General features: G+C 48.9%; 2 protein-coding genes across 2 annotated transcripts in view; one reads left to right on the top strand and one right to left on the bottom strand.

Annotated features, from left to right (window-relative positions):
• MYH9 (myosin heavy chain 9) overlaps nucleotides 1–15,968 on the top strand; it is an 85,268-nt gene extending 69,300 nt beyond the window's left edge. Inside the window, exons 21-41 of the mRNA XM_068970122.1 lie at nucleotides 93–224; nucleotides 691–897; nucleotides 1,417–1,554; nucleotides 2,174–2,297; nucleotides 2,548–2,719; nucleotides 3,488–3,700; nucleotides 4,434–4,578; nucleotides 5,809–6,015; nucleotides 6,219–6,323; nucleotides 6,588–6,740; nucleotides 7,825–8,073; nucleotides 8,212–8,424; nucleotides 8,564–8,776; nucleotides 9,065–9,226; nucleotides 10,471–10,599; nucleotides 11,477–11,565; nucleotides 11,667–11,790; nucleotides 12,006–12,214; nucleotides 12,886–12,994; nucleotides 13,099–13,271; nucleotides 14,422–15,968. Coding sequence (XP_068826223.1) covers nucleotides 93–224; nucleotides 691–897; nucleotides 1,417–1,554; nucleotides 2,174–2,297; nucleotides 2,548–2,719; nucleotides 3,488–3,700; nucleotides 4,434–4,578; nucleotides 5,809–6,015; nucleotides 6,219–6,323; nucleotides 6,588–6,740; nucleotides 7,825–8,073; nucleotides 8,212–8,424; nucleotides 8,564–8,776; nucleotides 9,065–9,226; nucleotides 10,471–10,599; nucleotides 11,477–11,565; nucleotides 11,667–11,790; nucleotides 12,006–12,214; nucleotides 12,886–12,994; nucleotides 13,099–13,271; nucleotides 14,422–14,554 — 3,399 coding nt within the window. The 3' untranslated portion in view covers nucleotides 14,555–15,968. The remainder of the gene's footprint in view (nucleotides 1–92; nucleotides 225–690; nucleotides 898–1,416; nucleotides 1,555–2,173; nucleotides 2,298–2,547; nucleotides 2,720–3,487; nucleotides 3,701–4,433; nucleotides 4,579–5,808; nucleotides 6,016–6,218; nucleotides 6,324–6,587; nucleotides 6,741–7,824; nucleotides 8,074–8,211; nucleotides 8,425–8,563; nucleotides 8,777–9,064; nucleotides 9,227–10,470; nucleotides 10,600–11,476; nucleotides 11,566–11,666; nucleotides 11,791–12,005; nucleotides 12,215–12,885; nucleotides 12,995–13,098; nucleotides 13,272–14,421) is intronic.
• Nucleotides 15,969–25,299: 9,331 nt separating this feature from the next.
• Nucleotides 25,300–47,126, bottom strand: LOC138079020 (apolipoprotein L2-like). Its single transcript, XM_068971831.1, has 4 exons — nucleotides 47,007–47,126; nucleotides 37,899–38,007; nucleotides 29,266–29,392; nucleotides 25,300–26,350 (listed from the first exon to the last, which is right to left on the bottom strand). Exons 2-4 carry the CDS (start codon nucleotides 37,927–37,929, stop codon nucleotides 25,492–25,494), a joined length of 1,017 nt encoding a protein of 338 aa, XP_068827932.1. The 5' UTR covers nucleotides 37,930–38,007; nucleotides 47,007–47,126; the 3' UTR covers nucleotides 25,300–25,491.
• Between the last annotated feature and the right edge of the window lie 22,996 nt (nucleotides 47,127–70,122).

The raw sequence follows: 70,122 nt of genomic DNA, 5'->3' as shown, positions 1-70,122 counted from the left end.
CCTGGCGCCTCCCCAAGTGAGGAGAAAGCCCCCACCTCTCGGCCTGGACGGGCCTCTTTCCCTGAGCTTGTCTCCTCCACCTCCTCTCCTAGGTTAAGCCGCTGCTGCAGGTGAGCCGGCAGGAGGAGGAGATGATGGCCAAGGAGGAGGAGCTGGTGAAGGTGCGGGAGAAGCAGCTGGCTGCTGAGAACAGACTCTCAGAGATGGAGACCCTCCAGTCCCAGGTGGGTGTCTGCAGACTGCCTGCGTAGTGCTGCCTCCTGCTGGCCACCAGGGCTACTGCTTAGCCGCTTCAGTTGTGTCTGACTGTGCAACCCTACGGGCTACAGCGTGCCAGGCTCCTCTGTCCATGGGATTCTCGAAGCAAGAATACTGGAGTGGGTTGCCGTGCCCTCCAGGGGATCTTCCCAACCCAGGGGATCTTCCCAACCCAGGGATCGAACCCGGGTTTCCTGCATTGCAGGCAGATTCTTTATCACTGAGCCACCGGGAAGCCCCGGTAGACAAAGCATAAACTTGGCATTGAAGGGAAACTGGGGGGTAATTTCCTTGATGCAGGATGTGATGTTTAGACATGCCTGGCAGCTTAAGCATCCTGAGATGGAGCCTTCGCTGGGGATCAGCTCTCCCATGGGGCCAGGCAGCCCGCAAGCAGCTGTCAGAGCCCACATTCCTTCTGTGTTCCCGCAGCTCATGGCTGAGAAGCTGCAGCTCCAGGAGCAGCTCCAGGCGGAAACGGAACTATGTGCCGAGGCTGAGGAGCTCCGCGCCCGTCTGACAGCCAAGAAGCAGGAGCTGGAAGAGATCTGCCATGACCTGGAGGCTCGGGTGGAGGAGGAGGAGGAGCGATGCCAGCACCTGCAGGCCGAGAAGAAGAAGATGCAGCAGAACATCCAGGTGCCTGGAGGAGGGGCCGGGCCGGGCCCAGGAGGGGAGTGGGGGCAGGGCGGGTGGGGAGCCCGGGTGTCCCAAGTGCTATGGGGGGGCAGTCTCTGTCCTGGGGGCAGCCTTGGGGAGGTGTTCTCTTTGAAGCAGTTTTTTTGTTGTTTGTTTGTTTTCTATGCTCTGTGGCTTGTGGGATCTTAGTTCTCGCTTGGCAGCGAGAGCTCGAAATTCTAACCACTGGACCGCCGAGGAATTCCCTGGCTCATTATTTCTGAAACCTGTCAGATGTTCATGAGCACTGCCCCGCTGAGCATTGAATCCGATTTAATTCCCCTCCTCTGTGATCACTCCGGCTGGTCTGAGGAGCTGAGGGTGGACACTCACTAGAGGTGGTCCCTCAGAACACATGACATTGTGTTGGAACCAGGACTTGGGGTTCTCATCCCTGCACCCCAGTTTTAAATATGTGACTCCACACGTGGGCACTGGGCCCCGTCCTGTCTGCTCACGGTTGCCCTGGCTTCGCGGCAGGAGCTGGAGGAGCAGCTGGAGGAGGAGGAGAGCGCCCGGCAGAAGCTTCAACTGGAGAAGGTGACCACTGAGGCCAAGCTGAAGAAGCTGGAGGAGGACCAGATCATCATGGAGGACCAGAACTGCAAGCTGGCCAAGGTGAGGCCAGTGGCTGGGCCCCTGTCAGCGTCTTCCTGGCCACAGATGATAGCTGGGCATCACTTTAGACGAGTGGGAGAGACCCCGTCAGGATGCTGACCTTCATCTCAGGAGGATGGGGGTGGCCAGCTTCACAGGGCAGGATGGCTGTCCAGAACCCTGCCATGTGGGGGGTAAGCAGGCTGTGTGGTCGCTGTTGCGGAATTAGGACTCCAATGGTGGCCACACAAAGCAGAAAGTGAGAAGAGTAGCGGGACTTTAGGGGATGAGGAAGGGCGAGGTCGCAGGCATTGAGAAGGTAGCGCCCTCCTGCCCCAAGTTCTCTCACTGACACTCACCATCACCTGGGAGGTCTTTTTACCTGTGCAGAAAGGGATAATACAGGAAAGGGCTTGGGCACCCCGTTTATGGGTCCCAAGGAAGCTTACCCAGCTGTTTCAGAGGAGTTAGTGACTTTAAAAATGACCCCTTTGATTTGAGAAATCCTAATGCACTTGACAAGTGTTTAAGGCCCTGCCCCTCCATTCAGACCTTAGTGTCTGGGTGAGTCATGCTTGAGGAGACCCAGTGCCTTTTGCACTCAACTAACTTTAAGCCCTGACCCACCCTCGCACCCCAGGAGAAGAAGCTGCTGGAAGACAGAATAGCCGAGTTCACCACCAACCTCATGGAAGAGGAGGAGAAATCGAAGAGCCTCGCCAAACTCAAGAACAAGCATGAGGCGATGATCACCGACCTGGAGGGTAAGTGGTGGGACGCAGGGACTGTTGGACTTGGGGTTGCCGGGGTACCCACCACTCGAGGACCAGCATGGGCCTCACTGCCAGGAGCTGGGGTGGCAAGTAGGTCTCCCGGGGCCTGTGGCATTCAGTCACTGCCCTCCAGACGTGGGACACGGCAGCTGCTCCCTGTGAAGCCTGGTATTTTATGTAAGATTGAAGACAAAGAGAAGCTACTGAAGACTCTCGGCATCTCTCCGCTCTTCCTTCTCAGAACGCCTGCGGAGAGAGGAGAAGCAGCGCCAGGAGCTGGAGAAGACCCGCCGGAAGCTGGAAGGAGACTCCACCGACCTCAATGACCAGATTGCCGAGCTGCAGGCTCAGATAGCCGAGCTCAAGATGCAGCTGGCCAAGAAGGAGGAGGAGCTCCAGGCCGCCCTGGCCAGGTGGGGGTCAGAGTATCAGGCCGGATGGCCAGTGCCTGTGTTCTCAGCAGGCTTCCTGCTGTGGTTCTTGGTGCATCAGTGAACTGTGGGCAGGCACTCCACTGTTGTCTGGGAAGCTAGTTTACAGCAAAGCGTTTTCTGTTCACTGAAAGTGCAGTCTGGGTCATCTGTAATCCTGCCCAGAAGTCATCTACGGTCCTAGTCATCCAATCACAGCAATTCTTTCTTTTATAAAATTTCATGGCTACAGGTATGCTTTTTAAAAATAGATTTCATTTGGGGGTGCATTTTTAAGTTAATAAGAAAATTGAGCAAAAGTTGTAGTGATTTCCCAAGAACCCGCCATTAGCAACTGCCCCCACAAGAGTGATACATTTGTTACAACTCATGAAGCTGCTCTAATGTTCGATTATCACCCTAAGTCCAGAGCACATTTGTGTTTCTAGTTTGATATTGTAATCATGGACTGTAGCATTTTATTTCCTTTTTGTTTTTTCATTTAACATTTCAATTAAAAAAAATGTTTAAAGCACTGAAGCTTAATTTGGAAAATGAAATTTTTCCTCTGTGAGGCTTTTGAAGTCTCCTAGTGGAATAGCCCTTAAGTCTTCCGGATGCCTCAGTGTCTTTGCCAAGAAGAGCTCCTAAGGGGCTATGATTGTCACCAGCAGGACTGGCTTCGGCTGCATCTCTCTAAGCCTTTTCTGCAGACTCTGCTCTCTGAAGGTGACAGCAACCTCATCCTGACGTTGGTGCTCTCTTTGGCAGAGTGGAAGAAGAAACCACCCAGAAGAACATGGCCCTGAAGAAGATCCGGGAGCTGGAATCTCAGATTTCGGAACTCCAAGAAGACCTGGAATCTGAGCGTGCTGCTAGGAATAAAGCCGAGAAGCAGAAACGAGACCTCGGGGAAGAGCTGGAGGCTCTGAAAACGGAGCTGGAGGACACTCTGGATTCCACAGCTGCGCAGCAGGAGCTCAGGTGTGCCTTGGGGCTGACTGCCTCATCACTGAGGATGGGGGTGGTGGTGCAGGGAAAGGGGGCCCCTGGCCTCAGAGGGGGGACCCCAGGGCCTCTGCACACACACAGTGTGGCCTGTTGTCATGGAGCCTGGAAGCTCCAGGAGATCGTGAGGGACTGGGAGGCCTGGTGTGATGTAGTCCGTGGAGTTGCAAAGTGTCAGACACAGTTTAGTGAGTGAACAACAAGAACAGATGGAAGCTGATGGTGCCTCAGCAGCTTCTCTCTAGAGCTGAAGAACCTGGCTTGGAGTTGGGCTGAGGCAAGGGTGGGCTTTAAGGCTGAAAGGCTGCGGAAGCCCCTACAAGGTGTGTCTGTGGGGACTTCCTGGCTCCCTAGTGGTTAAGACTCTGTGCTTCCACTGCAGGGGGCATGGTTCAGTCGCTGGTCGGGGAGCTAAGCTCCAGCATGCTTTGTGGTGCAGCCAAAAAAAATCTTATAAATTACTCTTGGCTCCCCATATTTAGAATAAAATCCAATTCCTTGCATAAAAGGTCTATATTACATTTTTTTTTTTAATGGAGAGAAAAAAAGTGTGTCTGTGAGCCTGTGCTATAGGATGGACAGCTGAGGAGGGAAGCCAGCAGGCAGAAAGCTGCCTGGAATGGCCAGTGCTCCCCACTGGACTCTGTGCCGCCAGGGCAGCATCGCTCCTGGGCCCTGGCCTCCCTCCTGAAGGCGTTTCTCTGTTCAGGTCCAAACGTGAACAAGAAGTGAACATCCTGAAGAAGACCCTTGAGGAGGAGGCCAGGACCCATGAGGCCCAGATCCAGGACATGAGGCAGAAGCACTCGCAGGCCGTGGAGGAGCTGGCTGAGCAGCTGGAGCAGACGAAGCGGGTGCGTGGGCCCCCCGGGACTGGCTCCGTGAGGCTCGGCCACTGTGGGCCGGGGGGAGGGTTGGGGGACCCTCGCGTAGTCCAGGCTCCAGCCCTTCCTGACCGCGTGACCTGGGGGCTATACATGTCCCTCTGTGCTTCAGTTTCCTCTTCTGTGAGGGAGGCTAGTGAGAGCCCATTGCAGACAGTTACGTGAGAGTTGGAGTTGGTAACGTGTGACAGTGCGCAGTCAGTAAGGGCTCAGTAAGTTGTTCTAGTCTTACCATTATTATCCTGTTCAACACCCTGCCCAGACCAAAGCTTCATGGAATTGGAGTGACTCTGAAACAAGTCTCAGAGGGCCATTGGGTCCCTTTCCTGAAGCCCAGCCCTTCTTTAGAACACCTCCAACACATGGTCAACTGGAATCTTCAGGGAGAGCCCTGGGGATGTTGACCCGGCTGGTTTCTCAGCCAGGGGAGTGTGACCAGGCAGTTCCTGAACAAGCCCAGTCCTGCCTCCTGTGGTTTCCAGCTCACGGTCACCCTTGTTGGCAGCCCAAGAAGACAGAGGCTCTTCTGTGTGGCAGCCTGTACAATATTTTCAGAAACATGCCTTGTCCCTCTGTTTCCCTTTGACTTCCTCCTGGTTCTGGCCTTTTCCTCTAGCTGTTTTCACCCAAAGAGCTTTTGCATGCACTTGGGGTCTGGTTTACCCTTGAGCTTGCCTTTGATACTGTGACTGGCTTGATATAGAATAGATTGGGATTGTGTTTGTTCTGTAAACTTGGCTTTTATATTTTTTGGAAGAACATTTCAGTGTTATGGTGAACATCAAATTTCTAAGAGGCTTTCCTGGAAGTCTAACTATGAACAGTTATAGTTTCCCTAAGCCTATAATAACAATGCTAAAATCTTAACATCAGCAATGATAGTGTCTTGCCCTTGGACATTCCCTGTGCCCTGTGCGGGAGGCCAGGCAGGGATGGTTTGAGAGCCAGGGGAGCAGTGGTCCTCAGGTGAGGCCACGCGCCAGGCGTCCTGTCCCAGCTGGGTGATGAGTCCACATCAGGCCTGAGCCCTCCAAGTCCACGGTCCTCGCCAGCTCGCTGCCCCCTGGACTTGCCCAGTGTCGCTTTTGCTGCAGGGCAGCAGATTCCGAGTCTAGCTCCACCGGCTCTTTGATGATGTTGGGAAAACCAGCCTCATGTCACAGGCTCCCCCTTTTATGTCTTTGCTTTCTCTCCTCGCAGGTGAAAGCCAACCTCGAGAAGGCCAAGCAGACCCTGGAGAACGAGCGAGGGGAGCTGGCCAACGAGGTGAAGGTGCTGCAGCAGGGCAAGGCGGACACCGAGCACAAGCGCAAGAAGGTGGAGGCCCAGCTGCAGGAGCTGCAGGTGAAGTTCACCGAGGGCGAGCGTGTGCGCACAGAGCTGGCCGACAAGGTCTCCAAGCTGCAGGTGAGGCTCCCACCGGACTGCCTGGGTCCTGGCCCCTGCTGCCAGGGCCCCTGGTCTTCTCTCGCTCTCTCCATGACCCAGCTCATCTGTGAGCCCTCTGGGGTTCAGCCTGTGGCTCAGGTCCAGCATGGCTGAGAGAGCCGAGGTGGGCCCCAAGCAATCCTGGTCAAGCTCATGGGGCTTTGTCTCCCGTCCATGCACAGGTCGAGCTGGACAACGTGACGGGTCTTCTCACCCAGTCGGACAGCAAGTCTAGCAAGCTCACCAAGGACTTCTCTGCTCTGGAGTCACAGCTGCAGGACACGCAGGTAAGGGCAGCGATGGGCCCCCCTGCAGCTGTTCTTATCCTGGGAGGACCCTGTGCCCACACGGCCTTAGCTGCCAGGCCTCTGGGCCTTTCTCACAGTGTCCTCCCCAGTGTCCCCAGGCTCTCTGGGACCTCCTGGCTCCCAGATCTTTGCTGGCTGCCCTCTGAATCTGGGGCCTGCTTCTCTCTCCCACCAAGAGCATGGGGACCACAAGGCTCTGACAGTGTGGGTCCTGAGCCCTTGCCCTCCTTGTCGGCTGAGCAGGAGCTGCTGCAGGAGGAGAACCGGCAGAAGCTGAGTCTGAGCACCAAGCTGAAGCAGGTGGAGGATGAGAAGAACTCTCTCAAGGAGCAGCTGGAGGAGGAGGAGGAGGCCAAGCGGAACCTGGAGAAGCAAATCTCCACCCTCCACGCCCAGGTTCGGAGCTGGCTCCCCTCAGATCGCCCCGGAAATGGTGGTCGGAGCCTGCAGGCTGGGGAGCTTCTGGCCGGGTAGCCACCTGGACCTGGAAGCACAGCCAGGCCTCCCCAAGCTGGCCGCCCTCCCTCAGGGAGCTCCTGCCCTCCCCAGACCAGGGCTTACTCCTGGGGTCCCCAAGGAGGATTCAGGGATCCGTGAACTTGGCTGGAGTTCATCTTCATTCCACCAGTCTCCAGCTGACCCTCAGCATCCTGTTCCCTTCTGAATGTGGGCAACAAACCGTGATGGTAGCAGCACCTGTGGCCTGTTGAGTGGAAACCACTGGTCATTGTGTCTGAGCTGAGGCCAGGCTTTGGGAAGGTCACTGTGCTCCTTGCTACTCAAGAGCCTGCTCTCTGCTGTGCTGAAGAAGCACACCAGTTACCGAACCATTGTCTTAAAAATACCTGACAGCTGCACTCTTTCACAGTGGCTTCTTGGTGGTCCCACATATTTCGCTCTATGCCTATTAAAACATCGTCATGGGAAGGAGGCTGTGGTCTTCTCTAGACCCTGGAAGGATCTGGGGCCAAAGATAGATGGAGAGCCCTCTTGTGGATCCTGTCTTAGGACTTACTTAAATGTGCCCGCAGAGCTGCACCAGCTCAGGGGAGGGTGCGGAGTCGGGTCCACACCTGGGTGGGGACAGGGAGTGCGTTCCTGTGGTGGCGGCTGTGTGTCTGGGTGGGAGGAGGGGGCTGCGGGATGGACACCTATGGACCGGGGATGCCAGGCTACTGCCTGGGAGAGGGGAGGGATGGAGGCCCCCTATTCTGGGCCTCAGTCTTGGTACAAGTGGCTGGTCAGGTCAGGGTTGAGTGCCCTTTCCAAGCTGGCCAGCACGTCCACCTGCCTTGGGCTCCGTGTGCTAGGCACCTGCACTCTGTGGAGCGTCCCATTTCCCTGGCCCCAGAGGAATAGAGAAGCGGCTGGGAAGCTGTTTCCATAACTGAGTTGGCGCCCCATAACTCTGCTCGCAGTGGCAGCCCAGTTCCCGGAGCAGGTGCCAACTGGATCCTCCTTACTCCCTGCTCCCGCCCAGGTCACCGACATGAGGAAGAAGATGGATGACAGCGTGGGGTGCCTGGAGACGGCCGAGGAGGCCAAGAGGAAGCTGCAGAAGGACCTGGAGGGGTTGAGCCAGCGCTACGAGGAGAAGGTGGCTGCCTACGACAAGCTGGAGAAGACCAAGACGCGGCTGCAGCAGGAGCTGGACGACCTGCTCGTGGATCTCGACCACCAGCGGCAGAGCGTCTCCAACCTGGAGAAGAAGCAGAAGAAGTTCGACCAGGTGGGTGCCGCCAGTGCATCAGTCCCTCCTCCCTTCCGGCTGCAGATACCCTGCCGCGGGCAGAGGCTGCTGTCTGTCAGGCTCTGACCCTTTCCGAGAGCCCGTTGCTCGCACTCATGGTGCCCGCCTGTCCCCCAGCTCCTGGCCGAGGAGAAGACCATCTCCGCCAAGTATGCGGAGGAGCGTGACCGGGCGGAGGCGGAGGCCCGGGAGAAGGAGACCAAGGCGCTGTCTCTGGCCCGGGCGCTGGAGGAGGCCATGGAACAGAAGGCAGAACTGGAGCGGCTCAACAAGCAGTTCCGCGCCGAGATGGAAGACCTCATGAGCTCTAAGGATGACGTGGGCAAGAGCGTGAGTCCCTGAGCCCGTGGCCGGCTCTCGGGGTCGGGGGTGGCCTCCAGACACCAAGAGTTAGGGCCTCACAGACACTGGGGCCGGGGACCTGGGGGCATGGGTCCCCTCGGGGCCTGACCGGGACCCCTGGTGACAGGTCCATGAGCTGGAGAAGTCCAAGCGGGCCCTGGAGCAGCAGGTGGAGGAGATGAAGACGCAGCTTGAGGAGCTGGAGGACGAGCTGCAGGCCACCGAGGACGCCAAGCTGCGGCTGGAGGTCAACCTGCAGGCCATGAAGGCCCAGTTCGAGAGGGACCTGCAGGGCCGTGACGAGCAGAGCGAGGAGAAGAAAAAGCAGCTGGTCAAACAGGTGCGGAGGGCCTGCCTGCTCCCTGGGCAGAGGCGGGCAGGGATGCCCCAGAGTTCGGGGGCTCCTTTCTCCTTCCACTGGTCTGTGGGAGTGTCCTCCAAGTCCTTGCGTCCTAGTTCTCTGCCTGGGGGTTAGTGACCCCCTCTACCAGGGTTTTATGGTCAGTAATCCTCACTGTCCCTGGAGGCCCTGTGGACTCCCTGGGACTGGACCAAGCCCACCTGGGCCCTGAGCTGAGGCGGTGTCTTTGGGTCCGTCCGGGCCCCTGAGCTGTCGGCACCTCCCCAGGTGCGGGAGATGGAGGCCGAGCTGGAGGATGAGAGGAAGCAGCGCTCGATAGCTGTGGCCGCTCGGAAGAAGCTGGAGATGGACTTGAAGGACCTGGAGGCCCACATTGACTCAGCCAACAAGAACCGGGACGAAGCCATCAAGCAGCTGCGGAAGCTGCAGGTGAGCTCAGGCTGGTCTGATCCAGCTACAGACGGCAGCATTGGGCCCAGCACGGGGCTGGACAGTGCTGGGCTGGCCTGTGAGTGCTGGGAAGTGCCACATTCAAGGTCTTGGGTGTGGTGCAGTGGTAAAGAATCTGTCTGCACCGTGGGAGACCTGTGTTCGACCCCTGGGTAGGAAAGATCCCCTGGAGAAGGGAATGGCTACCCACTCCAGTATTCTTGCCTGGAGAATTCCACGGACAGAGGAGCCTTGGCGGGCTACAGTCCATGGGGTCAGAGTCGGACACAACCGAGAGACTAACACTACTGCTGCTACACAGATGCAGACCCAGAGGCCGAGTGGAGACAAAGTATTATAGTCAGAAGCAAACTTGCAGTAGTCAAAAATTGTTGAGTTCACATTAAACAAAGAAACAAGTGTAAAGCTAAAAGTGCAATGGCGTTACAGTCACTTAGTCACTTAGTGGCAGTTTTCTAGAATAAGCCAGACATGACTCAATCCAGCCTTAATGGACAGTGACAGAAGGTTCCAAGCTGATGAATCAGTGCAGCAGTCCAGAAACAGAACACATGCTTGGCCTTGTCAATAATTAAAAATAACAAGTTAAAAAAAAACAACCCAGCTCTGAGATGCCTCATTATACCCCGCAAACCAACAACAGTAACACATGTCAACATCTGGTGCTGGCAAGGTCGTGGGCTGTAGATGCATTGATGGTGGTAGTTTAGCTGGCACCACCTGGCCACACACAACAAAGCTTGTACCCTTGGGCCTGGGGAATCCCAGTTTGGGATTTACCTACAAAAGAAAAGAGAGGAAAAAAGTATGTCCCAGGATCTTTAGAGTTAGAATGAATCACAGGAGAACAAAGGACATAGGCTTATGTCTTGTGGTTGGGGCTAACCTGGGAGGTGGCCCTTGACCTGGAGCATGGGATCCAAGTCAACCAGAAGTGGTAGAAAGTAAACAGAAATGCAGCTGGGCTAACACACACCCAGGGCCTAACGCTGCCACAGGTGTCCTTTGTAAACCCTAATGGTCAAAGACTGCCAGTGGTGTAGAACAGAGACGTTTTGTCTTCCCTCTTGCCCTTTGATATCTGTGTGAGCTGAACATGGGTGCAGGCTGAGAACCAGCCACCGGTCCCTGTTGGTGAGGTGTCTTCTGGGGCTGGGGCAGGAGTGGGTGGTGCCTGGGAGTGGCTGGGGTGGTGGTGCCAAGCCTCTCCTCTCTGCCCCCAGGCCCAGATGAAGGACTACATGCGGGAGCTGGATGACACACGCGCCTCCCGCGAGGAGATCCTGGCGCAGGCCAAGGAGAACGAGAAGAAGCTGAAGAGCATGGAGGCCGAGATGATCCAGCTGCAGGAGGTGGGCCGGGTGCAGTGCGCCCTCTGACCAGCAGGTGGCAGCCCAGAGCCTCCACTCACCAGCCTGGGTCACCGAGGAAGGCTTTGAAAAATGGGCCAAGCTCCAGGCGTGGGCAGGGCTGGTTCTTGTTTTCTGAAAGGTTGCCGTGCAAGGTTTCATTAAGTTGGAAGGCTCCCTGGTGTGATTAAATTGTGTGTGAATTAAATTGTCACCATTTGGGGCCGACTCCCTTGCACAAGCCGGGGCTCTGTGGTAACCACCACTGCCCACTGTGACTTGCCGCCTGGCGAGCAGGGGGCCCTCCCACAGGCTTCCTGCACTGAATGTCCCCTGGCGGCCTCTCGCCTCATGCAAGGCTGATTGTGAAAGCATTCCCCAGGCTCCAGGCCGTCTTCTGCAGAGAGGATGCTGGCAGCCTGCTCCTGACTGGGCCAGGTAGCCAGGTTTCCTGTCAAGACTGGCTGTGCCCTCTTGCGCGCGTGTGCTTCTGGCGAGGCCTCCTCAGCCTCAGGGTGAAGCCCTCTCCCCTTCTGGCTTTCAGAGCCCTGGCCACCTGGCCTTAACTCATCTCTGTCCTGTCGCCCCTGCTTCCTGTCTCGTTGGAAGGCAGAGGGACCAGCATTCCATCAGGCCAGGGTGATTTCTTATTTGTTACAACACCCCTGGCTTAGTTTTTAGCTTAGATATGGGGGCTGTGTAAACAATGGTGCCTAAGCTGTGACCTCAGAGGGGCCCATGAGAATGGGCTTCATGGAGGAGGTAGGCCTGGGAAAGGGGTTTGAGAAGAGGAGGCCAGGGGCTCAGAGTACTGGGAATGGAGAGGGGGTGCTGCCGGCTGTGGGGACCCCCATGGGTCATTTCCGGGTTCCCGTGGCAGGAGCTGGCAGCTGCCGAGCGCGCCAAGCGCCAGGCCCAGCAGGAACGGGACGAGCTGGCCGACGAGATAGCCAACAGCAGCGGCAAGGGGTGAGCTGGGGCAAGCGTGGCGTGTTCCACTGGAGGAGGCGGTGGGTGTGGGGGCTCCCTGCCCCAGCTTAGCCCCTCTTACCTTTCTCCACCCTCCCCAGTGCCCTGGCGTTGGAGGAGAAGCGGCGGCTGGAGGCCCGCATCGCACAGCTGGAGGAGGAGCTGGAGGAGGAGCAGGGCAACACGGAGCTGGTGAACGACAGGCTGAAGAAGGCGAACCTGCAGGTGGGCAGCCGGGCCTCCCTCCACACCGGGGCCCCCAGCAGAAGCCATCCGATGCCTAGAGGAGGACATCCTGGTGCCTGCACCGTCTCCTTGGTTCCTCTCTTTCGGGGGTCGAGCTGCTTCTGAACCCTTCCCATTGGGCAGCTCCCTCTTCCGGGGGATCTGGTGATGAGGGTCCCCGCCTTCCTTGAGGTCACCAGCCCTTCTTCCCACAGATTGACCAGCTCAACACCGACCTGAACCTGGAGCGCAGCCACACCCAGAAGAACGAGAACGCAAGGCAGCAGCTGGAGCGCCAGAACAAGGAGCTCAAGGTCAAGCTGCAGGAGATGGAGGGTACTGTCAAGTCCAAGTACAAGGCCTCCATCACTGCCCTGGAGGCCAAGATCGCACAGCTGGAGGAGCAGCTGGACAACGAGACCAAGTGAGTGTCCCTCGCCCGCCACCCAGCACCATCTTTGGGCCTCTCTGTGTGCCCATCCCTGATGCTGTTTCCCCTGTCCTAAGAGGGGGCTCTCATCTTTTTTCCTGGGGCCTTTTGCTAGGGCTTTAGAGTTTGAAGAGGAACCCACGGCCCACTTCTAAAGTTGAGCCTGGTGACTCAGGGCTGAATCAGAGAGAGGTGGTAGTTCCTACTCCCTGGGCAGCCCATCTGTGGGCTCAGCAAGACAAACTTCTTTAGGGGTGAAAGTGAAAGTCACTCAGTCATGTCTGACTCTTTGCGACCCCATGGATTGTAGCCCACCAGGCTCTTCTGTCCATGGGATTCTCCAGGCATGAATATTGGAGTGGGTTGCTATTCCCTTCTCCAAGGGACCTTCCCAAGCCAGGGATCAAACCCGGGTCTAATGGGCATCAGTTGTTTTTTTTCCTAGCTTTATCTGTGCTCTCTGAGATGTATCACTTCCTTGAGCCTCAGTTTCCTCATCTGTGAAATGGGACCAATCCTAATGCCTTCATAAGAGCATTGATCAAGGCCTCCCTACAGGGGACAGGCCAGTGAGACCCAGATGTGGGTGGCCCAGTTTGTGGGTTTGTCCACCAGACCCTCTGAAAGAGCGGGTGCCCCTGAGCCACTGTGTTTGTGCCTCGCAGGGAGCGCCAGGCAGCCTGCAAGCAGGTGCGTCGGGCCGAGAAGAAGCTGAAGGACGTGCTGCTGCAGGTGGATGACGAGCGGAGGAACGCTGAGCAGTACAAGGACCAGGTGAGCTGGGGTGGAGCAGGGCCCTGCCCCGAGGCAGCTGAGAGCGGGGTGGGCCACTGGCATGTGGAGTCCTGACCTGGGCCCCTGGCCTTTCGTCTCTCCAGGCGGACAAGGCGTCCACCCGTCTGAAGCAGCTCAAGCGGCAGCTGGAAGAGGCGGAGGAGGAGGCCCAGCGGGCCAATGCCTCCCGCAGGAAACTGCAGCGAGAGCTGGAGGATGCCACTGAGACGGCGGATGCCATGAACCGCGAGGTCAGCTCCCTCAAGAACAAGCTCAGGTGAGCCCCGCCAACCGCCCCCCACCCCACTCCCTCACCCACACCCACCCCGCCACGTGACCCTTTCTCTTCCAAAAAGTTCCTTTGTCCTGAAAAGCAGAATTTCATCATGAGGCTGTTGTAAACTCAGTCCCTTTCTCAGCCCTGTCAGTGGGCAGGGCACTTATTGATACCAGAAGGGTGCTTTTCAGAGAGCCCTTCCTGGTTCTCCGGCCTCCTAGGCTGTAGCCCAGCCTTTTGAATAATCTCTCTGGGTGATTGATTCCCATCCTGCCTGAAAAGTCTGTCCTGTCACGGCTGAGAACGCTTAAGCCTGCTGAGAACGTTTTCAGGTTTTGGGAACTAGAAGTTGCTCAAGGCCACCCAGCCAGTCTCTGGCACAGCTCAGGTCAATCTTCCAACCCTGATCAGGTGGAGAGGGCTGATTGGCATTTCTCAAAGGAGTGTCCTGATCAGGCAGTGTGAAATGCTTGAGGCAGAGGGCCTTTTTTGTCGACATTCTCATTGTTGACCTCCTTTTCCCAGCGATCCTTTTTCTTTTTTCAAGCATAAAAGCAGCGGTCTAGTCAGTGTGCATGTTGCTGGTTTTCTTACCCGGGACTGGAAGAGATGCCCGTTTGTGTGCACTGCACTGTCGGCCTCTGTCTTATGATCTCACCTGTTTGGTACCAAGTGTGACCAGAGGGTGGTGTTTTGCAGAGGTGGCTCCTGCTGCTCTTGGGCCTCCTTCTGTTGTTTAGTCGCTCAGTCATCCCCGACTCTTTGCGACCCCATGGACTGCAGTCCAGCAGGCTCCTTTGTGGGATTCTCCAGGCAACAATACTGGAGTGGGTTGCCATTTCCTTCTCCAGGGGATCTTCCTGACCCAGGGATCGAACCCGTGTCCCCCATATTTCCTGCATTGGCAGGCGGATTCTTTACCACTGTGCCTCCTTTTAATCAGCCCCTATTACCTGACAATTTTTTGCTGGTGTTTGGGGTGAGAGCAGGAGCTTATCGTGAGCCCTCCTGTCCTGCCCCTGAGGCCCCCCGCCCCATTGCTTCTCCCCGTGGGATGTCAGGAGCTAGTCTTCCTCTGAGGTTGCTTTGAAACACATGAGCTGTGCTGTGGCCGCCTGCCAGCCTTGCTAACCGCTACCTCTGCCCCCAGGCGTGGGGACCTGCCGTTCGTTGTGCCCCGCCGAATGGCCCGGAAAGGTGCCAGCGACTGCTCGGATGATGAGATGGATGGCAAAGCCGACGGGGCAGAGGCCAAAGCCGCCGAGGCCAGAGCTGCCGAGTAACCGGCTCTTCTCCTGCTGCCTGGAGACGGACATCAGCGACTCCGCCTCCCCTCCCCAGCCCCCACAGCACCCCCTCCTCCCTCTGGGGACTGCTGTGACTGTGACCCCACCTTGTCCCCCCAGGCTGGGGACCTCAGGCCCCCCTCACCACCCCGCCTGTCCCCCAGGCCTCCTTGAGGGCGTTCGGCTTCCTCTGCTGCAGCCCCCCTGCTCCCCTCCACCCCCACCCCGAATCTGATACCAAAGAGTCAGGGTCCTGGGCCCGGGCCCAGGGACAGAGCGACCAGCCGGGTCTCCCGCCCTCTCGCCACAGAGCACAAGATGGTGAGGCGAGGAGGGCAGGAGCAGGCCTCCGGGGATGGGCAAGAGAGTTTTCTATGAATCTATTTTTCTTCAGACTAAGGAGTTTTGCTAGCCCAACGCCCCAGGAAGAGTTGTAACCTCCCGCCCCCCCTCCGCCACCAGCTGTCCCCTCTCCCTCCTTTGCTGTTGGCAATCACACTCGGTGACCTCACACCCTCTGCCCCACCGGCCCCCCTGCTCCCGTGGACTCTGGGTGGTCCAACATGAGCAGCCCCAGGGGGTCCACCTCTGTGCAGGGCACAGGATGCCGGGGGCAGGAGGGGAGGGATTTCCTCCCTACCCCGCTGGGCAGCGCCACTGTCCCCTTCCTGCTTCTCAAATGTCTCAAGTGCAATGATGACCCCTTCCCCTCCTTGGCCCAGGGCAGCCCATCCCTGCCGCAGCGGGGCTGTTGGGCTGAGCAGGCAGGGCCTAGGGGCCAAGCTGGAAAGGCCAGCAGTGGCCTCTCCCAACACTCTTGGGGACCAAATATATTTAATGGTTAATGGACTTGTCCCGAGTCTGACAGCCAGAGCAGTGGAAAGGGCCAGGACTGGGGCCCGAGGGTAGTTGATCAGCACCGTTGACTCAGTATAACTCAAGACGCTGCCGTCTGCACAGACATTTTTAAAAGAAACAGAAAACATTGTTGTCTTTTCTCCCTCTCACTGTAATTAGTGATGAAATTCCCAGTCTTCATCACTGCCTTTCCTTCAGAAGCACGTCTAGGAGAGAGTAGCTTGTCCTGTGCTGGTCTACACTGGTGGCTGGATTTCCTTGTATTCCTAACTATTCTGTATATGCTGCATTTAGACTTACTTATGGCAAAGAAGGCATTTTTTTTTTTTTTAAGGAAACAAACTCTCAAGAAATCATGAAGATATATTAAAGCTACATATGCCTAAAAAGCTCTGAATTCAGGTCCCAGTTGCTGTCACAAAGGAGTGGACAGAACTCCCACCCCCACCCTTTTTTTATATAATGAAAGTGCCTTAGCATGGTTGCAGCTGTCACCACTACAGTGAGCTGGTTTACAGATGTTTTCCACTGAGCGTCACAATAAAGAGATCCTTGTGCTACGAGACACGTGTCTGGGCTGTCTGTGCACGGGAGCAGGTGGCCTAGAGGGCACTGTATCTGGGCTCCCCTGGAAGGGACTGTGCTTTGCTTCTGCAGCAGGTACCTCCTTTGTGCAATTTCTGGAAGCTTCCAGGAGTGCAGCATGGTTGGGGCCAGGCTTTAATAGGGGGTGGTGGCCATGCAGAAAGGTAGGCTGGCCAGATTCAAGGATGCTACAAGTGTCTTCTAAATCTTGATTCCTTTCAGTTACTGAGCATGTACTATGTGTTGGACACTGAGCTGGCTCAGGGGCTAGAGACGCCAGCTTCTCGAGGTTCCTTAGTCATCAGACAAGGCAAAGCCTGCCCTCTGGAGGTTCGTCCCAGGGGCTGTAGAAGAAGGAATGAGGGAGTTGGTGCCTAAGCCTGTGGGTGCTGGGGCAGAGGCTTTCCAAGGACTGTCAGCTTTTGTTCCTTCATTCTTTCAACAAAGGCTGGGTGTAAACCAGGCCCCTCACCAGGCACTGGGAGTGTGAGGGCAGTAAAGACAGATGTCCCTGCAGTTGCAGGTGAGAGGGGAGGGAGAAAAGGCTTAGAGAAGGGATTGGGCTCGCACTTGATTCAAGATGTGGACTCTTAACAGCCTATCTGTATGCAGGCCTCCTCTCCCCCACCAACCCAGGTCACTGTTTGCCCAGCCTGGTTGCTCAGGAGAGCTGCAGGCTCCTAGACGATGCTTGCCAGGCCTCCAACAGCTGACCCGTCCAGCCTCTGAGCAGGTGCATTTTCAGGCCCTGGGAAAGGAGTGGCAGGAGGTGATGGGAGAGGTGGGTGAGGGCCAGCACTGGAGTCTGGGGCCCTTCTTCCTGTCAGCAGGGGCCACTCCTATAGAAGTTCTGGGGGCCTTCCCCGCCTGTCCCAGCTGGTGGTGCCTGCAGCGTTCCTTGGCTGCGGCTGCACCCCTCCATCCTGCCTCTGTCTCTTTGTGGCCTTCTCCACCTACTCTGTTGTCTCTGTGTCTCTTATAGGGATGCTAGTTATTGGATTTAGGTAATCAATGTTGATCTCAAGATATTTCACTCAAAGGATTTTCAGAGACATGTTTCCACCTAAGGTCAATACACAGTTGCAGAGATTAGGTCGTGGACATACTACTTGGGGAGCCACCATTTAACTCAGTACAGGACCCACAAATATTAGTTCTCCGCCTTGAGGTCCTGTGGATTGGCTGTTCACCTTGTGCCTGGGAAGTGCTGGGGGTGCCCGCTGCTGCACATCAGGAGGAAGGGAGCAGTCGGCTGCCTGACCGCCCACCATGCACAAGCATGAGAGCCCAGGGTCTGCAGATTCCAAAATCCCTTGTGGAAGGGAGGGGTCCTGGCTCCCTCTCCAGGCATCCATGTGTGTCTGTGGAGCCTAAAGCATGCTAATGCCTCCCCTCATCCAGCCTCTCTTGTTCCCCCTGCTCATCCCTCCTCACTGCTGGCCCCTGAAGTGGACCATCCACCCTGGTCCCCGCAAGTGCTCACCTCTTCATTTGCCTCCACTGAGCAATCAGCTTTCCCACTGGTGTCTGATTGCTGGCATCAGAGACCTCTTCATCCCTAACTCTGCTCAATTGCTTATTTTTTCCAGAAAATTTAAATCTTGCATCCAGACTATGGTTATGAACACAAAAGCCGGCTTCTGCACATGGCTGGCAAGTGTCTGGCCCAGTGGTTCTGTGCTGAGAATGTTAATCCAATGTGCTACGTGCAAGGCCCCTGCACAGGGTCCTCTGTACCTAAGTCAAACTACACTAATCACAAAAAAAGAGGGTAGACCTTATCACCTAGATTCCATCTTATTTTTCCTGGGGACCCCAGTGGGCTTTGCCAGTGACACTGGTGACTTCTGGTATTGGAAGAGTCTGTTTTTAGAAGTTTATCAGTTAAATCTTGACTACTAATGGAAAGGATGGGCATGTGGATAATTAAAATCGATGAACCACTGGAAGGGAGACAAGTTGGTAAAGTAGAATGAACCTTGAACTCACTTCCCCTCAGGAGCACACCAAAAATCATGACTAACTGCTGAACGACTATTGACAAAAAAGACTGGAATCTACCAAAAACAAAAAAAAACCACACACACACAACAAAGGTACATCCAAAGACCTAAATTAGGAGAAATCAGGAGACAGTAGAAGGTGTGTGTTTACAATATAGTCAAATCCCATCTCATCCGGTGAGCACTTCACAAACTGGAGAATGATGATATTGCAGAAGTCCTACAGGAGCAAGAGCTCTGAGCCCTGCGCTAGTCTTCCCAGCACAGGGTTCCGGCCTCAAGAGGAAGAGCCCCCATCTTCCCGGCACAGGGGTCTGGCCTCAAGAGGAAGAGCCCCCATCTTCCCGGCACAGGGGTCCGGCCTCAGGAGGAGGAGCCCCCATCTTCCCGGCACAGGGGTCTGGCCTCAAGAGGAAGAGCCCCCATCTTCCCGGCACAGGGGTCCGGCCTCAGGAGGAGGAGCCCCCATCTTCCCGGCACAGGGGTCCGGCCTCAGAAGGAGGAGCCCCCATCTTCCCAGCATAGGGGTCTGGCCTTAGGAGGAGGAGCCCCCAGACCCTTGGCTTTCAGGGCCAGTGGTGCTTGATTGTAGGAGCGCCACAGGGCTGAGGGAAAGACTCCACTCTTAGAGGGTGCAGGCAAGATGTCACACACCAGGACCCAGGGCAAAAGCAGTGACTCCATAGCAGCCTGGGCCAGACCTAGCTGCTGGTCTTGGAGGATCTCCTGGGGAGGTGGGGGCAGCTGTGGCTCTCTCTGGGGTCATAAAATCTGGTGGTGCACAAAGCGGGGAGTGTTCACCTATGTGAACTCGCCACAGACAGGTATCCTGGGTCCTTGGCACTGAGACCTGATCTCATCCTGCTACTAGAAATCCTCAGGCCAGACAGCCAACAGGTTGGGAACACAGGCCCACCCATCAGCACACAGGTTTCCCAGACTTCCTGAGCCCACAGCCACTTCTTGACAGAGCCCTGCCCACCGGAGGGCCAAGACCTGGCTCCATTCATCAGTGGGCAGACGCGGGCCCCTCCCTGCAGGAAGCCTGCACAAGCCTCTCCACCAGCCTCATCCACCAGGGGGCAGACACCAGAAGCAGGAAAACTGATCTTGTAGCCTGTGGAAGTGAGTGTGCAAATGCAGGTCAGAACTACCTGCACCAGCTGGTTCCTGGCCCTTGGGTGACGAGAGGGGAGTATATTGCTGGGACTCAGGACATTTCAGTTCAGTTCAGTCGCTCACAAAGGGCCAGTTCTCCAAAGTCGAGAAACATAACTCACCCACTACATACAAGCAGAAATTTAAACAAAGTGAGATGGCAAAGAATTACATTCCAGATGAAGGAAAAAGATAAAATCCCAGAAGAACGAAGTGATGTGGAGATAGGCAATCTACCCGAGAAAGAGTTCAGGGTGTAAAGGTGATCCAAGAACTTGGGAAAAGAATGGATAAACAGAATGAGAAGTTACAAGAAATTTTTAGCAAAGAATTAGAAAAGAAAAAAAAAAAACAATCAGAGTTGAAGAATATGATAACCGAAATGAAAAATACACTAAAAAGAATCAATAGCAGAATAAGTGAGGCAGAAAAACGAATCAGTGAGCTGGAAGAGAGGTAGAAACCACTGCTTTAGAGCAGAATAAAGAACGAAAAGAAATGAGAGTTTAATGGACTTTTGGTACCATATCAGGTGGACCAACATTTGCATTATAGGACTCCCAGAACGAGAAGAGAAAGGGCCTCAGAAAATATTTGAAGAGATAACAGCTGAAAACTTCCCTAACATGGGAAAGGTAACAGTTACTCAAGTTCAGAGTGAAACATAACTCACCCACTATATACATAAGAATACAAATAGAAATTTAGAAATAGAAATAGAGAGTCCCATACAGGATTAACCAGGAGGAACATGCTGAGACACATAATAATTACACTGAAAAAAAATGAAAAACAAAGAGAAAATATTAAAAGCTACAAATAATATACAAGGAAGACATCCCCGATGGTCCGATAGCTTAGAATCTGCTTTCCCATGCAGGGGACATGGATTCAATCCCTGATCTGGGAAGATTCTTGCTGTGAGGCAACTGAGCCCATGCACTACAAGTACTGAGGCCATGCTCTGCAACAGAAGAAGCCACTGTGGTGAGAAGTCCACACACCACAAGGAAGAGCAGCCCTTGCTCGCTGCGACTGGAGAAAACCTGCACACAACAACAAAAACCCAGTGCAGCCAAAGCAGTAATAATAATAAATTATAAAAGGACAACACAGCACTGCTGTCAAGGAGCCACAGTCTGAGGGGAGACGGGAGAGACAGACCTGTTTCAGGATGCATCACTATGAGAAAAAATATGCATATACTAGGGAATATTCATAAGACTATCAGCTAATCTTTTAGCAGACACCCTGCAGGCCAGATGGGAGTGCCACTGTATATTTAAAGTTATGATAGGGAAAACCTACAACCAAGGATACTCCTCCCAGCAAGGCTCTGATTCAGATTTGTTGGAGAAGTAAAAATCTTCACAGACAAGCAAAAGCTAAAAGGATTCATACCAACAATCCAGCTTTACAACAAATACTAAAGAATTTCTCAACGGAAAACAAAAGACCACAATTAGGAATCAAGAAAAATTATGGAAAAGCTCACTGGTAAATGCCAACATACAGTAAAGGCAGGAAACTATTCACATACAAATATGATATCAAAATGAATAATCATGATAGGAGGAGGGTACAAATGCAAGGTATTTAAATGTATTTGAAATTGAGACCACCTTAAAATGATTATATATATGTATATATATTTTTATATATATATATAGCCTGCTATACCAAAACCTAAAGGTAACAAATCAAAAATCTATAATGAGTTTACACACAAAAAAAGAAAAAAGAATCAAAAGAGAACACTGAAGATAGTCATCAAATCATAAGAGAACAAAAGAGGAAAAGGGAAAAGAAAGACCTATTGAAACAAATTCAAAATAGCAAAATAAGAACACTCATCTCAATAATTACCTTGAATGTAAACTGATTAAATGTTCCACCAATAGACATAAATTGGCTGAATGGATAGAAAAACAAGACCAATATTTATGCTGTCTACAAGAGACCCACTTCAGATCTAGAGACACACATAGACTGAAAGTGAGGGGATGGAAAAAGGTATTCCATGCAAATGGAAAGCAAAAGAAAGCTGGAGTCTGGGGGCTTCCCTGGTGGCTCAGTGGTAAAGACTGCCTGCCAATGCAGGAGACACAAGTTCGGTACCTGATCCAGGAAGATCCCACATACTGTGAAGCAACTAAGCCGGTGTATCACAACTATTGAGCCCTAGAGAGTCCGCAAGCTGCAACCACAGAGCCCACTGAAGCCCACATGCCCTAGAGCCTGTGGCCCCTGACAAGGGAAGGTGCCACAGTGAGAAGCCTGCACACCACTAGTGAGCTGTCCCCACTCGCTGCAACTAGAGAAAAGCCTGCCTGGCAACAAAGACCCAGCACAACCAGAAATAAAAGAAACAAATGAATAGAATTATATACGTATGAAAAAGAAAGCTGGAGTAGTAATACTCACATCAGACAAAATAGCCTTTAAAATAAAGACTGTTACAAGAGACAAAGAAGGACACCACATATGATTTTCTTAACTTTTTCTTTTGTATTGAGGTGTAGCCAATTAGCAATGTTGTGATAATTTCAGGTAAATAGCAAAGGGATTCAGCCATACATATACATGTATCCATTCATGCATCATGAGTAGGTCCTTATTGGTTATCCATTTAAACATAGCAGTGAGAAGAACACTACATATGATTGAGGATTCAATCCAAGAAGAAGATATAAGAACTGTAAATTCATATGCACCCAATGTAAGAGCACCTCAATATATAAGGCAAAAGTTATCAGACATAAAAGGAGACACTGACAGTAACGAAATAAAGTGTGTGTGTCAGTAGCTCAGTCGTGTCCGACTCTTTGTGACCCCGTGGACTGTAGCCCACCAGGCTCCTCTGTCCATGGAATTCTCCAGGCAAGAATACTGGAGTGGCTAGCCATTCCCTTCTTCAGGGGATCTTGCCAGCCCAGGGATGAAACGTGGGTCTCCTGCATTGCAGGCAGATTCTTTACCATCTGAGCTAGTGCGGGACTTTAACACTCCACTTGCACCAATGGACAGATCATCCGGACGGAAGATTAATAAGGAAACACAGGCCTTAAATGGCACATTAGACCAGATGGACTTTATAAAGCATTCCGTCTGAAAGCAGCAGAAAATGAACTCTTTTCAAATGTACACGCAACTGTCTCCAGGATAGATCACATGCTGGATTACAAAGCAAGCCTTGGAAAATTTAAGAAAACTGAAATCATATCAAGCATCTTTCCAACCACGACACTATGATACTAGAAATCAGCTACAGTAAATAAACTGCAAAAAACACAAACGTGGATTTTAGCCCTGGTATGTTTCACTCAGACTTTCCACTGGGATTACTAAAACATCATATACGTGTACTGTTTTTCAGATGAGAAAACTGAACACTGTGACAAGCCCCTCCCTGAGACTACTTTAGTTGAATAAGGACCTGAATCAGAAACAAACTCCTGGTCCTAGTGGCCCACTAGATGAAGGCCAAATCCTATGGGTCCCTCCCTTGACCTTCGATGCTCATCATAACCCTGCCCCAGCCCATTTGTCCCACCTCATCTTCTGCTGTTCTGGCCATCACCCCAGTAGGCCACCCCCTCTCCTTGCCTCCACACTTTCACACTGCAATACTTTGTGTCAAGTGGAAAAAAGTCAGGTAGAAGAAGTAGGTCCAAATATCTACTCTGTTACCTGCTGTGTGACCTTGGGCAAGTCACTTAGCCTCTCTGAGTCTCCCTTTCCTCGGCTGTAAAGTGAAGAAAGGTCTAAAAGGCCCAAGTCTCAGCCTAGCACCCACCTGCCACACTGTAGACTAATTAATGTGCAATAATTGAAGGAAGGAAGAGGGGCATTTACTGTGCCCCCAACGAGTGCCAGGCCTGTGGAGACACTGCGGATAGTGTGGCGAACCGGCAGACATAGTTGTTGCTTTTCTGGAGATTTTTCTCGAATGGGCTGCAGATGTGGTTAATGGCAGCAAAAAGTGAAGTGACTGGGGCTTTGTAACTATGGGCAGGATTTCTCCCAAGCTGACGGCCTTGGGCCAGGGCTGAGGGTGGGAAGCGCCCTGACGTGACAGCAGAGGAGAGGCTTGGAACTCCACAGCCCTCCCAAGCCCCTCCCCACCCCATTCACTCAGCTTCAGTGGTGGGAGCCTGAATCTGCTTACAGACTTCCCTGTAAGTGGCACCCCTAGCACTTAGCAGTTGGAGGAAGTGAGTTCGGAGAGCTGCAGAGAAGGCCGATGAGAGGAGAGGCCTTTATAGGCGTCACCCGTGCAGTGAGGCCCAGCCCAGTGGCCCTCGGCAGCACCCCAGCCTCCAGTGGGCCCCTCTCCAGCCACTCTCTGTGGGACGAAGGGCTGAGCAAACGAGCCCGAACTCTCCACCTGTCTCTGCTTCTCAAACCCACACACACCTGATCATAAAAGGAGTAGGTGGGAGCGGGGAGGGGGTCAAGGGTTAACCAGAGGCCCCTCAGCAATCACTTCAGGTCTCCACTGTTTTCTTCAGAAACCTTGGGAATTTTGCTTTTCACTCCTTGGTACATCAGAGTCTGATTTCCTAGAACCCGATTCCCTCCCCTCCTGCCACCAAGGAGTACATCTGATGGCAGAGAGCATCCCCTTCCTTTCTAGCCATGGCTTCCCTCAGGCCCTGGCACAGTCCCTGTCCCCACAGACATGTGCCCCCCTCCTTAAAAGGCAGACTTCCCATCTGCTCCTCCTGGATTGTACCCCCCACTGTGTCACCAAAGTCCTCTGAACCCGACCTCCACTCTGTACTGCAGCCATTTGTTTCTCTAACTGCCTCAGCCTCCACGGTGGCCACCCTCTATGCCCCCAGTCCTCAGCACAGGCCTAGCCCTTAGGTGGACCATGCGGGGAAAAATGAGAGAATGAATGAATGAATAGGAAGGGTGGTGGCCACTCAGGGGCTGTTGTCAGCTTTCCAGAGATGTCCATACCCTAATCTGGGAAATCTGTGAACATGCTGCCTTAAAAGGCAAATGATTCCTTGCAGGAGTGTTTACATTAAAGATCTGGTGATAGGAGGAAATTCTGCCCTGGACTGCAGATTCATCCTGGACCTGAAAGTTCTGCCATCCCTTCCTGACAGCCTGCCTGGCAGACTTCAGACCTGTCTGGCCCTCCCACAGCTGCAGAAGCCAGTTCCTCACCATCAATCCACCCATCACTCAGTACTGTCCACTGAAGAAAAGCACAACCTAAAAGTTGAGAATTACTTTCTATGAATTCAGTGACCTTACTGAGATAAGTCCAAGAGCCAGTTTCTTAGGACCTCTGCAGGGCTGTTCCAAAGAGGTTAAGGAGGAGACAGGATGTATAGGAGTTTTTGCTGAAAAAAGAAACAGCCCCCAATTCCCTCTCGGGGGTGGGGGGGTGGAAACATGTAGTAGAACATCAAATAATTACTGCTAATCAAAAATTTATGGTTACTGAAGGGGAAGGGGTGTGGTGGGATAAATTAGAGGTTTAGAATTAACGGATAAACACTACTATATATAAAATCGATAACTGACAAGGACCTACTGTATAGCACAGGGAACTATACTCAATATTTTGTAATAACCTATAAGAGAAAAGAATCTGAAAAATACATACTCTTTGTATATATACATAGCAGAATCACTGTACTATATACCTGAAACTAACATGATGTTGGAAATCAACCACTCTTCAATTTAGAAAACTCGAGGAACACAGACGCTAAAAAGTTCTGTTTGTTTTCTGCCTGGGGTCCTCTTGAGGTGATGCAGATCTTTGGTGAAATGCTCAGAGGGGCGCCATGGAGGGATGCAGAAATCAGAGCAAGAGAGGTCATACGTGACGTGGTGTCACAGCCTCTCCCCTCTACATGCCAACAAAGGACAGTTGGAGAGACAGCAAGAGGTCAGGGCTGGTGTCATGAACTAGGCTCCCTGATCATGTGATTGTTGGGCAAATAAAAAGGTGTTGGTTTCCTATTAAGGTTTTTAAAGATAAATGCAGAGGAAACAAATCTAGAGACATGAACAAATTGGTGACACTTATTCTGTATTTTTTAAAAAATACTTTTTGAACAGTGGTACTTGAAGCTTTGTGACTCATCTTGAGCCAAGAGGGAGAATTTAGGGAAGAAAATGACATGTTTTGAATACAAGAGGGTTTAAGGATTTCTCTTCCTTTGGGAAAATGGCATAGTCCAGACAATAGACTAAAACAAGTCAGGAGACCAGCCCAGTTTCTCCTCTTTGTCTTGCTTCCCCTCTAACAAGGTGCCTTCTTCTCTTGGCCCCGCACTGTCCTGGTAGGGGCCAAGTCCAGCCCTCCTACAGATTCACATAGGTCCAGATGAGCTCTTCCAATTTCTTCTCCAGCTCCGCGGCCAGCTGCCTCATCCTTTCCGCTGACTCTGTCTTTGCCCCTTCATGCAAGTGCTTTGCCTCTTTCACCAGGAAGGCCACATCCACCAGGAGGGCAACACCTGCCGTGGCTGCACCCACGATCCGGGCGCTTTTGGTCATTGCCAGAGCCGTGCCTCCAAATGCTCTCTGCACCTGCTTGCCAGTTCGGGCGGAGACTTGCCCTGCAGTCATGAAGCGCTTAGCGTGGGATGCTAAGCGAGGGTTGACTTTGGCCAGCTTGATGGCACGAACATTTTTCCCAATGCCTTTCAAGGCTTGGATGAAGTTATTTGTAGAGGAAACGATCTGGGTTGTCCTCTTACATAAAACCTCTGCAAACGCCTCCTCTTTATTGATATCTATTGGCACAAGGCGACTGGCTTCAGTTTCTGCTGATGACCTGCTTACCTGTTCCACAATGCTGGTGGACACACTGGTCACAGCAGCCGCCGCTCCCAGCCCTAACCCAGTGGCCGAGAGTCCCAGACTGATGCCTGCTGTCATGGGTGCCAGAGCCAGGCCAAGGACGGTCAGGACGCCAGACACAGCGCCGGCAGAGTTGGCCACCACGTTGGAGATGGTGCAGTTTCTGTGCACCTTGTCGATCTTGTCTGCCAGCTCACGGAGCTTTGCTATGCTCTCCTCCAGCTCCCGTTTCACCCGAGGAAATTCCTCCAAAAACCTCCTCCTGTCCAGCTGGTCTTGTTGTGGCCCATCTTGGTCCTCCTCTGCCAAGTCTGTTTTCAGCTCCAGCAGATATTTGTGTAGTGCGTCTGCCTCTTCCCTGTAACAGTGAACATCAAGCGAGTCCATAAAATGGGCTTGACAAGAGCTATCCTGCGTAGACCACAGATACTTTATCCATCAGCAGATGAATGGATAAGAAAGCTTTGGTACATGTACACAATGGAGTATTACAAATCACAAGGAAAGAATTTTACAAATGTAAAATGTTTTTCAACATTAAACATGTCTGGACATTGTAGACGCTCCATATACTTTATTCAGTCATGGGAAAAATCAGCAAAGGTCATCTTAGAATATGCTTAACTTCAGAGAGGTGTTTGATAAAGATTCCTCACAGGCAGGTCAACACCAACACTTCCAAAGAGTTTCTAGAGTGGGAAGGCCACAGAGAAACAAAGAGAAGTGGGATTAGAGGAGAAAACCTTCATTCAAGGGCCTCAGTGGCTAGTGAGGTCAACCTGCTCTTTGCCCTTGGCTACTGGAACGTGGTCCTTAAGCCCCTAGACTATTCTGGCTGATAGGAGTGTCCTCCTCCGCCTGGGACTTCAGACACTGGGCAGTCTGACAAAGTGACGTAATGGGGCCTTGGCTCACATGGTATCAGTTCTGACCTCTGGAAGAGCTGGACTCTAAGGCATTAGTCTGACCTCTAGGCTGGGGCTGGAGAAAACAGGTCAGGATAACTTGTTGTTAAATAGGGTGTGGGTCCCTGGTGGGCAGTGTTCCGTGTGTCCTGCCACACACGGAATCCAGGACAGTAATGCATCCTGATGAAAATGGAAGCTTTGTGTGTGAAACCTGCCCAGACTCTGCCCTGTGGCTGATGGGAACCTTCATCCTTCCCTGTAATAAACTGTAACTGGGATCATGAAGCTTTCAGTGAGTTCTGTGCATCCCTCTAGGGAATTTTCAGACCTTCAAGTGGCTTTGGGAACCCCCAAACTTGCCATTGGTGTCAAATGTAAGGACAGTCCTGGGGACTGTGCCCTTGCAATTTACAGATTGGCTAACTCCGTGTACATAGAATTTTTTTGAAACACATTACTCAGAGCTATAAGGACCCTTAAAGGTCATTTTGGCTGGCATCTGCTCTCCCCCAAGCCTGATATCCTTGGCCTTCCCAGTGGCAGGTCACTGGGCCCAAGTGACAGAGAACCAGGAGATGTGCTGTGAGCCTGTTTCCCTTGGACTCTCCAGCCCACCTCCCTGACTCCTGACCTAGCACCCAGCACCCTGACTTCTCAGGGGTCATCAGTCTAACTCACACTTTATCTGTGACAACTTCAACTGCCTGCCCTCCAAGGCTGTGTGCAACTTTATGGAACCTCAAAAGATTCGAGAGACTCGAGGAAATGCCCGTCTGAATGGCTGAGCCTGAAGAGACCAGCCCTTGCACAGCTGGTGGAGGAAGCATTTCCTCTGGTGGAGGATGCGCGAGGCTCCTCAGAATCCCTCAAATGACACACAATCGCAGCCACTCACTGTGACCCTGGAGGGCTCCCTGAGCCACGCATCCTTCCACTGTCAGAACGGCTCCATGTGGATTAGAAGAGGGTCCCAGATGGAATAAGAACCCAGGTCCCAGGCAGGGTGTGCAGACATGGTCACCCAGGGCCCTCTAGCCCAGCATGAGGGGATCCTGTCAGGGAGGGAAGAAATGTCCCCCTGCCCCAACTCAGGGGACCTCTGCTAGGGTCTCAGCCCCTTCAGTTCTGTGTCCTCGGGGCCCACTCTCCTCACTCTAGTCCTGGCCCTGCTGCCCAAGCCTGCCTACTAGTCCTCCAGCCTGGACCCTCTGCTCCACCGTTACCCCTGGGTCTGACCCTGGTCCAGGCCTCCCTGGGCCTTTGGGTGAGATGATTCCATTTGGTTCCCCACCTCTGACCCTGCAGTTCACTCTGAAGCCATCACCACAATCCATCAGATTGAATTGCTATTCCCATTGGACACAGGACAGATCTGGGGCTCCAAGACATAAACCCAGAGCCCCAGAGCTGGGCAGGGCTAGAGCCAGGACCCCACCAGCTCCATCCAGTTCCTCTCCAGCTTCTCTGCCATACGAGCAAGTTGGATCCTGCAGGGTTGGTACAGTCCCTAACATAGGGGATGAAAGCACTCTAGTCAGAATCCCCAGGAACAGAAAGTGATGGTGTCAGGATTTTCCGACTTATCCTAAATAGGGTCTCATCTGGTTTTCATCACCAGGAAAAAGGACGTTGGCCCCTGTCTCTTCCCAAAAAGCTTATTTTAAAAGTTAATGTTGAGCACCTACTCTGTGGGCTTCCCTGGTAGCTCAGCTGGTAAAGGATCTGTCTGCAATGCAGGAGGCCCCAGTTTGATTTCCAGGTCAGGAAGATCTCCTGGAGAAGGGATAGGTTACCCACTCCAGTATTCTTGGGCTTCCCTGGTAGCTCAGACAATAAAGAATCTGTTTGCAATGCAGGAAACCTGGGTTAGATCCCTGGGCTGGGAAGATCCCCTGGAGGAGGGCATGGCAATCCACTCCAGTATTCTTGCCTGGAGAAGTCCATGGACAAAGGAGCCTGGTGGGCTATAGCCCGTGGGGTTGCAAAGAGTTGGACACAACTGAAGCAACTAAGCATTGCACAGCACACCTACTCTGTGTCAGTCATTATGGAAGCACTTTGCATGCATGATCTCAGTGTCCTCACAATAAAACTGAACAGATGAAGAAACCAAGTCCAAGAGTAGATCGATAACTTGTCCAAGGCCATGTAACCTGCCCCCTTCTTTGCACGTTTCATCTCTTCTCAACCTGAGACTGTTCACTACCAGAAAATGACATGGAGGAAAACTTCCTCATGGAATCGTGAGAAGGAACATCCTTGACACCAACCATAGTCCTGCCTGGAGGAGGTGTACCTGCCAGGAGGAAGCTACCCTGGTGCAGGGGGATACAGGTGACATTTCTGATGCACCTGTGCATGTTACCTGGACAAATCAGCCTCAGCCACAAAACTCTCCCAGGCTTCCTCTTCAGTGAGCAGGAGTTCCAGCTGTTCTCTGCTCATTGTGTCCTGCAAATACTGAATGATATCCTCAAAAAAGTTTTCACTGTCTAGATGGAAAAAAAATAAGATTAGAGGAAATAATGACAGAATCTAAATGGTATTAAGTATAAACTGGTTAATCTTCCTGAGTAGCAGTCATCTGGGGTTCCTGTTGATGGATTCACCTGGGGTTATGGGTGGACTGTGTCCACCTCCTACCCAGTTCATAAGTTGAAGCTCAAACTCCCCACCCCCATGACTAGTAGAAGATAGGGCCTTTAAGGAGATAATTATAGTGAAATGAGATAACAAGTGGGGGGCCCTAATCCAATAAGATTGGTATCCTTATTTGAAGAAGAGATACCAGAAATCTTCCTTCCTCTCTTTCCTGTAGCATAAAGAGCGGTTAATTTTTCTTATTTATTCTGCTTCACTAAGAGTGAAAGGAATCCAGGGCACACATGGAAGGAACCCACAGCACTAACTGTGTATTGATTGATTGGGGTGGGAGGGAGTGGGAGGAATAACTGAGCACCTGGGTCTCTGCAGGGGTGTTTGAGATCAATAGAGCCAGTACTGAGTACTGCCTGAGGCAGTCACACCTGGTAAACAGGTGTTTATATATGGGAGCACTGAACAGATGCCTGAACACAGCACGGAGGAAGGAGGACCCTGGAGGAGGGGGAGAGGTTTCCACCTGGAACTAACATATTTCAAGTAGAAGGGACAGCATTGCTCTAGGCAGGGCCTAGTATGTGGCCCAGGCCACGCCCGTCGTTGTTCAGTCGATAGGTCCTGTCCGACTCTTTGCAACCCTAGGTACTGCAGCATGCCAGGCTCCTCTGTCCTCCACAATCTCCTGAAGTTTGCTCAAATTCATATCCATGGAATCAGTGATGCCATCAAACCATCTTATCCTCTGTCTCCCCCTTCTCCTTCTGCCTTCAAACTTTCTCAGCAACAGGGTCTTTTTAAATGAGTCAGCTTTTGCATCAGAGGACAAAGTATTGAAGCTTCAGCTTCAGCATTAGTCCTTCCAATGAATATTCAGGACTGATTTCCATTAGGATTGACTGGTTCGATTTCCTTGATGTCAAAGGGACTCTCTAGAGTCTTCTCCAACACCACAGTTTGAAAGCATCAAGTCTTTGGGGCTGCTTTATGGTCCAATCCTCACATCCATACATGGCTACCGGAAAAACCATAACTTTGACTATACAAACCTTTGTCAGAATGGCCCAGGCCATGGACACACATTGTATTTGATCCTTATAACAACGAAAGGCAATATTCTTTTCATTTTACAGGTGAGTTCAGGTAAGGCAATCCATGTCACACAGGTGGGAGGTGGCAAAGCTCAGATTGGGGTTCAGTTCGGAGTCTACTGACCCTTGAAAAGAGACTAGGCTGGTGGCAGGGGGAGAGCCAGAGGAAGCAGCCTCTGTGGTGATGCCCCCGGAGCAGGAGGAGGATCGGAAAAGGGACAGGGCAGGAGAAGGCCCAGAGATGCTGGGGGACCTCCTCTCCACATTCTGCCTGGCCTCTGGGACTCCATCTGCTGTCCCCCCTCCCTGTGGGCTGTCCTGGCCTCACTTACGAGTCATTAGCTGGGCTTAGGGGGCTGGAGGGGGAGGAAGTGAGTACCTTGGCTGTGGCTCTCTGAGGAGACAGACGGGAAGGAGGCTGAGGGAACAGACCCCTTGGACTCTATGGGACTCGAGGATGCTTATCTATCCCCTTCTTGGTTTTTTGATTCCTCTGTAGGTTAACTCAGGCTGGAGACACTGAGAGGGTAACAGGCAGGAAGGCTAGAAGCCCCCAAATGGAGGAAATAGGCTGCAAGTGTCAGACATTTTTATCTCTCTCTTAAGTGGCAGGAGGATGTATGTATAAAGTTCCCTGCTAAAGACTACCAGGGGGGTATTCTTTCTGCCTTCTTCTGGTGTCTATGTCAGAAGCTTTCTCTATCTCTTTTATACTTTAATAAAACTTTACTACACAAAAGCTCTGAGCGATCAAGCCTTGTCACTGGCTCCGGATTGAATTACTCTCCTCCGGAGGCCAAGAATCCCAGCGTCTTTCACGGTCAGCAACTTTTCATCTTGGGAGCTCATCTGGGATTCTTCAGGACAAGGTAAGGATGCTTGGAGCTCTAGTTCTTTCTTCTCCTAGCAAACACATTTTCTGCTGTACTTTAATAACTCTATGGTGTACTTGTGTGTGTGATTGACTGAAAGAGATACACACGTGTGAAGCAAGAGCTGTGTCTTAATTTGTGGTTCCAAGGTGACCTCACACAGTTTATGGCAGAAACCCCACTGGGGGATTATACTGACCTGCTAATGTCAAGAGGCACCCAATGTCTCCTCCAGGGGAACGGCCAGAGATGGACAAAGTGTGTGGACCGAATTCATCTTTCTCCGTCAAACTTTCCAGTCTCTTTGACCATTTCATAACTTCTTGGGAATTAGAACTACTAACCTAATCTGTAGGATCATAGACTTTTAAGTGACTCGTAATCTATGCTGTTACTGTTACTTAGTTTGCAAACTTGGATTGGTAGTTAGGAAGCGTAGCCTTGCTAGGAGTCCAAAGTTTAGAAGCTAGATGGAGCTCTAGCTCCAAGAGCATCTCTCAGTTAAAGGTTACTCAGATAGGAAGTTGGAGAAGGCAATGGCACCCCACTCCAGTACTCTTGCCTGGAAAATCCCATGGATGGAGGAGCCTGGTAGGCTGCAGTCCATGGGATTGCGAAGAATCGGGCAAACTGAGTGGCTTCACTCTCACTTTTCACTTTCATGCATTGGAGAAGGAAATGGCAACCCATTCCAGTGTTCTTGCCTGGAGAATCCCAGGGACGGGGGAGCCTGGTGGGGTGCCGTCTATGGGGTCGCACAGAGTCGGACACGACTGAAGCGACTTAGCAGCAGCAGCAGCAGCAGATGGGAAGTATAGCAGGCTTCTTCCTTTGGTAACGCTAGCTTTTAGCGGATCAGAGGAGGCTCTCCGGTGGCTTTTGTCCCAACTCCTTAGATATTCTTTCTGTGGAAACTGTGGGAATGAACTGGAAGGATTGGCCCCAATAACTAGAGGACAAAGTCACTTTTTCCTCTCTGGCCAGCCCTTCACCATCTCTCTGCTATCACTTATGTTGGTGTGGTGATGCTTGGAAGGAACATCTTGATTTTGTGTTCAGCCCTTTATGATTTACCGGTTTAGTGTTCAGGAATATACTCAGGGTTGTGCACAGGCACTCAGGAGATGAGTTTCCCCTACTGGTCTTAGGTTGGGAGGCATTCCAGAAGGTTACTCTGATCGCACCTCGGTTGGCATCAGAGGCAAGCAAAGGCTTTAATGGCGAAGAACTGGGTATTAGTCTGGGATGCCATCAGGTCTATGCCCAGTGCATCTCCACCCCGCCTCCGTGGTAGGATGGGGAGGGACGGTAGTGGCATGCCTGCATCAGTAACAGAAAGGTTGACTCTGGCCAGGAAAGAAGCCTAGGTGGAAGACCGGTCTCCATCCCCATCTAGAGCAGGAAGGGATGCCTCCAGTAGAAAGATGGTGCTGGTCACTTATTTCTCTCTTACAGACGGGAGCTAACAATTCCAGCCTCACTCCTTTGAAAAACTGGGATAGATTTGATCCCCAGAGCTTAAAGAAGACACGCCTGATCTTCCTATGAGATACTGCATGGCTATGGTATTCATTGGAGGATGGCGAACGGCGACTGGTTGGAGGGTTTCTTAATTATACTACTGTTTTACAATTAACAGGTTCTGTAGAAAAGAGAAATGGGTAGAAGTAGCATATGTGTTGCCCTTTTTCTCTCTGTGAGACATGCCAGATTTATGTCCTAAGGGTATCAATTTGGGTATGAAGCTTTCAGCTCCCTGCTCTGCTTTAAGACTTTACCTGGAAAGATGGAATGTATATTCTGGGACAGATGCTAACTCCTGACTCAAAAACTCGAGTTTTGGGGAAAGCTGTTGCCTATGGAGATGAATGGTTTGGTAATGAATCAGTAGGGAAGAGGGAGGATGAGAGAGCTGCCCTCTGCTCTGGGAATCAGGTGGTCCCAAATACAGAACCAGACTGGGATTATAACATGGCTAAAGGAAGATGGGATCAGAGTCATTTTGTGAGATGCGTTCTTGAAGGACTCAGGTGAGTGAGTGCTAAGACTTTAAACTATGCCGAACTGGCAAACAGAACAGGAAGAGAAGGAAGCTCCTGGTAAATTCCTCGATAGACTGAGGAAGCCCTTTGCAGATTCACTGAGATTGATCCTGAAAGTGAAGAAAGAAGAGTGATCTTGAAGGATAGATTTCTCACTGAGTTGGCTCCAGATATCCACCCTAAGCTACTAAAACAGATGTATGGATCAAGTCAGTCTTTAGATAATCTGTTGCAACTGGCTCAGACAGTCTATTATGGCAGGAATATGAGGAAAAGGAAAAGCAGAGAAAGACCAAGGAATACGTGGAAGCCCTTGTCATGTCTGTCAGAACTGTTTTTTAACAGCTTGAGAAAAATACCAGGAGGGACCTAGGTGAAAAGGGATGGCTTGCTATTACTGTGGAAAGGAGGGGCACCTCAATCGGGATTGCCCTCAGGCATCTAAGCCACCCCAGGCTCCATGTCTGGTCTGCAAGGGACCACACTGGAGGAGAGACTGCCTTCAGAGGTGTAGGTCCCAGCGATCACACTCTCAAGACAATCAGGACTGAAGGTGCCCGGGGATCTCCACACAAGCTCCCATCCTAATTATACCTGAGGAACCCCAGGTATTAATAACTGTGGGGGCCCAATCTGTTGATTTCCTTTTGGACACCAGGGCAGCTTATTCTGTGCTTACTGAAGCCCCTGGCCCACTTTCTCCCCGATCCACTTCCATAATGGAGCTGTCTGGATTAGCCAAACTTTGTTATTTCTGTCATCTTCTAAGCTGTAACTGGGACTCTGTGCTATTTTCACATGAGTTTCTGATCATGCCAGATTCTCCCTCACCGCTTTTGGGGAGGGATCTACTGAGCAAGGCCCATGTCTCTATTTTCATGAATATGGAGTCCTCCCTTTCTATCCCATTAACTGAACAAAATGTAAATCCTAGAGTGTGGGCTGATGGAAAAAACACAAAACTGTGGGTCAAGCACAAACTATTCCTGTAGTTATCAAGCTCAAAGACCGACACTTATTTCCACATCAAAAACAGTATCCACTAAAGCCCAGGGTTAAGGAAGGGTTAAAACCCATTAGTGAGAATTTAAAGGACCAGGGGCTATTAATTCCCTGCAATCGTCCATGCAGCACTCCTATTTTTGGTGTAAAGAAGTCAAATGATAAGTGGAGGCTAGTTCAGGATTTACGAATAATAGATGAGGCTGCAGTTCCTTTACACCCTGTGGTACCTAATCCTTATACTCTGCTGTCTGAAATTTCTGAATGAGCCAAATATTTTAAAATCATCCCCTACCTATGACTTTAAGACAATTGAAAGGACTTCTAGGAATCACAGGCTACTGCCGCACTTGGATTCCAGGCTATGGGGAACTTGCGTAGCCTTTATATAAACTTATAACTGACACTCAACTAGACCAAACCAACAAACTGGTTTGGTCTCCATATAATCTAAGGCTTTTAAGGCTCTTCAGATTGCTGTCCTGCAAGCTCCTGCTATGAGTTTGCCCACAGGGTCAGAATTTAATTTCTTTGTCACTAAAAGAAAAGGTATGGCCTTGGGAGTTTTGACACAATCCCAAGGGCCTCACCAGCAGCCTATAGGATACCTGAGCAGAGTTAGATGTAGTGGCTCGTGGGTGGCCACACTATCTAAGAGTAATTTCTGAAATTGCTTTATTAGGACGTGAGTTCAGTTCAGTTCAGTTCAGTCAATCAGTCGTGTGCGACTCTTTGCGACCCCATGAATCGCAGCACGCCAGGCCTCCCTGTCCATCACCAACTCCCAGAGTTCACTCAGACTCATGTCCATCGAGTCAGTGATGCCATCCAGCCATCTCATCCTCTGTCGTCCCCTTCTCCTCCTGCCCCCAGTCCCTCCCAGCATCAGAGTCTTTTCCAATGAGTCAGCTCTTTGCATGAGGTGGCCAAAGTACTAGAGTTTCAGCTTTAGCATCATTCCTTCCAAAGAAATCCCAGGGCTGATCTCCTTCAGAATGGACTGGTTGGATCTCCTTGCAGTCCAAGGGACTCTCAAGAGTCTTCTCCAACACCACAGTTCAAAAGCATCAATTCTTCGGCGCTCAGCTTTCTTCACATCCATACATGACCACAGGAAAAACCATAGCCTTGACCAGACGGACCTTTGTTGGCAAAGTATAGTCTCTGCTTTTGAAGATGCTATCTAGGTTGGTCATAACTTTTCTTCCAAGGAATAGGCATCTTTTAATTTCATGGCTGCAGTCACCATCTGCAGTGATTTTGGAGCCCAAAAAGATAAAGTCTGATACTGTTTCCCCTGTTTCCCCATCTATTTCCCATGAAATGATGGGACCAGATGCCATGATCTTCGTTTTCTGAATGTTGAGCTTTAAGCCAACTTTTTCACTCTCCACTTTAACTTTCATCAAGAGGCTTTTGAGTTCCTCTTCACTTTCTGCCATAAGGGTGGTGTCATCTGCATATCTGAGATTATTGATATTTCTCCTGGCAATCTTGATTCCAGCTTGTGCTTCTGCCAGCCCAGCATTTCTCATGATGTACTCTGCATAGAAGTTAAATAAGCAGGGTGATAATATATAGCCTTGATGTACTCCTTTTCCTATTTGGAACCAGTCAGGAGATGGCAAGAGTGAACGTCGACATTCTAGGAATCAGTGAACTAAAATGGACTGGAATGGGTAAATTTAACTCAGATGACCATTATATCTACTACTGCAGGCAGGAATCCCTTAGAAGAAATGGAGTAGCCATCATAGTCAACAAAAGAGTCCGAAATGCAGTACTTGGATGCAATCTCAAAAACGACAGAATGATCTCTGTTCATTTCCAAGGCAGACCATTCAATATCACAGTAATCCAATCTATGCCCCAACCGGTAATGCTGAAGAAGCTGAAGTTGAACGGTTCTATGAAGACCTACAAGATCTTTTAGAACTAACACCCAGAAAAGATGTCCTTTTCATTATAGGGGACTGGAATGCAAAAGTAGGAAATCAAAAAACACCTGGAATAATAGGCAAATTTGGCCTTGGAATACTGAATGAAGCAGGGCAAAGGCTAATAGAGTTTTACAAAGAGAACGCACTGGTCATAGCAAACACCCTCTTCCAACAACACAAGAGAAGACTCTACACATGGACATCACCAGATGGTCAACACCGAAAACAGATTGATTGGGATGTGAAGCTCTTAAAATTATTAATGGGTGAAATCTTACTGTACTGACTTCTCATGATGTGAGTGGAATCTTAAACTCTAAGATTAATATTTGGATGGTAGACAGTCAGCTTCTTAAATATCAGTCATTGTTGTTAGAAGGACCAATAACTAATCTTAAAGTCTGTGGAAACTTAAATGAGCCCACTTTTCTTCCTGAGAAGGAAAATGAAACACCTGATCATGATTGTTCTCAATTTCTAAATTTAAACTCTCCTAATTCAGAAAATGAAGATCATGGCATCCAGTCCCATCACTTCATGGGAAATAGATGGGGAACAGTGGAAACATTGTCAGACTTTATTTTTTTGGGCTCCAAAATCACTGCAGATGGTGACTGCAGCCATGAAATTAAATGACACTTACTCCTTGGAAGAAAAGTTATGACCAACCTAGATAGCATCTTCAAAAGCAGAGACATTACTTTGCCGACTAAGGTCCATCTAGTCAAGGCTATGGTTTTTCCTGTGGTCATGTATGGAGGTGAGAGTTGGACTGTGAAGAAGGCTGAACACCAAAGAATTGATGCTTTTGAACTGTGGTTTTGGAGAAGACTCTTGAGAGTCCCTTGGACTGCAAGGAGATCCAACCAGTCCATTCTGAAGGAGATCAGCCCTGGGATTTCTTTGGAAGGAATGATGCTAAAGCTGAAACTCTAGTACTTTGGCCACCTCATGTGAAGAGTTGACTCATTGGAAAAGACTCTGATCCTGGGAGGGATTGGGGGCAGGAGGAGAAGGGGACGACAGAGGATGAGATGGCTGGATGGCATCACTGACTCGATGGATGTGAGTTTGAGTGAACTCTGGGAGTTGGTGACCGACAGGGAGGCCTGGCGTGCTGCGATTCATGGGGTCACCAAAAGTTGGACATGACTGAGCGACTGAACTGAACTGAGTATGTATATAGCTTCTTGCTAAAGACAGCAGGGGGGTACTCTCTCTGCCCCCTTCTGATGTCTATGTCAGAAGCTTTCTCTATCTCTATATACTTTAATAAATCTTTATTACACTAAAGCTCTGAGCCATCAAGCCTTGTCACTGGCCCCCGATTGAATTCCTCTCCTCCAGAGGCCAAGAATCCTGGTGTCTTTAACGGCTCAGCAACAATCTCTCAACACCACCCTCAGTTCTGGATCACAAGTAGAAACCAGTCAGAGATGAGGCAGCTGATTACCTGAGCTTCCCCTATGGTCTTCTGAGCTCATGGTGGCAGCAGCTTGTTCTCAGAGATCTTCCTTCAGCTCCTTGTCTGGGTCGGGCTGGAAGGAGGTGAGGCTTCACCCCTGGGGAAGAGAAATCAGACTGTGGGCTCCATCAATAGTGAGCAGTGGCTCAGGGAGCAGTGAGGGGCGAGGTCTCTGGCAGGTTCCCCTGCAATGACCACAAATGCCACTGGGGACTTAACCTGGCATGTTTCTCTGACTCCTGTGCTCTGCTGGCTGCTAGTTCAGAAAAGTTACTCATTCTCCTATCAGCTCCCTCCAAGCCAACTCAAAGTCCTGCTCTCCTGTTGGGGCACAAGGAGAGGATAATCAGACAGGAGACAGCCAATCGTGAAGTTATCAAAGCAATAAAACCAGAGGCAGAAAAACAGATGGGGAGGGAACATTCTAGAAATTATGTGAGGTTGGGAACACTTGTGCTTACAAATTGGTAATAACTAATATCGGTCCATTGTCTATGACGTGCAGGCTCCTGAAACTCACCTAAACTTGGGTCAGCCCAAGTTTGCATGCTGCTACCAGAGCTGGACTTGAACCCAAGTGTTTCTGATCCAAATCCCAGGTTTGTGATGACTATGCTCTACTCCCTTTAATGTAAAAAAATGTATAATTGTGGATGTATGCTTATTGGAAAATAAGTCTTCTTAATTAAAATGATGTCTTGCTCCTGTGCTTGAGTGTCTGCCTTGATAAAGTTCCTGATGATACAGCTCCCACAGTCTGCACCCTCCATGCTTCTACAAGGCCCTTTATCCCACAAGAGCCTGGAGTCCCTCTGGCCCTGCCCCAAATCCTGTATTCCTCTCTGGGTGGCTGAGGACCCTGATGTTGCCCTACCTCCTCTGCTGTCCTCCCTGACTGGTGGACTTTTAGGCTATTTCTAACTCTTATGTAAATAATAGTGCAAAGAGCATTCTCCTTGTAAAAAACTTCACCTGTATTTGAGCCTGATTCCTTAAGCTATTTCTAGAAGTATAATTACTAGATTAGAAGGCATGACCACCTAAAAACTTTTCATACCTAGTGCCAAACTTTTATGCAAACAAATTATAGCAATTTACATTCATCCTCATAATATATGAGAGTACCCATCCTTTCAAACGTACTCATTCTCAGTGGACTTATTAAACAAACAAAAAAAAATCCAGATATTTTGGGATATATTTCAATTCTATCTATGTTTAGCTCAATCTGTGATATCCATTCTTTGATTAGTGCTGAATCCTAATGTTACTATAAATTCAGTTATACTTTAAATTAATTTAAAATTTTACCCATGGTAAACACATAAGATTATTATTGAATCAGAATATATAATATTAAATAAAAGATTAAATTTTGGATAAAAAAAAACCCTAGATATTTATATAGAGACTAGTTTGGTTCTTCTTGTGATTGTGTTGCCTTGGGAGGTGAAGGAAGAGAGCAAGTGTTGGTTATATTTAGCCACATTTTTAAGAACACTTATTAACTACCTCTGCTGAGACCTGAATTAAATGATAGTAAAGATACTTATAGGTACAATAACAGCTATTGATAAGAGTGACTTGTGTTTGTGGTCTTTGCTCTGCATTATTATTTGCCATAAAACTTTACCAACCATAACTCGTATTTCATTTCATTAACCTTTGAGATATGTACATTGTATCAGTATTTACAGATAAGGAAGCTGACTCACAGCTGTTACCTGACTTGCCCAAGGTCAGAAGTCTTGCCCTTGGTAGACTGGATTCCAAACTCCTCACTGGGCTCAAGAACCCATAGCCTCCCTCTCCCCCCTCTGCTGCTAATAAAAACAAGCATGGGGGCAACAGGAGACCAGAGTCTTCAACAAATGTTTGAAGACTCACTGGGTGGAGAAGTGATAGCTGAGTGAAGAGGAGTGCAGTAGAGGGAGAGAAACAGGGAGCACGTTCACAGGAGAGAACGGTCCGCTGCACAGAGCCCCAGAGAGGGAACAAGCTGAGAGGGAGGCCGAGGGGAGAGCAGGGGACAAGCCCACACCCCCACACCCCATCCCATATTCACAGCAGCCTTCACTCTTCACCAGACTTTTCAGAAAGCTACAATAAGTGATTCAAAATTTTACAGTTGGTATTTCATTTCTATTCATTGTTTTTTGATTTTTATCTTTTAAAAGACTATTTAAACATTAGAAATAAATCTACTTGTTAATCAGTATAAAAATTAAGGCACACTGCTACAAGTTGGGAGGTGAAGCACGGAAGGGAGGATGAGGATTAATATTTCATTTTACAAAACAGGGAGTCAAGAAATCCTGGCTTCAGTTGAGGGCTTAAGAAATAAAGGAGTAAACAAAGAGCTTACAAATACAAAGTTTTCTAACAGAGGGTATAAACTTAGTGATAAAAAATGATATTAGGAGAAAGTGGGGAAAGGTATAAGAAAAAGTATACAAACAAATAATTATTTTTTCCCAGTAAGAAATAAAGAATAACAAAATTTTTAAATCATGAAAAAGAAAAATGCAATATCTAATATGGGCTATTTCAAATCCTGAAAGATGATGCTGTGAAAGTGCTGTACTCAATATGCCAGCACATTTGGAAAACTCAGCAGTGGCCTCAGGACTGGAAAAGGTCAGTTTTCATTCAAATCCCAAAGAAAGGCAATGCCAAAGAATGCTCAAACTACTGCACAATTGCATTCATCTCACACGCTAGTAAAGTAATGCTCAAAATTCTCCAAGCCAGGCTTCAGCAATATGTGAAGTGTGAACTCCCTGATGTTCAAGCTGGTTTTAGAAAAGGCAGAGGAACCAGAGATCAAATTGCCAACATCTGCTGGATCATGGAAAAAGCAAGAGAGTTCCAGAAAAACATCTATTTCTGCTTTATTGACTATGCGAAAGCCTTTGTGTAGGTCACAAGAAACTGGGGAAAATTCTGAAAGAGATGGGAGTACCAGACCACCTGACCTGCCTCTTGAGAAACCTGTATGCAGGTCAGGAAGCAACAGTTAGAACTGGACGTGGAACAACAGACTGGTTCTAAATAGGAAAAGGAGTACATCAAGGATGTATACTGTCACTCTGCTTATTTAACTTCTATGCAGAGTATATTATGAGAAACGCTGGGCTGGCAGAAGCGCAAGGTGGAATCAAGATTGCCAGGAGAAATATCAATAACCTCAGATATACAGATGACACCACCCTTATGGCAGAAAGTGAAGAGGAACTCAAAAGCCTCTTGATGAAAGTGAAAGATGAGAGTGAAAAAGTTGGCTTAAAGCTCAACATTCAAAAAATGAAGATCATGGCATCCAGTCCATCACTTCGTGGGAAATAGATGGGGAAACAGTGTCAGACTTTATCTTTTTGGGCTCCAAAATCACGGCAGATGGTGACTGCAGCCATGAAATTAAAAGATGCTTATTCCTTGTAAGAAAAGTTATGACCAACCTAGATAGCATATTCAAAAGCACAGACATTACTTTGCCAACAAAGGTCCATTTAGTCAAGGCTATACTCCAGTACTCTTGCCTGGAAAATCCCATGGACGGAGGAGCCTGGTAGGCTGCAGTCCATGGGGTCGCTAAGAGTCAGACACGACTGAGCGACTGCACTTTCACTTTTCACTTTCATGCATTGGAGAAGAAAATGGCAACCCACTCCAGCGTTCTTGCCTGGAGAATCCCAGGGACGGGGGAGCCTGGTGGGCTGCCGTCTATGGCATTGCACAGAGTCGGACACGACTGAAGTGACTTAGCAGAAGCATGGTTTTTCCAGTGGTCATGTATGGATGTGAGAGTTGAACTGTGAAGAAAGCCGAGCACTGAAGAATTGATGCTTTTGAACTGTGGTGTTAGAGAAGACTCTTGAGAGTCCCTTGGACTACAAGGAGATCCAACCAGTCCATGCTAAAGGAGATCAGCCCTGGGTGTTCTTTGGAAGGAATGATGCTAAAGCTGAAACTCCAGTACTTTGGCCACCTCATGCAAAGAGTTGACTCATTGGAAAAGACTCTGATGCTGGGACGGATTTGGGGGAGGAGGAAAAGGGGACGACAGAGGATGAGATGGCTGGATGGCATCACCTACTCGATGGACTTGAGTCTGAGTGAACTCCGGGAGATGGTGATGGACAGGGAGGCCTGGCGTGCTGTGATTCATGGGGTCGCAAAGAGTCGGACATGAGTGAGTGACTGAACTGAATTGAATATGTATTAGCTATTGTGGTGGATGACTTCTCTCTTTGCACCAGGCAACATTCCAAGTGCTTGGTAGGCATTCACTCACTTTTAGTTCTCATAATGACCCTGTCTGTAAAAAAGGAAGCAGAAGCTCAGAGAGGTGAAGCAATTTACTCCAAGGACACAGCTAGTGCTGGAGCCAGAATCCAAGTTCAGGTTCCTGTCTCCTGAGCACACATTCTCACACTATTCTGCTTCCCAATGTAGAAATATCATTTCAATACATTGATTAACTATCTAAAGAAATAGCTTCTCCTTGGGAAGGAATGAGCAGAACCCGCTGTACAAATTGATCTATTTTAACTGTATGCACTTAGGACTTTGGAATGTTTTAACTCTAAGACAGCAGCAGTCACTTTATAGCAGTCAGTAACCCACAAAATGGGGTGGTTTCTAGTGTCGCCACCTAAAAGATGATTGAAGGTGGTTGAATTAAGTGCCAACAAGAAATAAGCCTGACTCCTGCTGTGACAACTGTCAGTGTAGGAGACGTCTTTGTGTTGATGAAACCAACTTCTCTAGAAAAGTAGGGATGATAACAGGGTTAAACCAGAGTAATCAGTGTGAACTGTGGCCTTAAACAGACACATTGTCCAGCAGTATCTTGCCCACCCACATGTGCACCCATGAGCTTCCTTCTGTCCACTCAAAGGAAGGAAGACCCCCTGCAGGGGAGGTGAGGTCCACAGATCGGCATCTCTGCTAGTTAAAGGGGCACCCACATATAACGATGATAATAAATAAAAAGATAATGATTACCATAAATATGTTTCATTGGGCCAGGTTGAGTCTGTGAAAGGCCATGAGTTCATAATAATATTTAAATGAGAGGACTTTAGAGAAAGTGTGGCCAGAAAGGGAGACATAAAGGTTAAAAAGCACGAAGATCCTCTGGAGAAGGGAATGGCAACCCACTCCAGTATCCTTGCCTGACAATCCCAGGGACTGAGGAGCTTGGCAGGCTACAGTCCATGGGGTCACAAAGAACTGGACACGACTGAGAGACTTTCACTGTCAGTGGTAATACAGGAGACGCAAGACTCAAGAGACGTGGGTTCAGTCCCTGGGTTGGGAAGAACCCCTGGGGAAGAAAATGGCAACCCGAACCAGTATTCTTGCCGGTCCCTACTCTGCAGTGTCCAATCTAGACCAGCCCTATTTCCTTAGCGCCTCCCCTGAATCCCCTTACCTGAGCCCCCATCCTAGCATCTTTCTTTCTAATACTTTCTCTCTGCAATAGCCAGGGTTACCCTTCAGGAAGAATAACCATCAGCTTGTTCACTAGGGAGTATGCCTGGTGGTGGAGGCTGAAGGCACTGACTGTGTGGATGGGAGAGAATTCACACAGGCAGGCCCACCTCCAAGCAGCTTCCTTTCTCTGTCCAAGCCACCCTGCTCTTATTCCCTGACTGGTCCATTTCCAGCTGCTGTGCTTTGTTCTCAGCCTAGATCTCAACACACAATGTTCCTTTGGCCTTGAATGCTCCTCACGCCCACCTGCTCTCCTGAAATTCTACCTCCTCCAATGCCACTCGCCTTCACCCTGGACCCTTCTGCCTTGCGTCTCAGGGCCTGGACATCAGGGATGTTTTCTGGGCTGCTCTATGGTGAAGGATGCCTGCATGACTCTGTCCTGCTGAAGGACACACAGGGGAAGACAGCTGAGGGGTCTGGGGGCTCCTGCTGTAAGGGAAGGGAGGAGAGGAGAGCTGGCTGGCCTCTGTCTCCTTCTCTGCCTCGAAGCTGCAGGACCCTGGGAGCCAGGGCAGCCAACTGAAACTGAAACACAAGGACCAGGAGCCAAGGCAGAGAGAGGAGGAGGGTGCGGGCAGAAAGGGCCAATCCTGGATGATGCCAGACACTTGTAAGGGCATGTGGACCCTGCCCCTCATGCTTCCGTCTTTCCCTCCCAATCTTGTCCTGGTCCTGGCCCTCGTCTGGGGCCTCAGCTGCCTGTGAATGCTGATGGTGCTCCCTCTGCTGGATTCCTATCTGGAACATCCTCCTCTGTTAGCCTCTGATTGGCCCCTTTCCCAAAAGGCTGTTTCTGAGAAAAGGGAGGACTGCTGAGAAGCCCGTTCCTGCCCAACTGCATGTCTGGACACAGCCCTTCGTTTCCCGAGGGCAGACAGAAAGTGAAAGTGAAGTCGCTCAGTCATATCCGACTCTTTGTGACCCCATGGACTGTAGCCTACCAGGCTCCTCTATCCATGGGATTTTCCTGGCAATAGTACTGGAGTGGATTGCCATTTCCTTCTCCAGGGGATCTTCCTGACTCAAGGATCAAACCCAGGTCTCCCACATTGTAGACAGACGCTTTACCATCTGAGCCACCAGGGAAGTCCTCAGACAGAGATTCGACCAAACATCTCCCTCCATGTGACTTCAGGACATCATCCTTAGGCAGGGAAAGGAGCGGTTATGGCAAGATCAAGTTCAAAGTCCTTAGCCCGGCACCCAGGCCCTCCTGATGCTCCTACTCCTGTCTTCCTCACCTTCCTGCCTTCTCAGAGCATGATCCAGGGGCCTTGAGCACTCCCAGCTCCCTGGACTCTGATTTCCCTACAGCTTCCAGGCCTTCGCTCAAGCTGCCCCTTCCTCTGCAGGTGGTGAGACATTTCCCCACCTGCCTCACCAGGTGAAATGTTCCCTGACCTTGGAGGCCCAGCTCCAAATCCTCCTCCCCCTGCTGTCTCCCCCAGTTCCTCTCTCGGGCCCCCTGGAATCTTGCACTTTCTGCCTGTGGGTCTGTTTGTGTGGAGTTTCTTTAGCTCCCAGCACCGGGCGGGGGCCCTGTCTCTTCTCTGCTGCTCCTCCTGCTCCAGGGCTGCTGGGGCTCCCTCCACTCTCCCGGGCACAGCCTGGCTGAAACACAAGGTGTGGGACCTGTTACAGGGACGTGAAACAACCAGCTTCTCAAAGACGCAGCGCAGCTCTTGTTTTACCTGCGGGGCAGTGATTCTATTTGTTTTCCTTGTCTGTCTTGATGAAAGGCCCTTTCTGACAGCACTAGCAGATTTCTGAGTGTTTCCATATATGGGCATCCTTGCTTTCCAAAAGATCACCCTGTATAGTGAGACCTACATGCCCATTCCCTAGGCCATCGCGGTTTAGGGAAGCTTTTGCAGGGACACTGTACTTTCAGGTAGCAGGAGACACCTGTATTTCCTCATCTCTCCTTACTCCACACAAGATATTTTTATAGGAGGAGAAAGAGCAAGAGAGAACTGGGGGGAAATATGGGTCTTATCTAAAATCTGATACCGGCCTGAGCCTTGAGCCAGACATTCCAAAGTCTCTGCTCCCACAGGGTGTCTGGGCCAGGTCTGGGTGTGCAGCCCAGCTCTCTCCAGCCTCTTGCTCTCTGCTCCCTAACTGCTGTCTAAAACTTTGCGAGGGGAAGAGGGAGGAGTCATATCCTGACTGCAATGATTGCTCTTTTGAAGGCACATAAAAGGGTGCGTTCATGTGTGACTGTGAAATGTACCCATTAAATATGTTCTTTCGAATGAGAAGAAGGCAAAGAAGAAGGAAATGCCAAGGAGGAAGGAGGAAGGAGGAGTTGAGGAGGAAGAGGAAGAAACGGAAAGATTCTAATCAATCAGTGACTCCAAGAGGGAGCTAAATGTAAACCAGAAAGAAAAAGACTGCAAAGGTACCAGAAAAGAAATCTCAGAAATAATGTTGATTTGAGGAAACCTTTCTCATCAAGACACAAATCCCAGAGCCATAAAGAAAAGTCTGATTTATATGACCTCTTAAAAATTAAACATTGCCACGGACACCATAAAGCAGGTAGAAATACAACGGGAGCGCAGCAGACTTTGTGCAGTACTTACAGTACACAAAGGTGAGCATCCCCAACACACAGCCTAAAATCCACATGAAAAGACTGAAATCAGTTTTTTAAAAATTGAATAAGAGATCTGAGCAAACGATTCCCGAGGAGCTGACTTGCCCAGGGTCACACAGCTCTCGGTGGGCAGAGAGGAGGCCAAGACCAGTGCTTCTGACATGGGTATGTGAGAGGAATACTGTGGTTTTAATAAACCAAACATTTCCAAGATTGTTTCTGCCTGTAAAACTAATAGATCTAAGCTCATGCCCCTCCTGTTACACTGACCTGTCTACTCTCTGGGTTTTTATCTTAAGATGGCAAAGCCAGGATCTTAACGTGGGCATCGTGCAGTGAGCCCTTCTCACTTTGTCTGCTGGGCCATCTTCCCTACACAGGGCCACCCATCACCTACATCCTGAGCTGAGGCCCATTGAGCACAGGAAGACAGTGCCCTGCGTCTCCCCGTTGGCTCTCTTGTGCTTCTCCAGGCCTCAGTTTTCCCCCAGGGCCTGGCTCTGAGCAGGCAGTTAGGAAGCAGGGGTCAGATGGTAGGTGATGAAACCTGGATTCCTTCTATCTCAAAAGAAATCCTATGCCCCATTGGCCTCAGCACAGCCCCCTGGGGGAAGCCTCAAGGTGGCCGGGCCACAAGGAGGAAGGCTTCTGACCCCCCTACCCTCCTTCACCCCCTCTGCTTCCTCCAAATTTCCCAACACTCACCTTCCTTCTGGGATCAATGCTCATGTCTCAGAAATTGACATCCTGAGCTGAGCCCATCTGAGCAGGTGTCACCCTCCCTCTGCACTGTTTAGGGGCCCAAGGGGTGGGAGGAAGCCATCAGACTCACCTGCCTCCACAACCAAGCTCTGCTCCTGCTTAACCCACCATGTTGGCCATGATCTCACCTCTCTGAGCTTCCATTTTCCCTTCTTCTGTCAATTAGTGACCATCATCAGACCATCATCCTGAGAATGGGGAGATGGGAGGGTAGTCCCACCCTGCCTGCTTACCCAGAAGTCTTCTCTGGCTGAATGTAAACAAGATCCAGTTGTTCTCAGCTATGCAAAGCAGCTACCAGCTTTTTGACTCTGCAGGAACCACACACAACCTCTGAGCCCAGATATACCTGGAGAACTGAAAGGGAAAGTGAAACTCTCATCTCTGAGTGGCTCAGGTCAAACAAACACCCTGTGCACCAGGCCCCGCCCTGGGCTATTCTCACCCTCCCTGCCGATGCTTTTAGAAAAACAAGCCCAGTCCAGACATCCAGGTCCTTCTGGGCACGGACCACCCTGTCTCAGGCTTCACGATGCCACCTGCCACCAATTGACTGTGAAACCCTTGGCCAATCACTGCCCCACTCTGTGAACTTCTTCCTGGCTCCTTCCACCCTTTCCACCCACTCACCAGCCTGCCTGCCTTATTCACCTTTGCACCAGAAGCACTTGGCACAGTCTCCCGGAACATACCAGCTGCTCACTGAATACTGGTCATACTGCTGCTCCTGAGGGCCACAACTTGTGGGTTCTAGGCATTTGCTCATGCAGTTCCTTCTCCCAGGGACATTTACTCCTACCACCTAGAAAAATCATACTTCCTAGGAAGCCCAAATCTGTTATCACCTCCTCTGAGAAACCCTCCAGGATCCTTCCCTGCAGAGTCCACTGTCCCCAGCTCTGCTCACAGGGTACCTGGGAGAGGGGCCCAAGTCTACCCCTCAGCCACTCTGTCCACACCCCAATCCCACCTTTTTGATCACGTCCCTCTAGATTGAACCCTGCTGACAGCGACATTACTAGTATCTTCAGGCACTAGTGCCCTCAGGCAACTCACCTGAGGAGGCCCAGCCTTGGTGGTCAAGGCCATGTGGATGGATGCCAAGTTCGTACAAAGGGCTGAGAGCACGTTGCTCTTTGTTCCCTGACTTATTTGCACTTGACTACAGGCCTCTTTTCTCCGAATGGAGGAAGGCTAGTGACCTGGCAACTCAGAAAGCCTACAACAGAAAGCCAGTCTTAATTCCTGTTCGGATATTCAGCAAAGGGCCGAGGTGTATGGAGGGCTGAACGCGTGCCACACTCTGTGCAGGCGCCGTCCACACCTTGCCTGTTTTACTCTCACATCAGCTCTAGAAAGTGTCAACTCCATTTCTCAGATAAAGAAACTGAGAAGAAAAGGTCCCAGAGCCCGAGAGTCATGCAGCTGGACTGCTGGTGGATTTTCTGCTTTGCCCCAAGCAGAAGGAACGCCGGTGGGGCTGGATTCCCCCTCACCATGGAGGCCTGCTTGACCTTCCGTCTGGGCTGCTTCATCCCAGGAAATGTCCCTGTGTTGTCGTGGTCAGCTTCCCCAGCCTTAGAAGGAGGCACAGAGGAGTGACGGGTGTCACCCATGTGGACAACACACTATGGTTTGGTCTTACAATCACCCTGGAACAAAGGCCAGGAGTCTGATCAGATTTTGCAAATAAGAGGGGAATGGTGAGGTGGGGGATTTCTTGCAGCAACTCAGGGGAGGAGCCAAGATTTCAACCAAGTTTGAGATTTGCCACTTGCAAATACCACTCCTAGTTTAAAGTTCTTTTTCTGTCCCTTTCCCCCCCAATAAACTCTTCTCTCTTTCACTAGCATGACTTTAGTTTGACAGCCAAGCAAAACCACAATGAGAAGAAGAACTCAGTTCAACATCCATTTAAGTGATGGGAACGTGATCATAAAGGTCCTCTGATGAGAGTGCGGAATGGACACTGGGCGTTCCTGGACTCGATAGACACCAGCTCACAGTAGAGCCACCAACGGGGCTGCAGACTGAAATCAAGGTGAGGATCCGCACCACAGTCAAGAGGAAGAAAGTGTGTCACAAAAGGACAGACACTGCATGACTCTACTCAAATAAGGTTCCGAGAGGAGTCAGATTCACAGACCAAGGATGCAGAGGCGCCGATCAGGGTGGAAGGGAGGGAGAGTGGGGTGTTACTGTTTCATGGGGACAGAGTTTCACTTTTGACGTAAAACATTCTGTGAGTGGAGGGTGATGCTAATTGCATGACAGTGTGCGTGTCCTTAACACCGCTGAACTCTACACTTAGCAATGGCTAAACTAGGACTTCCTGGTGGTGCAGATAAGACTCCTCCTGCTAATGCAGGGGATTCAGGTTCAATCCCTGGTCCAAGAAGACTCCACATACTGGGGAGCCACTAAGCCTGGGTGCCTGTGCTGAGCCTGTGCTCTAGAGCACGTGAGTCACACGTGTCTGAAGCCTGTGCTCTGCAACAGGAGAAGCCATCGCAATGAGAAGCCCGACAGCATAACAAAGAGGAGGCCCCGCAGGCCACAACTAGAGAAAGCCACCCCAAGCAAGGAATGGCAGCCCACTCCAGCATTTTTGCCTGGAAAATCCCGTGGACAGAGCCTGGTCGGCTACAGTCCATGGGGTCAAAAAGAGTCGGACGGGACTGAGCATGCACATCAAAGCAAGGAGAACCCAGCCAAGTGAAAAATCAAATAAGTGAATAAATAAAAACTGTAAAAATGGCTAAAATGGTAACTTTGATGATTTTAAAATTTTTTAAATTAATTGTTAAAAAGCCAAACCTTTATGGAAAAACATAGCAGCACCTGAACCCTTTACAATCTGCAAAGTACTTTCACACACATTGTTGTGTAAGCCACCACAGCCCTCTGCTGACAACTTTTGTTATCCCTGAGTCACAAGGGAAAACTAAGGTTCAGACTTGCCCCTCAAGTGGGGAAACTGGGCGGCTCTCCCTGCCTCTTGTTTTGGTCAGTTTTCTGGACTATGCCTTTTCCTTAGAGGAAGAGAAATCTTCAAATCCTTGAATAATCTAAAAATGTAGTTTTCTTCCACAATTGCTCCCTGTTAGCTTGAGATGAGTCACAATGTCAAATACCACTTGGCCTAAGAAGTGAGCCCAGCTGCCAGAGGCCCAAGTGGGCACTGGGAGCCGGGTCCGACTGAGCCCATGGGGACCCACTGCAACTGGCACCAAGCGTTAACTCGCTCCTGGAACAGCCCCACCTCAGGGGGAAAGCTGCCTGAACTCTTTTGTCACAGAGCCTCTGGGCCCCGTTTGGCTGCATCCATGACTCAGCATCTTCCGTGAGTGGGGAGAGAATTTGCCATCACACAGCCCTTTTAGGCTACCCCAGGTTTTGCAGTGACTTGGTTTCCTTCCTCATAGAAAGAGTGAGCAGCCTGTAGAGTCACTGAGAGGATGAGTGAGACAAGGCAGGGACTGGGCTTGGTGAACTGTAGGTGCTCAGTCAGCAGGAAGCGCTGTTTTCTGGGCTCACCGTGTCGGCATCACCTCCTTTCCTCTTTCAAAACCTCCCTGAGTTGCCTGCTGTTCTCATCATTCCTGTGTGTGGCTAAGAAAGCAGACTTAGAGGATTCATTCCTTCATTTCCCAAGGTCACAAAGCTGGCCTCACCTCCCCTTCACTTATCCAACGAGCCTTACCTCCACAACTCAACTCTTGAGTCAGAGACTAAAAATATAAAGATAAATATAGACTCACAGACAAAAGCACACAGTTGTAAAATTGCTACAGAGAGGTCCTGTGTACCCTTCACCCAATTACCCTGCAGTGGCAATATTTTATGTAACTGCAGCCACTATCAAAATACCACTAACTAGAATATAGATTGCACTCAAATTTTACCAGTTTTTGCATGCTCTCGGTTTCATGTCTTTGAGATGGTCCTACCACATTGTATCACATGTGCAGATTCATGGAACCATCATGACAACTGATATACAGAGTGTTCTGTCCCCACGAAGGAACTCCCTGTGCTGATCCCTTGGGGTCACCTCTTTCTGGGCCTTCCCTAACTCTGGGCAACCACTGATCTGTCCTTCATTCCTAGAATTTTGGCATTCTGCAAATATTTTATGAGTGGAATCATGTAGCATGTAACCGTTTAAGACTGGCCATTGCATTTTTTACTTTTATTTTTCAGTTGTGCCATGTGGCATGCAGGATCAAACCTGTGGCTCTGGCAGAGGAAGTGTAGAGTCTTAACCACTGGACCCCCAGGCAAGTCCCAAGACTGGTCTTTGTAAATTCACTCAGCAAACTGCTCTTGAGATTCACCCAGTGGGCTGCGAGTATCAGTAATTCACTGCTTTTTGTGGATAAGTAATCCTGGAGCCATAAGAAAGGATTTTGGAGGCCTCGCCCTCCTCCTCCACTGTGCCGGGATGCCCTCCAGAGCCCCCAGATGTGCTTCACCTCCAGGAACCAGCAGGTCCATGACAGGAGCCAGCACGAGGAGTCCCGCCTATGGCAAAATCATGAAGTTAAGAGGTCTGACAGGCAAAGCCTTAAGGGGGCCTCACTGGATTTTCTCGAGCATCTACCCCAAAAACCAGAGTCTGCCTGCCTTACTGCATTATGCTTTCACCAACTCCTCTGACATTAACAGGAGGCTGTCCCCCACCACCTTGCTCTGAAAGGAATTAACTTAGAGTTCCAGTCAATAAGTCTCCTGGGCATAAAAAGAAAGTCTCAGCTTAAACCCCTCTGATACCTTTCTAACTTACCTGACCTATATCCGGACTTTTACAACTATGCATGTGATTGTTTACAGCCCCCCAACTGTGAGAGGCATGAAGCTTAAAACATCTTAAAGATACAGAGCCTTTTTTAAAGAGCTAAGAATTATATCAGTGTAGATTTTCATTGTTGAGTTAATGACTGCTGCCAGGCCTCCATATTCTTTATCTTTTAGGCACCTGGAGGATATTAATCAATGTAATTGGGATGTAGAAAAAGAATATAGTAGTTTTGATGTTAGCAATACTAGACTTTTGAGTTAATGAACTTTCTCTTTGTTATAAATCACTGTACTCCTCTTTCCTTGTGATAAATTGTTGTGTCCTTGCTATGTAAGAATGTAACCTTAATTAGTGCTTTCTGAGAGTGGCACCAGACTTTAGTAAGAACAACACTTTTAAGGCAAATAAGTTTTCTGGTTGATGGACCCTTATCAGAAAAGGGCCATAAAATGCTAATAGGCCTCCTGGCCAGAAGATGATGTAAATCACCTAAGACCTGTGTATACAGCTAGGTATGCAGAGAGAAAGTCTGGTCTCGATAAGAGTCAGGGCTGCTGACCCTGCATTGTATTATCCATTGATCTCTATGTACAACCAAAAGTATAATAACATTTCCTGGACAATAAAGGATGGACCAGTCACTGGAAAGACTGGTTTCCCCCATGCTGTTTTTTCTCCTTCTCTTATTTTCTGGCTGAATTCCCATCTGGAGCGTGGAGGCTCGCCATGTCTACTTATTTGCCCTGGCTTCTAAGACCGACGTGAGAGGGAGCCCAAGGCCGGGCCCCCTCCGCTATTCAAGTGGGCGCCGGTGGCCTACGTAGATGGCGCAAGTTTCTTGTCTTGAGACTTTATTAGCTTTCCACGTAAACCAAGTTATTCAGCTTCTTTTCTCCGCTGATTTTCCTACTACACTATTCTTTCCTAATCTCTCTTTTCTGATTAAATAGTCCTTTCCCAGATGCTGACTCCGTCTCCTCTTCGAATCACCCTTGATCCACTGGGGCTGGACCCCAGCAAGTGGTGCCTGGAACAGGCTATTCGAAGGCAGGTCTCAGAAGTGGTCAGTAATTTGGGATGGATAGGATGCCACTCGGGTTCCTAGGACCCCCCTGCATAAGATAGGTAGGGTTAGAAGGAGTGGGAAGTGTTTTAAATGTTGAAAGAAACCAACGGGTTGAAAGAAACCCCCCTTGCCAAGGGTAAAACCCTTGACAAGGCAGACTTTCTACGGGTTGAAAGAAACCCCCCTTGGCTAAGTTAGAAACCTTGGCAAGGTAGAAACAGAATCTTCTTTACTAAACTTAATTTTCTGACATGGGTAACAATGAGTCAAAAGAATGACAGCTCTTTATAGAACTAATTTTGCAACTGTTAAACAAAAGAGAAATTAAAGTTAAAAAGGCTAGTGTTCAAATCCTTTTTTAAAATTTGTATAAGAACAATGTCCTTGGCTTCCAGAAAAGGGCACTGTTACTTTAGATACTTGGGTGAAGGTAGGGAAACAGCTAAAAACTTACTATGCTTTTGCTCTGTGGAATATGATTAGAAATGTTCTGGACCCCTGTCATGAGGCTGTTAGACAGCCTATGGGAGAGGCTATGGCGGTGGATGGTGGTGGGTCTCCACCTTCTATGCAGATCATATTTTCTGCCCTTGACGAATAAAAGGGGGGAGACTGTGCTCTACCTCCCGAGGAAGGAGAGGGCTTACAGGATGCTGTGGCAGGGCGCCCTGGCAAGCCCCCTCCCCCTCTACACAAACCTTTAAAAATTTATCCATCACTTTCTGATTTAAGGCGACTACCGCCACCTCCACTTGCGCCTCCCCAGGGCTTAAGAATTCCCCACTTTGCCTCCAAAACCTCCCAGAGCATTGGCTAAGGCTGAAAAAGATAAAAAGTTTTTTTGTACAAAGTAACTTTGAAAGCGGACATGACACAGTATGCAGAGCATGCTCCTGGGAGAAAATCCCCCCAGGGGGGCCTCACCCAGGCTAGGAGAGAAGGGAGCGGAAAGGAGACTTGGCAACATTATTAACCCCTGACGTGCCCGTTACTCCAGTTCCAAGGGGAGTGGCTGGCCCCCTGCCTGAGGACATTCTGCACTTGTGTTAGGGCGTAGCTCGCTTTCTTTTCAAGGAATTTCGGTGGTGCCTGGTGTAGGAGATTCTGATTATACTGAGGAAATTAAAGTTTTAATCTCACCGCCTCCTAAAACTGTGCAAATTAATAAAGGTTAAAGAATAACACAGCTTTTGCTTTTACCTTATTATCATACAAGAAAAACCTTGACTTCTCAAGCTAGGGGCCCCAGAGGATTTGGATCTAGTGATCTAGCTTTTTGCATGCAGGAAGGTTACAGCTTCTAGGCCTTTAAAAGATTTTTTAATTCAAGGAAATAAAATGTCAGGGCTGTTAGACACTAGAGCAGACGTCTCTTGCATTGCTGGGAAAGACTGGCCCAGCTTCTGGCCCACACTTACTACTGAAAATGAGTTGGTGGGATTAGAGAAAGTGGTAGGCAGGATGGGGGTGCTGCAGAGAAAAAGGTGAGGGAGAGTTTAGAACCTTGGAGAGTAGTGAGTTCTCCGTTGCTTGAGGTATTCAATCAAAGATTAGATGGTAGCTTGTCATCTGAAAAACTATACACCAGATTTAGGTTATGGAAGGATAACTGGAGAAGCTTATAAAGATATTGTGCAACACCTCTTTACTTGCTTCTCATATTCAGGTCTGCCAAAAGTTTTGAAAACTGATAATGCCCCTTTGAAGCTGTTTACTAACTGTAAATGATTTCCAGAAATTATTAGGGGATATTAATTAGATACACCCACAACGCTGGATCATGGAAAAAGCAAGAGAGTTCCAGGAAAACATCTATTTCTGCTTTCTTGACTATGCCAAAGCCTTTGACTGTGTGGATCACAAGAAACAGTGGAAAATTCTGAGAGAGATGGGAATACCAGACCACCTGACCTATCTCTTGAAAAATCTGTATGCAGGTCAAGAAGCAACAGTTAGAACTGGACATGGAACAACAGACTGGTTCCAAATAGGAAAAGAAGTATGTCAAGGCTGTATATTGTCACCCTGCTTATTGAACTTATATGCAGAGTACATCATGAGAAACGCTGGACTGGAAGAAACACAAGCTGGAATCAAGATTGCCGGGAGAAATATCAATAACCTCAGATATGCAGATGACACCACTCTTATGGCAGAAAGTGAAGAGGAACTCAAAAGCCTCTTGAAAGTGAAAGAGGAGAGTGAAAAAGTTGGCTTAAAGCTCAACATTCAGAAAATGAAGATCATGGCATCCGGTCCCATCACTTCATGGGAAATAGATGGGGAAACAGGGGAAACAGTGTCAGACTTTATTTTTCTGGGCTCCAAAATCACTGCAGATGGTGACTGCAGCCATGAAATTAAAAGACGCTTACTCCTTGGAAGAAAAGTTATGACCAACCTAGATAGCATATTCAAAAGCAGGGACATTACTTTGCCAAAAAAGGTCCGTCTAGTCGAGGCTATGGTTTTTCCAGTAGTCATGTATGGAGGTGAGAGTTGGACTGTGAAGAAGGCTGAGTGCCAAAGAATTGATGCTTTTGAACTGTGGTGTTGGAGAAGACTCTTGAGAGTCCCTTGGACTGCAAGGAGATCCACCCAGTCCATTCTGAAGGAGATCAGCCCTGGGTGTTCTTCGGAAGGAATGATGCTGAAGCTGAAACTCCAGTACTTTGGCCATGTCATGCGAATAGTTGACTCATTGGAAAAGACTCTGATGCTGGGAGGGATTGGGGGAGGAGGAGAAGGGGACGACAGAGGATGAGATGGCTGGATGGCATCATTGACTCAATGGGCGTGAGTCTGAGTGAACTCTGGGAGTTGGTGATGGACAGGGAGGCCTGGCGTGCTGTGATTCATGGGGTCGCAAAGAGTCGGACACAACTGAGCGACTGAACTGACCAACATTTAAAATGGACTACTGCAGATTTAAAGCCTTTGTTTGATTGCTTAAAAAGCGATCCTAATCCCAGTTCTAAGAGAAAGTTGACTAATGAGACAGAGTCGGCTCTTGTTAAAGTGGATGAGGCTTTAAATGATCAGTTAATTAGGATTAATATTACCAAAATTGAGATTAAATTATTCTTGCCACAGAACATACACCTACAGGATGCTTGTGACAAGAAGGCCCATTGGTTCCATCTACCAGTGACCCCAAGAAAAATAATTTTATCTTATCCCAGCTTGGTGGCACAATTAATTATATATATTAAAAAAAAGGTGGTGTGGAACTTTTTGAAAAGAAGTAGCAAATATATTAATTCCATTCAATGAGGATCAACTACAAGTCTTTTACAAAATAGTGATGATTGGCAAGTTGCCCTGATAGATTTCAGGGGTCAAATTTTGTTTCATTTGCCCTCAAGCCCCCACAGTAGTTAAAAGTTCAAAAATATTTGATTGGCGGTTTGAGGATACCTGTGGAACTTTCCAACCCTATGTAGTTCCTACGCTCCCCTTTACCCTATGGGGGAGGGACGTGTTGTCTCAAATAGGAGTTGCTTGGAGAAGGGTTTTCTCAATTTCTTAGTTATCAATAGGCGGAACAATTAACAATACTTTATATATTGTTATAAAAACAGAATATAAATATATTTGCCTAATTACAGCTTGCCTAATTAGGTATGGGTATAAATAAAATATAATAAATGTATCCGTAATTCTACTTATAAATCTATACTTAATTTTTTGTATATGAATTAATAAGTATACTATATATACATATTATATATATACTGTATAATTATATATATATTGCAGTAACATAATGTGTATGTGGCTGATATTGGTTGGTATAGATTGGTGTGCTGTGATAACATATATTATGTATACTGTATAATTATATACATGTGACATGTATTATTACAGTACATTGGTTTGTGTTGGTTGGTATTAGTTGTGCACATGTTGTATTGCTGTAATATATATTAATTAATATATTAATTATAAAGATTAATTCAAGTATATTGATTTATATATATTATATGTCAATAAGTTTATACTTGTTGTCATATATAAATACATTTTGCATTTAGGTATATCTGTATACCTAAATGAGATAAGGAGTTTAGACCTAAATTAACATATCCCTAAATTTATGTTGTTAAAACATAAATTTTAAAAATTTAAAAATTTAAATTGACAACTGCTTGATAATTCCTTTGCCATAAAACCCCCGTAGGTGTAATTGGGGTAGCAAGACCAAAAAAAAAAAATTAGATTTATGGCAAAATGGCCCCCTAGAATGGGTCCACCTTCTCGCTCAAGCTAAAAAAGTAGTGGCTTCTATCCAGGCTTGATAGCAACGTTGTTATTAAAAGGGAGGAAATGGAGCACTGCATTATTTGGGAAAGAGCGATCAGAGATTGTAATTCCATATAACAAGGTACAGATTGGCGCACTTTTAATGTTTGATGAAAACTGGCAGATTGCTATAGGAAACTACTGTGGTCAAATTTTGCATCATTTACCCTCACAAGCTTTGTTAATTCAAAAATTAAGGAAAGGGAATTTCAGTATAGTTTTCCCCCATCAGATTTTACAACACGCTGTCTTTGTAATAAATAACCTAAATGCTGATTCGTCTGGAACAACAAAATGCAAAGCCGTTGGTGAAATGGAAGGACCTCCTCTCCGGACAATGGAGGGGTCCTGACCCATTATTAACTAGCGGTCGAGGATGTGCTGGTATTTTTCCACAGGACGCAGATTCGCCAATTTGGATCCCGGGCAGACTGATTCATCATGTCACATCCCCCTAGGCAGCTGGTTCCTCCACTGCCGCGACCACAAAAAAAGAAAAAAAAAAAAAAAGAAAGAAAGGGCACTCCTCTGCAGCTGCCACCACACGGAACAGTTGCAGCCAGTAGTCCCGCCAGCATCTGTCTGTGCTTGCTTGGCTGCCGCTGAGCCCAAGGCCAGTTCAGCGGAGGGCAGGGCGAGGGCCGCCCCGCCCGCTGGCAGGAGAGGCAAGATAAGCATCCAGATCCCAGTGGGACTGAGAGCTCCTGCAGGGCGAACTCCGACAGAAAATAATTCTACTTCTTCTGATTTGGCTTGTTCACACGCTCCTTATGGTTTTCTCTTTGCCAGTGATTCCGGAAGACTCAATGTACAAATGAATTATTCAGGTGGCCCTAATGTAGTGTCCCGTGAACAATGTATGCTTTCATCTTGCTTAACTCCTCAATATAATGTTTGTTCTTTTGTGGTGCTAAAACATCCATCCTACATTATGGCGCCTGTGACTGTAACTACTTATTGGTATGATAAGTATGGTCTTGCTGTGTTAAAACAACTACAAGATTTCATGCGATCAGGACAATTTATGGGCTTACTAATCTTAGGGAAATCAGCTTTAACAACAACAATTACTAAGTCCATGGTTCATCAGGCACTCTATCTATCAGATCTAGGCCCTTAAATCTATTTCTCACTTCCACCGTATAATCATAAGGGATTTGATTTAGGTCATACCTGAATGGTCTAGCGGTTTTCCCTACTTTCTTCAATTTCAGTCTGAATTTGGTAATAAGGAGTTCATGATCTGAGCCAGTCAGCTCCTGGTCTTATTTTTGTTGACTGTATAGAGCTTCTCCATCTTTGGCTGCAAAGAATATAATCAATCTGATTTCAGTGTTGACCATCTGGTGATGTCCATGTGTAGAGTCTTCTCTTGTGTTGTTGGAAGAGGGTGTTTGCTATGACCAGTGCATTTTCCTGGCAAAACTCTATTAGTCTTTGCCCTGCTTCATTCCACATTCCAAAGCCAAATTTGCCTGTTACTCCAGGTGTTTCTTCACTTCCTACTTTTGCATTCCAGTCCCCTATAATGAAAAGGACATCTTTTTTGGGTGTTAGTTCTAAAAGGTCTTGTAGGTCTTCATAGAACCGTTCAACTTCAGCTTTTTCAGCGTTACTGGTTGGGGCATAGACTTGGATAACTGTGATATTGAATGGTTTGCCTTGGAGACGAACAGAGATCATTCTGTCGTTTTTGAGATTGCATCCAAGTACTGCATTTCAGACTCTTTTGTTGACCATGATGGCTACTCCATTTCTTCTGAGGGGTTCCTGCCCACAGTAGGAGATATAATGGTCATCTGAGTTAAATTCACCCATTCCAGTCCATTTTAGTACACTGATTCCTAGAATGTCGACGTTCACCCTTGCCATCTCTTGTTTGACTACTTCCAATTTGCCTTGATTCATGGACCTGACATCCAGGTTCCTATGCAATATTGCTCTTTACAGCATCGATCTTGCTTCTATCACCAGTCACACCCACAGCTGGGTATTGTTTTTGCTTTGGCTCCATCCCTTCATTCTTTCTGGAGTTATTTCTCCACTGATCTCCAGTAGCATATTGGACACCTAATGACCTGGGGAGTTCCTCTTTTGGTATCCTATCATTTTGCCTTTTCTTACTGTTCATGGGGTTCTCAAGGCAAGAATTCTGAAGTGGCTTGCCATTCCCTTCTCCAGTTGACCACATTCTGTCAGACCTCTCCACCATGACCTGGCTGTCTTGGGTTGCCCTGCAGGCATGGCTTGGTTTCATTGAGTTAGACAAGGCTGTGGTCCTAGTGTGATTAGAATGACTAGTTTTCTGTGAGTATGGTTTCAGTGTGTCTGCTCTCTGATGCCCTCTTGCAACATCTACCATCTTACTTGGTTTTCTCTTACCGTGGGCATGGGGTATCTCTTCACGGCTGCTCCAGCAAGGCACAGCTGCTGCTCCTTACCTTGGACGAGGGGTATCTACTTACCGCCACAGTTCCTCACCTTCAACGTGGGATAGCTCCTCTAGGCCCTCCTGTGCCTGCGTAGCCACCGCTCCTTGGGTTGCTCCTCCCAGCCACTGGCCTTGGCTTTGGGCGTGGGTGGCTCCTCCCAGCTGCCGCTCCTAGCCTCGGGCTTGGGGTGGCTCCTCAGGGTCACCGCCCCTGGCCTCGGACGCGAGGTGGCTTCTCCCGGTCGTCCCTAACCTCGGATGCCCCATGGAAAAGAAATGCAAAAAAGCAAAATGGCTGTCTGGGGAGGGCTTACAAATATCTATGAAAAGAAGAGAGGTGAAAAGCAAAGGAGAAAAGGAAAGCTATAAGCATCTGAATGCAGAGTTCCAGAGAATAGCAAAAAGATAAGAAAGCCTTCTTCAGCGATCAATGCAAAGAAATAGAGGAAAAGAACAGAATGGGAAAGACTAGAGATCTCTTCAAGAAAATTAGAGGTACCAAGGGAACATTTCATGCAAAGATGGGCTTGATAAAGGACAGAAATGGTCTGGACCTAACAGAAGCAGAAGATATTAAGAAGAGGTGGCAAGAATACACAGAGGAACTGTACAAAAAAGATCTTCACGACCCAGATAATCATGATGATGTGATCACTAATCTAGAGCCAGACATCTTGGAATGTGAAGTCAAGTGGACCTTAGAAAGCATCACTATGAACAAAGCTAGTGGAGGTGATAGAATTCCAGTGGAGCTATTTCAAATCCTGAAAGATGATGCTGTGAAAGTGCTGTACTCAATATGCCAGCAAATGTGGAAAACTCACCAGTGGCACAGGACTGGAAAAGGTCAGTTGTCATTCCAATTTCAAAGAAAGGCAATGCCAAAGAATGCTCAAACTACCACACAGTTGCACTCATCTGACATGCTAGTAAAGTAATGCTCAAAATTCTCCAAGCCAGGCTTCAGCAATACGTGAACCATGAACTCCCTGATGTTCAAGCTGGTTTTATAAAAGGCAGAGGAACTAGAGATCAAATTGCCAACATCCACTGCATCATGGAAAAAGCAAGAGAGTTCCAGAAAAACATCTATTTCTGCTTTCTTGACTATGCCAAAGCCTTTGACTGCGTGGATCACAATAAGCTGTGGAAAAGTCTGAAAGAGGTGGGAATACCAGACCACCTAACCTGTCTCTTGAGAAATCTGTATGCAGGTCAGGAAGCAACAGTTAGAACTGGACATGAAACAACAGACTGGTTTCAAATAGGAAAAGGACTCTGTCAAGGCTGTCTATTGTCACCCTGTTTATTTAACTTATATGCAGAGTACATCATGAGAAATGCTGGACTGGAAGTAACACAAGCTGGAATCAAGATTGCTGGGAGAAATATCAATAACCTCAGATATGCAGATGACACCACTCTTATGGCAGAAAGTGAAGAGGAACTCAAAAGCCTCTTGATGAAAGTGAAAGAGGTGAGTGAAAAAGTTAGTTTAAAGCTCAACATTCAGAAAACGAAGATCATGGCATCTGGTCCCATCACTTCATGGGAAATAGATGAGGAAACAGTGGAAACAGTATCAGACTTTATTTTTCTGGGCTCCAAAATCACTGCAGATGGTGACTGCAGCCATGAATTTAAAAGACGCTTACTCCTTGGACAAAAAGTTATGACCAACCTAGACAGCATATTCAAAAGCAGAGACATTACTTTGCTGACTAAAGTCCGTCTAGTTAAGGCTATGGTTTTTCCTGTGGTCATGTATGGATGTGAGAGTTGGACTGTGAAGAAGGCTGAGTGCCGAAGAATTGATGCTTTTGAACTGTGGTGTTGGAGAAGACTCTCAAGAGTCCCTGGGACTGCAAGGAGATCCAACCAGTCCATTCTGAAGGAGATCAGCCCTGGGATTTCTTTGGAAGGAATGATGGTAAAGCTGAAACTCCAGTACTTTGGCCACCTCATGCGAAGAGTTGACTCATTGGAAAAGACTTTGATGCTGGGAGGGGTTGGAGGCAGGATGAGAAGGGGACAACCAAGGATGAGATGGCTGGATGGCATCACAGACTCAATGGACATGAGTCTTAGTGAACTCTGAGAGATGGTGATGGACAGGGAGGCCTGGCGTGCTGCGATTCATGGGGTCGCAAAGAGTCAGACACGACTGAGCTGAACTGAACTGAACTGAACAACAATTACTACTGTTATGTTACTACTACTGTTATTGTTACTGTTACTGGGGAAGCAATATCATTGACTCAACAAGTGCAAATGTCCAATATGTTGAAAAATCATATTTCAGGTGTTTGGAATAGGTCAGATATTAGTTTAGACTTAGGGAAACTTCATAATCAGATACAGACTATGGAACACTCTCGATTAGATTTTACTGAAGCAGGAGCAGCCAATGAATTTTTCCATACATTCTGTAACTTCATTTTTGGAAAGACTATTCTGTCTATTGTTTTTAGGTATGTTGCTGTGGGTGCTCTAATCTTGCTCCTCATAATCATTCTTCCTTGTATTGTCAGGATTCTTCGGCAGACCTTTCAGAGCCTCCCGACTGAACTGCATCTGGCTGCTTTAAGAAATTAAAAAAGGGGGAGATGCTGGGAGCCAGCATGAGGAGTCCAGCCTGTGGCAAAGGTCATGAGGTTAAGGGGTCTGACAGGCAAAGGCAAGTCTGACCTTAAGGGAACCTCGCTGGATTTTTTGAGCATCTACCCCCAAAACCAGAGTCTGCCTGCCTTACTGCATTATGCTTTCACCAACTCCTCTGACATTAACAGGAGGCCGTCCCCTACCACCTTCCTCTAATAGGAATTAACTTAGAGCTCTAGTCAATAAGTCTCCTGGGCGTAAAAAGAAAGTCTCAGCTTAAACCCCTCTGATAGCTTTCTAACTTACCTGACTGGTATGTCCGGACTTTTACAACTACGCATGTGATTGTTTACAGCCCCCCAACCAGGAGAGGCACGAAGCTTAAAACATCTTAAAGATACAGAGCCTTTTTTAAAGAGCTAAGAATTATATTAGTGTAAGTTTTCGTTGTTGAGTTAATGACAGCTGCCAGGCCTCCATATTCTTTATCTTTTAGGCACCTGGAGGATATTAATCAATGTAATTGGGATGTAGGAAAAGAATATAGTAGTTTTGATGTTAGCAATACTAGACTTTTGAGTTAATGAACTTTCTCTTTGTTATAAATCACTGTACTCCTCTTTCCTTGTGATAAATTGTTGTGTCCTTGCTATGTAAGAATGTAACCTTAATTAGTGCTTTCTGAGAGTGGCACCAGACTTTAGTAAGAACAACATTTTTAAGGCAAATAAGTTTTCTGGTTGACGGACCCTTATCAGAAAAGGGCCATAAAATTCTAATAGGCCTCCTGGCCAGAAGATGATGTAAATCACCTAAGACTTGTGTATACAGCTAGGTATGCAGAGAGAAAGCCTGGTCTCGATAAGAGTCAGGGCCGCTGACCTTGCATAATTTTGTATTATCCATTGATCTCTATGTACAACCAAAAGTATAAAAAGCTTTCCAGGACAATAAAGGATGGACCATTCACTGGAAAGACTGGTTTCCTCAATGTGGTCTTTTATCCTTCTCTTCTTTTCTGGCTGAATTCCCATCTGGAACGTGGAAGCTTGCCATGTCTACTTACTTGCTCTGGCTTCTAAGACCCATGCGAGAGGGAGCTCAAGGCGGGGCACCCTCCGCTATTCAAGTGGGTGCCGGTGGCCTACATAGATGGCGCAAGTTTCTTGTCTTGAGACTTTATTAGCTTTCCACGTAAACCAAGTTATTTAGCATCTTTTCTCCACTAATTTTCCTCCTTCACTATTCTTTCCTAATCTCTCTTTTCTAATTAAATAGTCCTTTCCCAGACGCTGACTCCATCTCCCCTTCGAATTACCCTGGATCCACTGGGGCTGGACCCCGGCAGCTCCACGCAGGACCCTTGTCACTTGTCACCTTGATTTCTGCAGGAAGACAGCTGGTCACTGCTTCCTCCCCTCTGCCCTGTCCTCTCTCCACCTGACTCTCCATTACCCCTTTCTTGTCCATTTTCAGGATGTACTCTCTGAAACTCTTTCCCTACCATCTCCACAGCTTTCTAAAAAGTACCATTTAAAAGAATTGAGATATCAGTCACATAACATACAATTCACCATTGAAAAGTAGCTTTTAGTATATTCACTATGTGTACAAACATCACACTACATAATCCCAGAACTTTTCCATCATCCCCCAAACAATGCCCATACCTATTAGAAGTTAGTCCCAAATCTTCTTACCCCCTGGCCTTGGTCCTAGAGTTGCCATCCTCTCATTCTTGTCTATTTCACCAGTTAAGTGTGGAAGTCAACAGGAAGGCTGAGGGATGGGTGTGGAGGTGGAGGGGTGATCCTTAATCTTGTCTAATATAAAGCTGGGCTGGGCCAGTCTGGGAACTGAGTCTTAGAAGCCTAAAGGGGCCATTGATTCACAGGCCACAGTGTTGGGATCCCCTGGAGAGGTGAGGGCTCAGACATGGGATCCTGGGAGAAGTCAATGTCAAAGCCACAGGCGACCTAAGCAATGGTCAATTTCCAGAGGCTGAACAGAGAGGCAGCGTTCTGAAAGGATGAGAAGACTCAAAGCCTAGAGGAGGAATGAAGCCTAGGGATGGTTTCATATTGGTTAGGACATGGATGCTGAGCTGCTGTAACAAAGGGCTCACAAGATATTAACATATTGACTCAAACAATGTAGATGTATTCATTTCAGACCTGAAAGTCCAAGTTGCTAGGCATTTGGGAGGTAGGTGGTAGGTAAGTCGACCAGAAGTCCAGCTTGTTATTGCTCAGCCATCATTTCCAGTGAGGGGTCTTATTCAATGTGGAAGCTGGTTTTCATCACACATTTCAGCCCAAAATAGAGCAGAGAAGGACACAGAGCTCATAATTTCCCTTCAAAGGCATGACCTAGAAGATCCACACATCATTCCTCTCACCTTTGATTAGTCAAAATTTAGCAATGAGGTTACATGGAGCTACAAAGGAGACAGGGCTAAACTCACTGTCTTTTCTATAAAAAATAAGGACACTAGAAATGGCTAAAGTGGTTAATTTTATGTTGTGTATTTTTTCTATAATTAGAAACTTAAAAAAATGTTTTTTTTTTTTTAAAGGAGTGAAGGATGAAAATTTGGGAATGATTATTTGGTCTCTTCAGGGCTTCCCTGGTGGCTCAGACAGTAACAAATTCGATGCAATGCAGGAGACCTGGGTTTGATCACTGGGTCAGGAAGATTCCCTGAAGAAGGAAATGGAAACCCACTCCAGTATTCTTGCCTGGAGAATCCCACAAGGCTACAGTCCATGGGGTCACAAAGAGTCGGACACGACTGAGTAGCTTCACTTTCCTTTCTATTGGTCTCTGCTACAGCTGCTAATTCAGAAAAAAGTATGACATTTTTGCAGGAAAAAAAACTAAAAGATATTACCTGGTCACTGTTGAAAAATTATTCAAAAAACAGAATCAGTGTCATCTTTTCTGTTGATCTCTCTAGGTTGTCCTCACTGTAGTGTTTTATAGAACCTTAATAGGAAGCTAAAGCCCTTTTATTTGCCCAACAATCAGAGAACAAAGTTCATTGGCCTGGCCACCACGTTGTCCTATGTCTCTAAATGCCTGTTGCCGGCATATAAAGGGGAGACCCTGGGACACAGCATCGGATGTGATCTCGCTTGCTCTTGAATTTATTTATCCCTCCACGGTGCCCCTCTGAGCATCTCACCATCACCCCAGGGGACCACAGCCAGAAAATTAACAGACATTTCTAGTTTTGTATTCACAATCATAGTCTGGGAGGAAACTTCAGAATTATTTGGAAAAACAAGCAACTGTATAAAATTAGGGATGAGGGGATTGCTAATGCCAGGAATCAGAGACCAGTAGGAAAGTCGACAGCTCAGTGGAGGCAAGTGAAGAGGTGAGCACTTGCTGGGACCAGGGTGGATGGTCCACTTCAGGGGCCGGCAGTGAGTGAGGAGGGATGAGCAGGGGGAACGAGAGAGGCTGGACAAGGAGAGGCATTAGCATTGAGGCTCCACGGACACACGTGGCCAGCTGGAAAGGGAGCAAGGACCCCTCCCTTCCACAAGGGACTCTGGGATCAGTGGCCCCTGGGCGCTCATGCTCATGCAGCCCTGGGGACTGCTCCCTCCCCCTTGGTCGGCAGACATGGGCACCTCCAGCACTTCTCCTGCACAAGGTGAACATCAGTCCAGAGGACCTTAAGAGGGAGAACTGATATTCGTGGGTCCTGGAGTGAGTTAAATGATAGCTCCCCAAAAAGTACATCCAGGACCTAATCTCTGCAACTGTGTATGGGACCTTATGTGGAAAACAGTCTCTGAAAACCCTTTAAGTGAAACATCTTGTAATGAGAGCATTATGGCTTATCTGAGTAGGCCCTAAATCAACTAGCATCCTCATAAGAAACACAGAGACAGCAGAGAGTAGGGGGAGAAGTCCACGAAGAGACGGGGGCAGGATGGAGGTGTGCAGCCACAGCCCAGTCCTGTCCAACCAGCTGGAGAGGCGGGGAAGGCCCCCCAGAACTTCTATGGGAGTGGGCCCCCGCTGGCAGGAAGCAGCACCCCAGCTCCAGGGCTGGCCCCCACCTCTCTCATCACCTCCTGCCACTTCCTTCCCAGGGCCCGAAAGTGTACCTGCTCGGTGGCAGGACGGGTCAGCAGCTGGAGGCCTGGCAAGCGTTTGGTCTAGGAGCCTGCAGCTCTTCTGAGCATCTAGGCTGGCCAAAGAGAGACCCGGGGGCCTGCGTGCAGGCCTGCTGCCCAAGTGCAAAACATCCTTCTTTGCCATAAATAAGCCTAAACCCAGCATATACAAAACAGTGAGGAATACAGGGAAATTGAGCCACCAGTGTAGACCTGGTAGGACAAGCTACTCTCTTCTAGATGTGGAAGTGACAGTGAAGGTCATTCAGTCCTGTCCGACTCTTTGCGACTCCGTGGACTATACAGTCCATGGAATTCTCCAGGCCAGAATACTGGAGTGGGTAGCCGTTCCTTTCTTCAGGGGATCTTTCCCACCCAGGGATAGAACCCAGGTCTCCCTCATTGCAGGCAGATTCTTTACCAGCTGAGCCACCAACGAAGCCCGAAACTTGAACCACTTCTTTGGAGCCAGAATCCAACCAGCTACCTAAGGATGACAGCAGCTAACCACCTCTACAGTCCTCTGCTCTGCCAGCTGAGCTACCGAAGGGTGCAGACATGGAAGGACAGTGATAAAGACTAGGAATTTTACCATTTTACAGGAGGAGGAGAAAAGACAGCGTTTTTTAAAATTAAAAATCGAAAAATTAAAAGAATTTGCAACTAACACAGATTATTTTTTATGAACAAACCACCCTGAGACACTTTAATAATAAAGGGATGTTTGTAAAGCCTAGGGGGAACCTAGTCAGACGCAGATCCTGAGCCAGATTTCCTGAGTAGGCAGTGCTCTCTCTACGTGGAGCTGACGTGGGGGGGAGGGTCGACAGCACCTCGGCCATCCATGCTGGACACATGTCCCAGCTCATACCCCTCGAGATCCTCAGGGCAGGACCATTCCCGGCTCAAGTTCTGGGCCCGGGGACACAAGGGTAAAGCGCCAGCCCCGGGGCCTGAGCCCCGCAGGAGGCCAGCGTGAGGCCCGCTCGTCCCTGTGCCACACGGAGCCCCTCCAGACCCACCTTGGTGAAGAGCCGCCGCCACGGGGTGCGCAGCTTGAGGTGGCGGCGCAGTTCCTCTGCAAGACCTTCAGGGCCGCCAGCTGCTGCCGCCGCTTGGCGAAGGCCCTGTGGGGCGAGGGTCATGGTCAGCGCCTCCAGGCGGGGGCCGGCCAACCTCCCTGCCCACAGTCCTGACCTCGCTCCCGGGGTTTTTTCCAGAGCTAAGATCCAGTGGTGTGACCTTACCCAGGGAACTGTGTCACCACCAACCCCAACCCCCACCCACCCAGCAGATGTTCCAGGATGTCTGGAGACATTTCTGGTTGTCACAAGTAGGGCGGGCGCTACTGCCCTCTGGTGGGGAGAAGCCGGGGCTGTTGCTAAAGCCTCTGAGAGTCCGTATACGGCCACAAAAATGTGGTGGTGTGAGGGTTGGAAAGAATTTCCAGATACAGGGTATTTAGAAGAGAGAAAGTATTGGGAACAAAGGGCAGAGGGAGTGAGGAGCGCTGCTCAGACAGTGGGCAGAATTCCTGATGGACCAGGGACAGCTGATCATTTGATCACCCGGCTCGCTTGATGCTCTTTGTGGGCTAGTGGCCAATTCCTATAGCCTCAACACATAGGAAATTCCTGCTGGAAGGGCATTAGGTGATTCTTTAGAGTGAGGGGTTTTTTTCACCTACTATGGGGTCGGGGAGCTGGCCGGTTTAGATCACCAGGCTCATGGCAACGGTTGCTATGGGGCACAGTCAGTTTGGGAGATGAGCTTGGTGTGGAGCTCTGTATCTGTGGCCGTGGTATAGGGCTCCACATGGCATCTAGCTTTGCCCTTGGGGGACCCCAGGGTCCAGAAGAATAGTTTGGGCTGCATGTGTTACAGAATGCAAGTCCGAGAGCCTGACATACCGTGAGCCAAACAATAGCAAAATATCAGAGTCTGGGGCCCAGAAAGGTTTACTGCTGGGCCATGCAAGGAGATGAGAAGTAGCTCATTCCGTAAACATCCTGAAGTCCCTGAAATCTCTCAGCAAAGCCCGTGGACTGGAAAGGTGTGGGAGGGGAGTGGTTAGTTTTCGCAGACTTCTTGTTGTCAGATCCTTTGTTCTTAAGGTCAGGTCACTGTCAGCTCATGATGTTTGTCAAAACCTCCACGATAGAAATGTTATTTTCTGTTCAGACAAGAAAGGGCAAATTCCCAAGCCTCAACTTTCACTCTCTGAGGTCCAGGCCCTATGTAGGAGGAGAGGATCCCGTATGGGCTGGTTATCCTGCCCAGAGCCTTCTTCCAGCACCCAGTCTAGGTCCTCCCACCCATGCTCAGGCCCCGATAAGGAGGCAGATTTCAGCTGACAACACCGTCAGGACCCTAGGCCCTGTCTAGCCATCATCACTGAGGTAGCCAGGCACCCAGACCCAGCTGCCCCTCAGGCTTCACATTTAACATGGAGAGATCATTGCATGGGATCCACAGGGACATGTGTTGCAGCAAATGCCCTTCAGGTTAATCCCTAACCCCCAGCTGTTGCCCTTCTTAGAACAGCCCCCACCATAGAATGGCCTTGAAGCAATGCTGTGCAATGTCCTTGCCACTTAACCCTGACCTCTGGCACCTTCTTGGGGTCAACAACTGACCTCAGCTGGACCAGTTCTTGGAACTTGAATGGAGTGACTGAAGCTGGTTAAATCTGTCACCTTAATGACAGCGTCCAATTACTCCAGTTGCTGAGACCTCTGTGGACTGGGACCCACGCAGACCTCCACCACCTCAGGTCTCAGAGGTGGGGATGGATGAGAGGTTCACTGTCTTCCCAAGGATGGGCCTGGCCAGTGGGCGGCCAAGTGAGGGATCTGGAGCTCTGCCAGTCACCGCCCCCAGCCTGTCCCCCACCCTTCAGCTCACCTGGAGGCCTGAGGCTGGAAGGCCTGGAGGGCCGGGGAGAAGGCGGCCATCCCCCTCTTATAACACTCTACACCGTGAGGACACCGCTGCCAGGCTGAGTGTTGGAGGGAGGGCTCTGCGACCACCCACTCCTGGTCGGTAGCCTTCCCCTTGTCCAGAGGATCTTCCCAATTGAGGAATCAAACCCAGGTTTCCCACATTGCAGGTGGATTCTTTACCAGCTGAGTCACCAGCGAAGCTCTGTTCATTCCCTGGTCGGGGAACTGAGATCCCAAAAGCTGCTTGGCATGGCCAAAAAAAAGAAAAAAGAAGAATACAAATGAACTTCTTAACAAATCAAAACAGACTCAGAGTCACAGAAAATAAATTTATTGTTACCAAAGGGGGAGAGGCATAAATTAGGAGTATGGGATTAAAAGATGCACATTACCATATATAAAATAGATTGAAAAAAAAAACAACCCAATAACTTAATGTGTAGCACAGGAGAAAATATTCAGTATCTTGTAATAATCTGTAATGAAAAAATTAAAAAGAACAGATATATACATAGATACGTGATAACTGAAACATTGTGCTGTATATATGAAACCAATACAATATTGTAAATCAACTGTACTTCAATTAAAGAAGCAAGCAAAAGAAGTCACTGGCTAATTAAGATAAGCTGCTGGATCGAAGGTGAGTTGATGCTGGACAGGTAGGGCTAGAGACCACCGACAGGGGGAGACTCTTCTTGCTGGGGCATCAGACCTTGGGGAGGGTGATAGAGAGCCCCTGCTACTTCTGGATTCCAACAGTCCTAACTCTGAGACTTTCTCTCATCTTCAGCCCATTCACATTCCTGGTGTTTCATTGCTAGTTCCCCTGCCTCTCCCCTTCTTCTGCCCCTAGGGACTTCTTTAGTTCAAAATAAGTGGTTTCTGATGGGAGGGTGTTTGGGGGGAGAATGGATACATGTATATGTATGGCTGAGTCCCTTCACTGTTCACCTGAAACTATCACAACGTTGTTGACTGGCTATCCCTCAATACAAAATAAAATTTCATAGTATGAAGGAAAAAAGTGGTTTATCTCCCCCCACCCTTCTCTAGTTCCCCTCTTCCCTCAATCC

This window comes from Capricornis sumatraensis, chromosome 4 (assembly GCF_032405125.1).
Source record: "Capricornis sumatraensis isolate serow.1 chromosome 4, serow.2, whole genome shotgun sequence".
NCBI classification, from domain to species: domain Eukaryota; kingdom Metazoa; phylum Chordata; class Mammalia; order Artiodactyla; family Bovidae; genus Capricornis; species Capricornis sumatraensis.
The sequence above is the reverse complement of the archived record's forward strand: the minus strand, read 5'-3'. Positions and strand labels throughout refer to the sequence as shown.

What these genes read in the sequence shown, in the direction of transcription:
- LOC138079020 (XM_068971831.1), bottom strand. Translation starts at nt 37,929, where the DNA reads ATGAGCTCAGAAGACCATAGGGGAAGCTCAG. An exon ending in AGACCATAGGGGAAGCTCAG is followed by an intron (nt 29,393 to 37,898) that starts GTAATCAGCTGC and finishes TTTTCCATCTAG; the next exon opens with ACAGTGAAAACTTTTTTGAG. An exon ending in GCTGAGGCTGATTTGTCCAG is followed by an intron (nt 26,351 to 29,265) that starts GTAACATGCACA and finishes TCACTGTTACAG; the next exon opens with GGAAGAGGCAGACGCACTAC.